The 72,089-nt window shown below is 48.0% G+C and overlaps 2 protein-coding genes across 3 annotated transcripts in view; both read right to left on the minus strand.

Moving 5' to 3' along the window:
- Positions 1-302: 302 nt before the first annotated feature.
- Positions 303-55,576, minus strand: LOC140393644 (acidic mammalian chitinase-like). The gene is made up of 11 exons (XM_072479923.1): positions 55,454-55,576; positions 50,606-50,638; positions 50,313-50,517; positions 45,394-45,444; positions 36,574-36,739; positions 27,621-27,745; positions 26,539-26,662; positions 12,261-12,446; positions 7,784-7,900; positions 5,637-5,772; positions 303-1,118 (listed from the first exon to the last, which is right to left on the minus strand). The coding sequence occupies exons 1-11, from the start codon at positions 55,476-55,478 to the stop codon at positions 655-657; spliced, it is 1,632 nt and encodes a 543-aa protein (XP_072336024.1). The 5' UTR covers positions 55,479-55,576; the 3' UTR covers positions 303-654.
- Positions 55,577-69,699: 14,123 nt separating this feature from the next.
- Positions 69,700-72,089, minus strand: part of LOC140393647 (ciliary microtubule-associated protein 3) — a 43,296-nt gene continuing 40,906 nt past the window's right edge. The window contains exons 5-6 of one of the 2 annotated variants that reach the window (XM_072479927.1): positions 70,612-70,729; positions 69,700-70,008 (exon numbers count right to left, since the gene is read on the minus strand). In XM_072479927.1, coding sequence (XP_072336028.1) covers positions 69,940-70,008; positions 70,612-70,729 — 187 coding nt within the window. In that variant the 3' untranslated portion in view covers positions 69,700-69,939. The remainder of the gene's footprint in view (positions 70,009-70,611; positions 70,730-72,089) is intronic. The other variant, XM_072479928.1, reaches the window with a different exon arrangement.

Here is a 72,089-nt window from a genome sequence, read left to right on the forward strand (position 1 = left end):
ATGGTGGGTAAGGCAGAGTCTTTGAATAACTTTAAGGCTGAATTAAATAGATTTTTGAGAAGCAAAGGGGTATGCAGGAATGTGAAGCTAAGTTTAAAATGACTTCAGCCAAGATCTTTTAGAATGGCAGGCGCAAGGGCGCGAGAGGATCTACTCCTGTTCTGAATTCTTTTATGTTCACATGTTCGTAGGAGGAAGTCACAAAAAAGACGAGAATGAGAGAGCATTTATCATTGGCAGTGTTAAGATGATCCATCAGTTGATTTACTAAAAAGACGACTGATAATAAAGTTTCAGCACACTTTGCAGTAAGATTTTATTTTATTTAGTACAGTGAAGAATTTTAAATTTGACATTCACTGGGTCAAATGGGTGTTATGTTAATACCGTAGCCAGAATTGGACCATTAAAAATAATCTCAGTATTACATTCCGTCTGTGACAGAAGAGAACGCTTGTTACAAATATTTAGTAAAATGAGGGAACAATACAATGAGGCTACACATGATGAATGCTCGATAATTCTGGGACCATAAGAATGAACAATCTGTGGGTAATGTTTTGAAATTCATTTCAAAGCTGTAACTAATGATGTGCTAGATTCTGGTTTTACTGTCGCACTAATAATTTAGGTGGCAAGAGGTGGGTATAGAAATTAAATTTGAAAATTGTGTGGCATTGGAAAATAATTTGAAGAATGGTCATTATCATTTTGAACTCTCCTCTTGGTCAGGGTCCATTTGCAGCATTTACACGCTGCATTAAACAACAGTCCTTTGGGACACTCTTTCCAGAAGGTTTTGTGTTGAGCACAAACATAGAATTTTGTAACATCGTTCAGGTCGGCATGAAAGCCATCAAATTGATGGTGACACCAATTTGGGTCATAAGCCCCCTTAGTTTGAGGCCATGTACAACACATGCAACTTTGATCATAGACTTGCTTCGTAGGACAGTGTTCATGAACGCCTATCACAGTACAGTGGTAGAATTTGGATGTATCTTTTGGGTCAGGGTAAACACCAAGCATTTTATTGTGACACCATGCCTGATCAACATCCTCAATCATTCCTCCACTGCGGCTGATCAAGTTAGACATCACTGGTGTTTTCAGACAGTCTGGTAAAGAAAAATGTGATAGAGTTTAGATTCACTTAAATTATTAAAGAAAAATGCACAATTAATTCACCCATTTTATTTTGCACGTTCAGGTACAAAATCTGAATGTATTTTGTTGCATTCCTACTATTGTTTACAGTATCTGATACCGGCTCCTGATTTTTCTACCTATCACTTTACTTATTCTCTTTTCTCTCGTTTTCTCTTGTTATTGATTGCCCCTTCTCTGAATCCTTGCATAGGTTCCCACCCCCCACCTTGCCATATTAGTTTGAACACCCCCAACCACTCTAGCAAGACCCCCCCCCCACCCACATACAAGGACATCAGTTCCAGTCCTGCCCAGGTGTAACCCGTCCAGTTTGTACAGGTCCCACTTCCCCCAGAACCGGTCCCAATGCCCCAGGAATCTGAAACCCTCCCCCTCACCATCTCTTCAGCCACGTATTCAACCGATACATCCTGCTATTTCTACTCTGACCAGCACGTGGCACCGGTAATAATCCTGAGATCACTCCCTTCGAGGTCCGACTTATCAACTTTCTTCCTAACTCTTTATATTCTGCTTTTAGGACCTCATCCCTTTTTTTAACCTATGTCGTTGGTACCAACGTGTACCACAACCACTGGCTGTCCACCCTCCCCTTCCAGAATGTCATGTAACCGCACCGAGATATCCTTGGTCCTAGCACCAGGGAGGCAACATACCATCCTGGAGTCCCGTTTGCGGCCACAGAAACACCTGTCTATTCCCTTTACAAGCGAATCCCCTGCAACTATTTCATTCCCACACTTTTTACTCCTCCCTCTGCAGCAGAACCAACCGCGGTGCCATGAGTTTGGCTGTTGCTGCTTTCCCCTGGAGAGGCCATTCTCCTCAACAGTATCCAAAGCGGTATATCTATTCTGCAGGTGAATGGCCACAGGAGATTCCTGCACTACCTGCCTCACTCTCTTGCTCTGTCTGGTGGCCACCCATTCCCTTCCTGCCTGTGGGGCCTGAGTCTGTTGTGTGGCCACCTCTATATGTGCTATCAATTCTTCTCATCACAGATGCTCCACAGTGTCCCTAGCCATTGCTCCACTCTGAAATGCAGGCTTCCAGGAGCTGTAGCTGGAGATACTTCCTGCACACATGCTGGTCCCAGGCACTAGAAATGGTCCCGGCTTCCCACAAGGAGCAAGAGGAGCAAACCGAGGCTTTGAGCTCTCCTGCCATGACTTAATCTTTTAAATTAAAGCTTTGTAAAATGCTTGATGTTAGATTAAATCCAATTCTCTATGGCCCTTCTTCGCTTGTCTTCGTTACTACCAATTAAAACCCTTATAGATTATATTATTTTCAAACTCTAATTGATGAAAGCTGTAAAGGCTTATCGATGATACCCAGTATTTACCAATCAGTGCTCTGCCCTGTAGCCTCAGCTTAAAATATTTAAAAGTTACAAAGCAAGGAGAAAAAGCAAAGAACTCCTCTTCCCGTTCTGCACTGAATTCTCACGCTGCTTCAAATTCCCAAGTTTAAAGCTTAAATCTCACTCTGCCTGTGGCCTCACTCCAGGTGTGGCCTCTCTCCCACTGCTCATGCGCAAAGCTCACTATGAGTGCGCTTTGAAGCTCTTTACCTAAATGGAGCTGAGATTGTCTGAGATGACTCGCACACCAGTTAAAGTTTCAAATGATGTAATCAACACCTCTGACCTGCTAATCAGGCTTCAGAAGATTGACAGATAACTGCCACTCAGTTATTTGGGGCAGCTCCTTATTAATTTTAACCCTTATTAACCACATTAACTGTCTTCCAGTCCTCTGGCACCTCTCCTGTGGCTAGAGAAACCCGTTAAAACTCTTAATACCTCCTCCCTCTCAATATTAAGTTGTACAAGTAAATTGCAATATTCCTATCTGATTTTGATATCTACATCTTCCTTCTCCGTAGTGGACACAGATACAAAACACTCATTTAATACCTCACCCATCTATTCCGGTTCCACACAGTTGCCACGTCAGTCCCTAGTGGGCCCTATTCTTACCCTGGTCGACTGCCTGCCCTTAAAACACCTTTTCCTTTATTTTCCCTGCCAGTGCTTTTTTACGCCCCCTCTCTCACTCTCCTAATACCTTTCTTCAGTAACCCCCTGCGCTGCCGATACTCCGCGAGGGTTTCTACGGGTTTGAGCCCTTGGTCTCTGCCGTAAGCTTTCCTTTTGTTCCTTATCCATCCTCGGATATCCCCTGACGTCCCGGGTTCTCTGCTCACCCTTCACTATCACGGGACATGTTGTTCCTGTACTCTCTCTATGTCCTTTTTGAATAAATCCCACTGTTCTGATGTAGATTTTCCTACAAATAGCTGCTCCCAGTTAACTTTGGACAGATGTCTTGTGAGTGTGTCGGGAGTGGGTGCAAGTTAAAATGGGGGATTAAGAATTGGATAGTAGTTATAATTGTATATGCTGCATATTTCATTATAGTTCTTGCTATAAATAAAAAGTAATTGTGCTTACATTTACAAACCTGGTGATTGTAATTATTGTGCAGCCAAGGGTCAAAGACTTTGGGTGTTTTTATAAGAATTATTGGTTAATTCAATTGTGTTGCGACTCCAAGTCAAGGAGACTGGAATTGACCGTGTATCATAGAACATAGAACATAGAACAATACAGCGCAGTACAGGCCCTTCGGCCCACGATGTTGCACCGAAACAAAAGCCATCTAACCTACACTATACCATTATCATCCATATGTTTATCCAATAAACTTTTAAATGCCCTTAATGTTGGCGAGTTCACTACTGTAGCAGGTAGGGCATTCCACGGCCTCACTACTCTTTGCGTAAAGAACCTACCCCTGACCTCTGTCCTATATCTATTACCCCTCAGTTTAAGGCTATGTCCCCTCGTGCTCCCCTCAGACCAAGGTGTCGCAACAATATCTGCAAAAGTACGTTGATTTTAAAAACTGCACTAGAATGCAGTAATACACATAATAATGCTACCATATTATTGTACACACATCCCAATCTAGTAAAATTAGTTTGGTGGAATACTATTATTTTTATGTTGCTGAGTAAGAGACATGTCAAAGTTTTTCATCTCACAGGCATCAGGACTTCTGAAGAATACCAGTATGAGGATGTTGAAGTCAATATTTTCCTGCTTCTTTGACTGTGGTAAAGACTCAACAATAGATTGTTATGGTAAAATAACAAGGCTTTATTTACGAAAAGACCGCATGCAGTTTTGGCTGAAACTTGAGGTCGGAGAGCAGTTACTACCACTGCTAATTCCTTGTCAAGTCCGCGCTTTTACAGAAAATCAGTTCAGTATTTATACATTATCATTATCAAGATTGTGTGACTACAGCTTAGTCAGGAATTCGATCGGAAGTAGAAACGTAAGCAATGTCATAAACCTGCTGACGTGTTGATCTTCTCGCACTCCTTGTCTCATCCCTCATACCATTATCTTGTCCTTTGATAGAACATTAAAAGGTCGGAGGAGACTCATCCATTCCTTATCTTGTCTTATTCATACCGCCCTGGGTTATGACGAGTTAGCCTTATCAGAAATTACAGAGGTCAGGCATTTTGGAATAGCTTGACCTTCTCTGATCTTATTCATGCTTTAGGTTATGCGGAGTCAGCCTTATTGGTCTTACAAAGGGGTCTGGTACATTGAAATGGCTAGGTCAGCTTTTCTTACATTGTACCGAATAGTTGACCAGTTTTCCCATCATGCCATTACTTAATTCGTACAGCATCACAAGGAGAACAACAATTTATACTGTGTAAGAAGAGAATGCTGATTGGTTGACAAGTGAACTCTAATTTGTCGAGGCATTTCCATGGAGAATGCACCAGTTGATGGTGACTGAAGTTAACTGCCAAGCATTGTTTGAAATTTAAACCAGTCAGCTTGGCCCTGATTGATCAAGGCATTGGCCTGAGGAACGAGTCAGTGAATGGCTGTCATTTACTTGGTTTAGCTGGAAAAGGCACAATATGTGTGCATTCTTTCTATGTGCAAAGAACAGAGCCCCGTGTATTAATATATGTAGCTTCCTTACACTGAGAGCCCAACTGTCAATCCTAATTCAGCATAAATATTAGCAAACTGTATTCTTGTGAAATTCCCTGATGCGTGCTAGATCAAAAGCTTTGACGTGTCCCTTTTTTCCAGCAATTCTTAAGTACTACCTGTGGTGAATGTATTCACCTTAATGCATGCATGATGCCATAACCTGTGACCTATGACCTGGAAGTGGTGATATGAATTGTTTTCAGGTATGGTACTGTAACCCCGGTATGGCTCCGCCTCTGGCTCCGCCCACACCGGGGCATATATAGGCTGGCCTCTTGTGGGCGGCATTCATCTGTACTACTGACTCTGGCTAGGCAAGTTCATGACTAATAAAGCCTTATGTTCACTCGCTCTCGCTGCCTCTCTGTGGATTGAAGGTACATCACTACCAAAGGACTATTATTTTAGTTATCAATGGTAATGATAAATACTTTACCTGGATTTATGTCAAGAAGTTTATGCAGTTTGCTTGTTAGAGGGAGCACTCCCTTTCTGCAATGATTATGTAAATCATCGAGGTCTATTGTCCACACAAAAACACCACCAAATTTGTTATCTTTCATCCACTGGACCTACAATGAAAAATTAACAATGGGAATGTTTTATTTCCTGTTCATCAATAACGTGCTGCATGTAGTAAATGTTTTTTTTATACAGTGTCAAGGCACCACTGGCCCAGTTTTACATTCTTCCTTTGATCTTTTATAAACGTATTGATGAAGAGGTGTTGGGGTCACCGGTAATGCCAGCATTTATTGCCTATCTGTAATTGCCTTTGAGAAGGGTGGCAGTGAGCTGCCTCCTTGGCAACTGAGTGGCTGAAACCGACGCGATGCTGCATCATTCTGGTGTAATTACAGATTCATTGTTCTTCGACTACTCTTCAGATCAACTTGTAGCCAGATTAGTTTTACACGACTAAAATATAATCGGTGTTGCGACTTGGAAGTTTGGCTGGAAAGGTTCCCTGCACGTTGGAAATCATGGGTCTACATTTCTCATCCTTTTGATATAAAACAACACAAATTAGTGCGTAGAATAGGGATGGCTACATTGCGATGGCTGCATCTCAAAGTTTATTTAAATAGAGCTTTGCTTATTTTGGTTGGCTGGAATGATGCATAATGTTCCATCCTTTGACTAAACAATCTATGGGGAATGTGGCCTGTTGGGCTCTGCGGAGTGCAATGAAGTGGCTATTGGAACAATAGAGAGGTTTATAGGTTATAAAGTTTCAAATCTGCAGAGCAGGAGTTTAGCATAGCGTGACATACATGTCACTTGTCAGAACTTTTACAAGTAGGTGTACAGTAGCTAACTGATGGAAGTGGTCTGACACGAAGGTAACAATGTTTAATTAGCCTCAACCTTTTAAGGCCCCAGAACAGAAGGGGATAAAACTGATCATTTAGTGCTCTCAATAGATAGATCATACGGTCAATTATAAAACAACTGTTGTTTCTTAATACTCTCTCTAGATTGGCTGCTGCATCTGCTTCTTCTGTTCATGGAGAGGCCTGACTGACAAGGTCGACAGAGCACGGCTGACCTATTGTCACATGTTTTAAATGCGATTGCTCAGTTGTATTTGTTTCAGTTTTATGAATAAATATTTGGCTGGTCAAATTGAGTGTGTCACACATCACATACGTGATAGACGTGTTAACTTACTTGACTTTTAACATGGGTTGTCTTGACGGCAGCGTGGGAGCAGTATGTTATTTCCAAACACTGACAACGCCCAACCAAGCTGTTTTTACTTATAGTTCTTATTTAATATTTCTTATTTGTTGGTCTGTCCGACTTAAATTTCATGGTTTGATGGTTTAAAATGCATGTTGGCTTTATAAATGGATGAATTCTATGTGGGATAAATTCTAAGAACCATGAGATCAGCGATTTGTGATATAAATAAATTAAAAGATTATTTTTCATATGATGAATAATTGCCATGCGAAATAAACTTCAGATAGTGTACTGCCATCAACCATCTTCAGCTGCTTCATCAATAATCTTCCTTCCATCAGAAGGTCAGAAGTGGGGATGTTTGCGATGACTGCACAATGTTCAGCACCATTCACAACTCCTCAGATAATGAAGCAGTCCCTGTCCAAATGCAGCAAGACCCGGACAATATCCAGGCTCGGGCTGACAAGTGGAAAGTTACATTTGCATCACACAAGTGCCAGGCAGTGACCATCTCCAGCAAGAGACAATCAAACCATCGCCCCTTGACATTCAATGGCATTACCATTGCTGAATCCTCCACAATCAACATCCTGGGGGTTACCACTGATGCTGTGAGCTACATTAATGCTGTGGCTACCAGAACAGGTCAAAGGCGAGGAATCCAAAGCAACTGGATGGCATGTTGGGGAGAGGTTTCTCAAGATAGTTTAAGTAAAATTAGCATATCTGTGTCTTGCAATCTTGTAATTTATTGCCTCCAAAGCCCTGTGCTATGTGGCCGAGGAAGACACTCCTGTTTAAACATATATTTTGCAACAATGCGTAAAAACATATTGGAATACTCCCCAAACAAAGATTTACGAATTGAAGTAACTCAGAATACACAAACCATACTTTGGTCTCAAAGCTGTTAATGTCATCGTATCCAAGCCATACTTTTCCATCAGATGCATACGGGACCTTCTGCTCCTGAATCATTTCGATTTTAGCATTTTTCAAGAAGTCACAGACCTGTCATTGAGAAGGATTGGCTGTTGTTATATGATTAAAATCCACAAGAAGAATTGTACATTTGTTCATTGTTAAACATTTTGGGCGAAATTCTCCTACCCGCCCCGCCACATTTCTGCGCCGACCGGCCGGCGGGAGTCTCCGTAACACCGGCCGGTCAATGGGGTTTCCCATTGTGGGGCAGCCCCACGCCGTCGGGAAACCCCCGGGCGCCGGCAAAACGGAGACTCCCGCCGGCGGAGAATGACGCCCTTTGAGTGGAAGATTTCCTGAGGTCCTCGAAATTACAGATGAGATATTTGTCTTCACTGCCGGGGTAGTTATGCTGGGACAGATTGTTCATTTCAGTGGAATAGCAGCTTGCCTTTTTTTATGACGACCGGGGGTGCTGACACTGTTAGATTACCACAGGCAATGAACCCTATAATCTACCTCAATAATCCTGGCTGCTGAATGTGTGCTGAAGCGTTAGAGACTGTTCAGTGTAGAAACTATTCTTAGAAACGTGACATTGCACTAATTTACGTGGTTATAGCTCAGTCAGTTCCATACCTGTGGTAGGGAAAATCTTTGAGTCTATAATTAAGGACCAGCTTTCTACCTGTCCAGATAAATCAAAGTTAATAATGGATTTCAACAGAACTTTCATTTGTACCAATTTCTGTTTTTATGGAAGATTTCCAGCAATATTTAGATTTCAACAACACTGAACAAACCTCACAGTTCAGTTTGAGAAGATGATGAGACGGATTCTGCATCCAGAGACGACGGGATCACAAATCGTGAATGGGCGGATAATCAAGCATCAGCCGCAGGCACCCAACGGACCACTATACTGCAGGACCTCGCTGGTGGCATGGACGCATTCCATGCCCGTGTGGCCTGACAGTTGTGCCACCGGCTGGGGGATGGCTGGCAGGACTTGCGGGAGTAGCGGGGGGGCAACCGGGAGATGGAGTGTGGGGCCGGGGTGTCCGGGCACACACCGCCATTGCCACAGTCCGCAATGCAGCCATCTGGCAGCTCACCGTGTCCTGTAAATCTGCAGAGCGCCACCAACCGTGTGTGTGCTCCCACCCCCCCCCCCCTCTCCCAGACCACCCCCTTGGAACCCCCAGACCCCAGTCAACTCGTCAACGGGATGGTGCAGCACAGCCAGGAGCCCACCTGGTGCTGGCACCCCTCAGTGCGCCCATTGGAGGTGCTGCCCTCTGCAGGGGGAGCAGGGGAAGCACAAAATGCACCCGGAACATCAGACACCTGCACCGTGCCCTTTGGCACTCACCCTGGCACACTGTCCCTCTCAGGGCAGATGCCTAACCAGTGACACTATAAGCTAGCCCAAGCCTCGGGACCACCGGCCGTCACCAAGCCCTGCCTGCCCACTGCGCCCCTGCCCGTCCATCCTGCCCCAGACAGGTGGGCACAACCCGTGCGATGCACAGACGACCCACAGCAAACCGCAGCAGAGGTCCCAACAGGTGCCACCCCCCTGGCTGGGCTCCATCCCTGGGCCCAGCCCACGTGCTTGTCACCAAGCCTGGTGGCGGTCGGTGGCACACGGTGCCCCCCCCCCCCCACCCCACCCTGCGGGTGGGTATCACAGCCCACCCAAGGACGACACCCACCATAGGGGGCCGCAGGACAGGGACCACAGAGTGTAGCGCTGGAATGGGTAGTGCCAGCCACCGGTACCCCTGCCGGCAGAGACGGGGGGTGGGCGAGAGTCCCCCCCCCCCCCCCCCCCCCCCCCCAGTGCCAGGCACCGATGGGGCCAGGTGTGTGGTGCGGAAGGCAAGGCATTGGGCAGGGGGGAACAGCCTGGGGTGGGGGTGGGGGTGGGGAGGGGGACATGCAGTGGTAGGGGCTCCAGTGCAAGCCAGGATCACCGTGTAACGGTTAGGCCTGGATGGGCACGGAGTACTCACCATGCCAACATGTCCTCCTTTGACCACCCCCGCCCAAGGCAATAGATTTGTCAGGAATGGTTGGCATCTGCCTGGCCGCTATGGCCCTTGTGGCTGCACCGAGGGCTGAGTCTGCGAGCAGGAGCTGACCGAGGAGGACCCTGCAGAACAGGAGCCTGTCCCAGAGGAGCAGGGGCCAGGCGGTGAGGGTGGAGAGCTGACTGTATTAATGGGGGCCGAGGAGGAGGTAGGAAGGGGGCACTGCATCCGGCCCTCATGTTCACCGGCAGCGCCTGTCCTTCGAGGACCTGGCGGACTGAGCAAGTCGGTGACTGCTCCGGCTGCACTGGGGACAGTGCGGCATCTCTGCCGGAGCACCGTGGGGGTGTGGGGGACGACACCCTTCTCCTAGTGGCCGTCAAGGTGAATGTTGCCTTGAACCTCAACGCCACGGGGTCCTTCCAGGCAATGAGTGGGGCCCTGATCAGGATTTCCCAGACCTTGTACATAGGTGCACCCATGACATCACGGATTTCCGAGATGCCCGGGAGGCGGGATTCGCCACCATCTAGGCAAGTCCCAGGTTCAGGGGGTGATTGATTGGACACATGTCCTCCTACGAGCAGTGGGGCATGAGGGGTTCCCCTTCATCAATCGGCAGGGATTCCACTCCCTCAATGTGCATCTGGTGTGAGACCACTGAATGCACTTCACACACACCTGCACCCGATATCCAGGCAGCATTCGCCCTGGTGCACTGACGGTGCACAACACCTTCGAGGCACCCTCTCGGCCGAGGGGTCGGCTCTTGGGCAACAGGGGTTGTCCTCTGCGGTCGTGGCTGATGACACTTATCCGGAGGCCTCGGACCGATGCGGAGAACCGCTACAACGACGCCCAGAGCATCATCAAAAGCGGTGCTTCGCGTCCTGGAGATGCAGTTCAGGTGCCTGGACAGGTCTGGTGGGGTCCTCCAATATAGCCGCAGGAGGGTCTCCTGCATTGTGGCGGCCTGCTGGACATCAGAGGGGTGATATGCTGGAAGAGGAACGGCAGGCCCCGTCCAGCGAGGAGAATGCTGTGGAGGGGCAGGATGGGTATGGCAAGGGGCCCGGACAAGCACAGGAGGTTGCACGACGTGCGCGCCAGGACCGCCACACAAGGGACAACCTAATCACCTCCAGGTAAGCCGACTGGGCGGCCTGGCCAATGGCAACTCAACCAACCCAGCCCCTCCGGCCCCAGGCTAGTCCTTGGGATGGGCGCAGCCGGACTGAGCACCTGGAGGCCCACCCTCGTCTCAACCAGAGTCTCGATGCTCGCAACCATGGGGCACAGGGACTGGGCCACGTCCCTCTATGACTGGGCCGCATCACTCTGGGACCATGCCAGGTCCCTCTGACTGACTCAGGCCACCCAGCGCCAGGCCAATGCTCTCTATACTCGCAGCCATGGCCCGTCGTGGCTGGGCCACGCTCTGGAGCGCTGCTGAAATGTGCATGTGGCCCTGGTATGTGACTGCCTGTGACGTGGCCGCCCTGTCCTGTGCCCCAGGCCTTGGACACCTGACCCATGGCCATGACCCTCGCACCCAAGACATCCACAGCAGATGCCACCCGTGTGGTGTTGGCCTGGGTGACACGCATGGTTGGCACCTCCTCCTGCCTCTGCAGGCAGTTGGACTCCTCCAACTGCACCCACAGGTGCGGGGTGGTTGCTGACAACCCGCCCATCCTGTAGTCCCTGGCTCTGCGTCTACATCTCCATTATCGATGGAACCGCGCTCTCCAGGAGCACTGCCGTCTGGACGGCAGCCAATCCCTGGGGTCGGGCCACCCACAGGCTGGTCACCCCCTCAGGGGTTCCTACCTCCCCGTGATGTACTTGGAGCACGTGTGTCGTGTGCACCAGAGAGTGTCCCAGGAGCCTCTTCGCTGAGGTGAGTGTCTCTGGGAGGGTGGAGGGTGTTGGGGGCAGCAGTGCCCCGAGATCGGTGCCAACCCCGGCCACAATCTTGAAAGGACCACTTGGAAGGAATAAAAGATTTGACGAGGGAACATCAGAGGTAACTTTTTAACCAGAAGCAGAGAGATATTCACGGAGTTCCTGGTCTTTATAAATGAATGATCAGGAAGTGGCCAATTCTGTCCAGGCTGGCATTATTCCTCATCTCTATTGATGCAACTAAATGGTTTTCTAGAACCCTCCAGGAGGCAGTTAAAAATCAACCATATTAATGTGGGTCTGGAGACATTGAAATTAGACCAGGCGAGAGTCTGAGTGAAATCAGCAATACTTTTATGAAAACCCATTCGGGTCTCTATGACGATTCGTGTTCATTTTCACTGATACCAGCATTTTATTCCCCGATTATTCAAATTCATGGTGAGATTTAACTCTCATTATCCGGATTATTAGTTCAGTAACCAAAAAGTGTACTCAAGTTTTGTTACCTCGTAATAAGCCCAGTAACCGGGGTCTTTAGTGTACATGCCAGCAGGTCCAGGTCCAATTGCTGGGGCACCAACGCTGTGATTGGTGAAAGTTTTAAGTGTGAATGCTCGTCCGTATGTTGGGAACCCAATTATTATTTTTTCAGCTGGTAAGCCATTAGTTCTCCAGTATTTAGCCGCAGAATCCTACAGCAGAAACAATCAGAAAAATGAACAAATTACATTTGCGAGTTTTATTCGGGGTATTGTAATTTGGGTCAGTGGTAAACGATAACACATGCAAGGAACTTGCTGTAACCAGCAGACAAGAGCATTATCCGATAGTTGGGTAAATCTAGACAGGTCCTGGGCAAATAGCAATCTCTTGTCGATGTATTAGGGTAAGAAGTCTTACAACACCAGGTTAAAGTCCAACAGGTTTGTTTCACCAGAGGAAGGAGCAGTGCTCCGAAAGCTAGTGATTCGACACAAACCTGTTGGACTTTAACCTGGTGTAAAACTTCTTACTGTGCCCACCCCAGTCCAACGCCGGCATCTCCACATCAATGTATTATGAGCTACTCGAATGTTTTGGACAATGGAAACACAGGCAATGGAGCAGGAATAGACAATTTCTCTGCTCCGAGTCTGTTCCACCATTCAGACAGGTCATGTCTGGATGTATTCTTTGCAAATATCCTGGGCGAAATTCTCCCCCAACGGCGCGATGTCCGCCGACTGGCGCCAAACATGGCACCAATCAGACGGGCATCGCGCCGGCCCAAAGGTGCGGAATGCTCCGCATCTTTGGCGGCCTAGCCCCAACATGGCGGAAATGGCGTTTGTTGCCGCGGCAGCTGGTGCGGAAATGCGGCGCATGCGCGGGAGCGTCAGCGGCCGCTGTCAGTTTCCCGCGCATGCGCAGTGGGGAGAGTCTCTTCCGCCTCCGCCATGGTGGAGGCCGTGGCGGAGGCGGAAGGGAAAGAGTGCCCCCACGGCACAGGCCCGCCCGCGGATCGGTGGGCCCCGATCGCGGGCCAGGCCACCGTGGGGGCACCCCCCGGGGTCAGATCGCCCCGCGTCCCCCCCAGGACCCCGGAGCCCGCCCACGCCGCCTGGTCCCGCCGGTAAATACCAGCTTTGATTTACGCCGGCGGGACAGGCAATTTCTGGGCGGGACTTCGGCCCATCTGGGCCGGAGAATCCAGCGGGGGGTCCCGCCAACCGGCGCGGCCCGATTCCCGCCCCCGCCCAATCTCCGGGAGCGGAGACTTCGGCGGGGGCGGGGGCGGGATTCACAGCAGCCAACGGCCATTCTCCGACCCGGCGGGGGGTCGGAGAATGACGCCCCCTTTCTCCAATCACCCTGTCGAGCCCTGAAAGAATTTTGTACATTTCAACGGGATCATCTCTCATTCTTCCAAACTCCAGAGAAAACAGACCCAGTCTCCTCAATATTTTCTGATAAGACAATCCCAACGTCCCAGGAACCAGACTGGTGAACCTTCCTCTGTGGCAAGAATATCTTTCCTCAGGGAAGGAGACCAAAACTGTCCAGTTTCAGTCTTGCCAAGGATCTAAATAATTGCAGGAATACACCTTTACCCCTGTACTTAAATCCTTCCGCAATAAAGGCCAACCTTCCAGTTGTCTTCCTAAATACGTGCAGCATCTGCCTGCCAGCTTGAAGTAACTCATTAACAAGGACATCCAGGTCCCTTTGAACCATTCAAAAAGCACTCTGCATTTATGTTTTTCCTACCAAATTGGATAACTACACATTTTCCCACATTATCCTCCATCTGCCATGATCTTACCAATCACTTAGCCTGTCTAAATCCCCTTGAAGCCTCTTTGCATCCCCCTCACAAATCACATTACCTAATGTTTTGTGACATTGGAAAACTTGGAAATACTTTATGAGGGGTTGGTTTTGCACAGTGGGCTAACCAGCTGGCTTGTAATGCAGAACAAGGCCAGCAGCGCGGGTTCAATTCCCGTACCGGCCTCCCCGAACAGGCGCTGGAATGTGGCGACTGGGGCGTTTCACAGTAACTTCATTGAAGTCTACTTGTGACAATAAGCGATTATTATTATTATTTGATCCCTATATTTGTGAATAACTGGGACCCATGCACTGATCTTCTGGTACCCAGCTAGTCAACTCCTGTTTACCTGAAAATGACCTGTTTATTCCTACTCTTTGTTTTCTATCCGGTAAACAATTCTCAACCCATGCCTAAATATGTTGTAGCTTAAGAACTTCTTTCGTGGGACCTTATGGAAGGTCTTTAAGAATCCGAATACATCACACCAATTGGTGTCCTCTTTATCTATTCTGCTCGGTACATCCTTAAAAAATTGATTCCGATTAGTCAAATATTATTTCACTTTCACATGTCGATACTGATTCTCCCCAATCTTACCATTATTTTGTAAGTATCGAGTTATTACACCCTTTATAACAGATTCTAACATTTTCTCTCCTATTGATGTCACACTAAAAGGTCTGTTTTTCCATCTTTTCTCTCTCGCACCTTTCTTAAATGTCGGGGTGACATTTGCTACCTTCCTGTTTACAGGGACCATTCCCGAATCGACAGAATTTTGGAAGATGATTGCCAATGCATCTGTACAGCCGCCTTTTTAACAATCTGGGATGTAGATCATTAGGTCCAGTGGATTTGCCAACTTTCAGTCCCATTCATTTCTCCAGTGCTGCTATTTTACTGATATTTATTTCTCCATTCTCACCGGCCACTTGGTTCTCTAATATTTCTGGGAGGTTTTTGTATTTTTCTCCTTGAAGACAGACACAAAGAGAGAAACTTTCTGTTTTGTTTCAGTGTTTTCTCAGGCAAGGAAAGCAGTGAGTATCCCAGTGGCTGCACTGCCAGTGCGTATCCCAGTGGCTGTACCGCCAGTGAGTATCCCAGTGGCTGCGCTGCCAGTGAGTATCCCAGTGGCTGTACCGCCAGTGAGTATCCCAGTGGCTGCGCTGCCAGTGAGTATCCCAGTGGCTGCACTGCCAGTGAGTATCCCAGTGGCTGCAGTGCCAGTGACTTTCCCAGTGACTGCACTGCCAGTGAGTATTCCAGTGGCTGCGCTGCCGGTGAGTATCCCAGTGGCTACGCTGCCAGGGAGTATCGCAGTGACTGCAATGCCAGTGAACATCCCAGTGGCTGCACTGCCAGTGACTATCCTAGTGGCTGCATTGCCAGTGAGTATCCCAGTGACTGCTCTGCCGGCTTTTCCCATCAGATTTTCCGGCTCCTACGCCACCTCACTGCCTGGCAGAGTTCTTCTAACAGAATGAAAAACACACACACAGGGAACCCCCCTCTTCCCACACACACCTGGGAACTCCCCCCCACACACCCGGGGAACCCCACACACACACACCCAGGAACCCCCCGGGAACCCCCCACACACCCGGGAACCCCTCCCCCCACACACCCGGGGAACCCCACACACACACACACGGGACCCCCCCCCGGGAAACCCCCACACACCCGGGAACCCCTCCCCCCACACACCCGCGAACACCCCCCACACACCCGTGAACCCCCCCCCCCGCGAACCCCCCCCCCCCCACACACCCGGGCACCACCCCACACACAAACGGGAACACCCCCCCACACACCCAGGAACCCCCCCCCCACATCCGGAGAACCTCCCCCCCACACGCCCAGGGAAACCCCGCCACACACCCGGGACCCCCCCCCCACACACACCCAGGGAACCCCCCACACACCTGGGGAACCCCCCACACTCACCCTGGAACCCCCCCACACACACCCGGTGACCCCCCCCCCACACACCCGGGAACCCTCTCCCCCACACACCCGGGAACCCCCCACACACCCGGGACCCCCCACACACACCCGGGAACCCCCCCAACACCTGGGAACCCCCCCCCCACCCCACACACTCGGAACCCCCCCCTCACACACCTGGGGAACCCCCCCCACACACAGCCGGGAGCCCCCCCCCCGGGAACTCCCCCCCACACACCCATGGACCCCCCCCCCCCCCCACACACCCGGGAACCCCCCCCCCCCACACACCCGGGAACCCCCCCACACCCGGAAACCCCCCCCACACACCCAGGGAACCCCCCCACACACCCAGTGAACCCCCCTACACCCGGGAACCCCCCACCCCCACACACACCCGGGAACACCCCCCTACACACCCGGGAACACCCCCCCAACACCTGGGAACCCCCCCAACACCCGGGACCCCCCCCACACACCCGGGAACACCCCCCCCACACACCCGGGAACCTCCCCCCCACACACCCGGAAACCCCCCCCCCACACACCCGGGAAACCCCCAACCCCCCACATACACCAGGGGATCCCCTCCCCCCCCACCACCCCCACATCCAGGAACCCCGGAAAGAAAGCTCCACGACACTGGCCTGGTTGCTGAAGGGTATTTTTCATTTTAACATTAAAAATGTGGGAGAGAGGCCACTTCTCTCTCTCTGACCTGGAAAGACAAGTGCTGGCTTCTTCAGTACTGGAGGGCCTTCTTTTAGCCACCCGGCTTCAACGGCCCACTCCATTGGAGCTGAGCTGGCAGCAGTTACCTGGGAACCCCACCACCTGGAGGTTCCCCTTCAAACCCCTCACCATCCTGACTGGGAAATATATCGCCGTCCCTTCAGTGTCACTTCAAGAAGGCAGCTCACCACCATCTTCTCAAGAACAATTCGGGATGGGTAATAAATGCGGCCGAGACGGCGACACTCACCTCCTCTGAAAGAATTTTAAAGAAACGAATTGGTCAATTTGGGGAAAATCAGTGCCAGGTGACCGTTTCCCACACAGCATGGACGCCTGACCCGACTTCAGGGTCCCCGAGCCTGTGGGGAAACTCCTGCACCATGGGCAAAATTCTCCGGAAACGGCGCGATGTCCGCCGACTGGCGCCCAAAACGGTGCAAATCAGTCGGGCATCGCGCCGCCCCAAAGGTGCGGAATGCTCCGCATCTTTCGGGGCCGAGCCCCAACCTTAACGGGCTAGGCCCGCGCCGGACGAATTTCCGCCCCACCAGCTGGCGGAAAAGGCCTTTGGTGCCCCGCCAGCTGGCGCGGAAATGACATCTCTGGGCGGCGCATGCGCGGGAGCATCAGCGGCCGCTGACGGCATTCCCGCGCATGCGCATTGGAGGGAGTCTCTTCCGCCTCCGCCATGGTGGAGACCGTGGCGAAGGCGGAAGGGAAAGAGTGCCCCCACGGCACAGGCCCGCCCGCGGATCGGTGGGCCCCGATCGCGGGCCAGGCCACCGTGGGGGCACCCCCCGGGGCCAGATCGGCCCGTGCCCCCCCCAGGACCCCGGAGCCTGCCCGCGCCGCCTTGTCCCGCCGGTAAGGTAGGTGGTTTAATCTACGCCGGTGGGACAGGCATTTTAGCGGCGGGACTTCGGCCCATCGCGGGCCGGAGAATCGTTGGGGGGGGGGGGGGATGGCCGCCAACCGGCGCGGCGCGATTCCCGCCCCCGCCGAATGTCCGGTGATGGAGAATTCGGCAACCGGCGGGGGCGGGATTCATGCCAGCCACCGGCGATTCTCCGACCCGGAGGGGGGTCGGAGAATCTCGCCCCATATTGCCGTCTGCAGCTGGTCCTCTCACACCCAATCTCCGTCTGTTTGATAATAACCAGCATGCCTACAGCCCTTAACTGAATCACAGCAAGATTCATCCTCCCGTATTACAGCCATGCTGTTTAGAGGTGGAACAGTGGTTAGCACTGCTGCCTCACAGCTCCAGGGACCCGGGTTCGATTCCAGCCTTGGGTGACTGTCCGTGTGGAGTTTACATTTTCTCCCCGTGTCTGTGTGGGTCTGATCCTCACAACCCAAAGGTGTGCAGGGTAGGTGGATCGGGCACGCCCAAAAATAAAAGCTCCTTAATTGGAAATTTAAAAACGCCCAAAAATAAAATTGCCCCTAATTGGAAATTTAATAAGATGTGCAGGTTATGTGGATTGACCATGCTAAACCACCGCTTACTGTACAAAAAGATGGTTTGGTCGGGTTATGTGGATAGGGCGGGGGAGTGGGCCTAGGTAGGATGCTCTTTCAGAGGGTTAGTGCAGACTCGATGGGCTGAATGGCCTCCATTCTCCACTGTAGGGATTCTACTTAACCAGGCACAATGTCCCCTCACTGGTGTGACAAATAGTATGCAGAATATCTATAAATCATTTAAGCTACAATACTATTTCAAATCTTTGTCTCCAGGAAGTGTTCCTCGTGTCCTGCCTGTGATGTGACAATAAGCAATGTTGGCATTTGTTCTGTGGGATTTGATTGTGGGGCGGAATGAGGAAGACAAATGTTGGAATGACGATCAGCGCAATGAAGCACAGATTGTGCAGCTGAACTCCACTTCCAATTGCAGATGTTAGCACTGTGGTTAGGTGGTTGGCTCTGCTGCCTCACAGCTCCAGGGTCCCAGGTTCGATTCCCCGCTGGGTCACTGTCTGTGCGGAGTCTGCACATCCTCCCCGTGTGTGCGTGGGTGTCCTCCGGGTGCTCCGGTTTCCACCCACAGTCCAAAAATGTGTCGGTTAGGTGGATTGGCCGTGATAAATTATCTCTTAGTGTCCAAAAGGTCAGGTTTGGGTTGTGGTGATCGGGTGGGGGATTGGGCTGAGGGAGCAGGCTCTTTCAGAGGGTTGGCCTCCTTCCTCACTGCAGGGATTCTATGATTCTATGTCGAATGGTTTTAGCAACTTATATCGACTGAGTGCATTCCACTTCCTGCTCATCCTGTGTCCATTGATTCCTTTCCCTCTTTGTCCAGAAGGGAATCCCCGTCTGGTGAAAAGCAAAGCTTACAGCACACAGTGACCATAGTGACACAGTGACCATAGTGACACAGTGACCACAGTGACCACAGTGACCATAGTGACCACAGTGACACAGCGACCATAGTGACACAGCGACCATAGTGACACAGTGACCATAGTGACACAGTGACACAGTGACACAGTGACCATAGTGACACAGCGACCACAGTGACCACAGTGACCATAGTGACCACAGTGACCATAGTGACACAGCGACCATAGTGACACAGCGACCATAGTGACACAGTGACCACAGTAACACAGTGACACAGTGACCATAGTGACACAGTGACCACAGTGACATAGTGACACAGTGACCATAGTGACACAGCGACCACAGTGACACAGTGACCATAGTGACACAGTGACACAGTGACCATAGTGACGCAGTGACCACAGTGACATAGTGACACAGTGACCATAGTGACACAGTGACCATAATGACACAGTGACCACAGTGACACAGTGACCACAGTGACCATAGTGACACAGTGACCATAGTGACACAGTGACACAGTGACCATAGTGACACAGTGACCATAGTGACCATAGTGACACAGTGACCATAGTGACACAGTGACCACAGTGACACAGTGACCATAGTGACACAGTGACCACAGTGACCATAGTGACACAGTGACCACAGTGACACAGTGACATAGTGACACAGTGACCATACAGCCAAGGACAGTCTGTCCTTTAAAAGCACTTGTCTTTGCAGGGGCAGGCCAGTCGATTTCGGCGGGAGTGGAGCTGGCTGGTTAGTCAATTTCAGCAGGAGCTGAGAATTTTTCTTTTTTTTAAATTAGTTTTTTAGGCGGGAACAGGAAGTCGACCCGCGGACGTCTGGGAAGACCCTCACCAATAAATTCTGGTGGAGAGGAAACCCGAGACACTACACGTGTAGTGTCTCCCACCCGCCCTCCTCCGCTAACCTAATAATAAAACCCATTGGTCTGAGGTAGGTACCATATTTTATTATATTATTATTATTTTTATAAAAATTTAATTTAGTTGTTAGCCAGATCTTGGTAGAAAGTAAGAGGAATGGCAGGGAAGGGAGTGCAATGTTCCTCCTGCAGGCTGTTTGAGGTGAGGGATGCAGTTAGTGTCCCTGCTGATTTTACCTGCAGGAAGTGCTGCCATCTCCAGCTCCTCCAAGACCGAGTTAGGGAACTGGAGCTGGAGTTGGAAGAACTTCGGATCATTCGGGAGGCAGAAGGGGTCATAGATAGCAGCTTCAGGGAATTAGTTACACCAAAGATTGGAGATAGGTGGGTAACTGTAAGAGGAACTGGGAAAAAGCAGTCAGTGCAGGGATCCCCTGCGGTCGTTCCCCTGAGAAACAAGTATAACGCTTTGGATACTTGTGGGGGGGGGGACTTACCAGGGGTAAGCCATGGGGTACGGGCCTCTGGCACGGAGTCTGTCCCTGTTGCTCAGAAGGGAAGGGGCGAGAGGAGCAGAGCATTAGTAATTGGGGACTCTATAGTCAGGGGCACAGATAGGAGATTTTGTGGGAGCGTGAGAGACTCACGTTTGGTATGTTGCCTCCCAGGTGCAAGGGTACGTGATGTCTCAGATCGTGTTTTCCGGGTCCTTAGGGGGGAGGGGGAGCAGCCCCAAGTCGTGGTCCACATTGGCACTAACGACATAGGTAGGAAAGGGGACAAGGATGTCAGGCAGGCTTTCAGGGAGCTAGGATGGAAGCTCAGAACTAGAACAAACAGAGTTGTTATCTCTGGGTTGTTGCCCGTGCCACGTGATAGTGAGATGAGGAATAGGGAGAGAGAGCATTTAAACACGTGGCTACAGGGATGGTGCAGGCGGGAGGGATTCAGATTTCTGGATAACTGGGGCTCTTTCTGGGGAAGGTGGGACCTCTACAGACAGGATGGTCTACATCTGAACCTGAGGGGCACAAATATCCTGGGGGGGAGATTTGTTAGTGCTCTTTGGGGGGGTTTAAACTAATGCAGCAGGGGCATGGGAACCTGGATTGTAGTTTTAGGGTAAGGGAGAATGAGAGTATAGAGGTCAGGAGCACAGATTTGACGCCGCAGGAGGGGGCCAGTGTTCAGGTAGGTGGTTTGAAGTGTGTCTACTTCAATGCCAGGAGTATACGAAACAAGGTAGGGGAACTGGCAGCATGGGTTGGTACCTGGGACTTCGATGTTGTGGCCATTTCGGAGACATGGATAGAGCAGGGGCAGGAATGGATGTTGCAGGTTCCGGGGTTTAGGTGTTTTAGTAAGCTCAGAGAAGGAGGCAAAAGAGGGGGAGGTGTGGCGCTGCTAGTCAAGAGCAGTATTACGGTGGCGGAGAGGATGCTAGATGGGGACTCTTCTTCCGAGGTAGTATGGGCTGAAGTTAGAAACAGGAAAGGAGAGGTCACCCTGTTGGGAGTTTTTTATAGGCCTCCTAATAGTTCTAGGGATGTAGAGGAAAGGATGGCGAAGATGATTCTGGATATGAGCGAAAGTAACAGGGTAGTTATTATGGGAGACTTTAACTTTCCAAATATTGACTGGAAAAGATATAGTTCGAGTACAATAGATGGGTCGTTTTTTGTACAGTGTGTGCAGGAGGGTTTCCTGAAACAATATGTTGACAGGCCAACAAGAGGCGAGGCCACGTTGGATTTGGTTTTGGGTAATGAACCAGGCCAGGTGTTGGATTTGGAGGTAGGAGAGCACTTTGGGGACAGTGACCACAATTCGGTGACGTTTACGTTAATGATGGAAAGGGATAAGTATACACCGCAGGGCAAGAGTTATAGCTGGGGGAAGGGCAATTATGATGCCATTAGACGTGACTTGGGGGGGATAAGGTGGAGAAGTAGGCTGCAAGTGTTGGGCACACTGGATAAGTGGGGCTTGTTCAAGGATCAGTTACTGCATGTTCTTGATAAGTATGTACCGGTCAGACAGGGAGGAAGGTGTCGAGCGAGGGAACCGTGGTTTACCAAGGAAGTGGAATCTCTTGTTAAGAGGAAGAAGGAGGCCTATGTGAAGATGAAGTGTGAAGTTTCGGTTGGGGCGGTGGATAGTTACAAGGTAGCGAGGAAGGATCTAAAGAGAGAGCTAAGACGAGCAAGGAGGGGACATGAGAAATATTTGGCAGGAAGGATCAAGGAAAACCCAAAAGCTTTCGATAGGTATGTCAGAAATAAGCGAATGACTAGGGAAAGAGTAGGACCAGTCAAGGACAGGGATGGGAAATTGTGTGTGGAGTCTGAAGAGATAGGCGAGATACTAAATGAATATTTTTCGTCAGTATTCACTCAGGAAAAAGATAATGTTGTGGAGGAGAATGCTGAGCCCCAGGCTAATAGAATAGATGGCATTGAGGTACGTAGGGAAGAGGTGTTGGCAATTCTGGACAGGCTGAAAATAGATAAGTCCCCGGGACCTGATGGGATTTATCCTAGGATTCTCTGGGAGGCCAGGGAAGAGATTGCTGGACCTTTGGCTTTTATTTTTATGCCAGAGGACTGGAGGACAGCAAATGTGGTCCCTTTGTTCAAAAAGGGGAGCAGAGACAACCCCGGCAACTATAGACCGGTGAGCCTCACGTCTGTAGTGGGTAAAGTCTTGGAGGGGATTATAAGAGACAAGATTTATAATCATCTAGATAGGAATAATATGATCAGGGATAGTCAGCATGGCTTTGTGAAGGGTAGGTCATGCCTCACAAACCTTATTGGGTTCTTTGAGAAGGTGACTGAACAGGTAGACGAGGGTAGAGCAGTTGATGTGGTGTATATGGATTTCAGCAAAGCGTTTGATAAGGTTCCCCACGGTAGGCTATTGCAAAAAATACGGAGGCTGGGATTGAGGGTGATTTAGAGATGTGGATCAGAAATTGGCTAGCTGAAAGAAGACAGAGGGTGGTGGTTGATGGGAAATGTTCAGAATGGAGTACAGTCACAAGTGGAGTACCACAAGGATCTGTTCTGGGGCCGTTGCTGTTTGTTATTTTTATCAATGACCTAGAGGAAGGCGCAGAAGGGTGGGTGAGTAAATTTGCAGACGATACTCAAGTCGGTGGTGTTGTTGATAGTGTGGAAGGATGTAGCAGGTTACAGAGGGATATAGATAAGCTGCAGAGCTGGGCTGAGAGGTGGCAAATGGAGTTTAATGTAGAGAAGTGTGAGGTGATTCACTTTGGAAGGAATAACAGGAATGCGGAATATTTGGCTAATGGTAAAGTTCTTGAAAGTGTTGATGAGCAGAGGGATCTAGGTGTCCATGTACATAGATCCCTGAAAGTTGCCACCCAGGTTGATCGGGTTGTGAAGAAGGCCTATGGAGTGTTGGCCTTTATTGGTAGAGGGATTGAGTTCCGGAGTCGGGAGGTCATGTTGCAGCTGTACAGAACTCTGGTACGGCCGCATTTGGAGTATTGCGTACAGTTCTGGTCACCGCATTATAGGAAGGACGTGGAGGCTTTGGAGCGGGTGCAGAGGAGATTTACCAGGATGTTGCCTGGTATGGAGGGAAAATCTTATGAGGAAAGGCTGATGGACTTGAGGTTGTTTTCGTTGGAGAGAAGAAGGTTAAGAGGAGACTTAATAGAGGCATACAAAATGATCAGGGGGTTGGATAGGGTGGACAGTGAGAGCCTTCTCCCGCGGATGGATATGGCTGGCACGAGGGGACATAACTTTAAACTGAGGGGTAATAGATATAGGACAAAGGTCAGAGGTAGGTTCTTTACGCAAAGAGTAGTGAGGCCGTGGAATGCCCTACCTGCTACAGTAGTGAACTCGCCAACATTGAGGGCATTTAAAAGTTTATTGGATAAACATATGGATGATAATGGCATAGTGTAGGTTAGATGGCTTTTGTTTCGGTGCAACATGGTGGGCCGAAGGGCCTGTACTGCGCTGTATTGTTCTATGTTCTATGTTCTATGATCCGATTGTAGAAAGTTACATTGCTCAAAGAGAATGTTAGGCCCATGGTACCTAATGCCAGCTCTTTAATAGTGTTCCAGATAATCCCACTTTCTTCATGGTCCTATACATTTATAGAGGGCTTTCTAACAAGTATTGTAAGCCAGGAGCTAGCCATGTTCCCAACAGATAAACTTCAGCCGGCTGTGGAAGAACTGGAGGGGCAAAGTTAATCCGCCGAAACATCACAGCAGGTACCAGGAAAGCAACCGAAAACCTGCACGATGTGTACTGGTGCTTGCAGACTGGTTGGACCTCTTTAGAATGATACTCTTATTGATTTATAAAAATTATTTGCAATGCATCAATCCAGCAGAAGATGAAATGAAAAAAATGAATAAAAATGATGTGGGTGCAGTTGATAACACGGTGAATTTGAGGGAATTCTGCAATCTGGGCCAACACAACACAACACAACAGTGATCCACAGCTTGTCAATTATATGGAAATCTGGTAACCAGGTAACCAGTAAATCTGCCATTGCAGTGAACTTCGAAAGACAACTATCCACATAAATTTCTAATTGACCAAATTGAACAGAATGACAAGAAGGTGTCAGGAATGTTTCCTTGGAAAAATCCCACAATCTCTGTACTTCGCAAAGTCAGCCATCAGAAACCAATTCTGGCAAATCAATGGCCGATTTAACACAGGCAAAAATTTAATTTTTGTCTGTAATTCATCATCTATTGGTTCCTTGCTTCGCTTAATTTTTGTCAGAGTTCAAGAAGAAATATATTTTCCAACCCCTTCAAAGAAATGTTCCAACAATTGTAAATTAAATATGTGGGGCGAAATTCTCCGGTATCGGCGCGATGTCCGCCGACTGGCGCCCAAAACGGCGCAAATCAGTCGGGCATCGCGCCGCCCCAAACGTGCGGAATGCTCCGCATCTTTGGGGGCCGAGCCCCAACCTTAAGGGGCTAGGCCCGCGCCGGACGAATTTCCACCCCGCCAGCTGTTGGAAAAGGCCTTTGGTGCCCCGCCAGCTGGCGCGGAAATTACATCTCCGGGCGGCGCATGCGCGGGAGCGTCAGCGGCCGCTGACAGTTTCCCACGTATGCGCAGTGGAGGGAGTCTCTTCCGCCTCCGCCATGGTGGAGACCGTGGCGAAGGCGGAAGGGAAAGAGTGCCCCCACGGCACAGGCCCGCCCGCGGATCGGTGGGCCCCGATCGCGGGCCAGGCCACCGTGGGGGCACCCCTCGGGGCCAGATCGCCCCGCGCCCCCCCCAGGACCCCGGAGCCCGCCCGTGCCGCCTTGTCCCGCCGGTAAGGTAGGTGGTTTAACCTACGCCGGCGGGACAGGCATTTTAGCGGCGGGACTTCGGCCCATCCGGGCCGGAGAATCGAGCTGGGGGGGGGGGGGGGGGGGGGCCAACCGGTGCGGCACGATTCCCGCCCCCGCCGAATATCCGGTGGTGGAGAATTCGGCAACCGGCGGGGGTGGGATTCACGCCAGGCCCCGGCGATTCTCCGACCCGGCGGGGGGTCGGAGAATCTCGCCCCAGGTTTTTGCCATTTTATGTACTGGTGGAGTATGAGTTTCCGAGATAGGGGACAGAGGCTGGGACTCGGTACAAACAGACAGAAAAACCGGCCCAAACAGGGACTGTTGTGATTAGTTCTCCCAGCAAGGACTGGACTGTGGGCGAGTTACTGCCTTGAGAAGAATACTATGTATAGTTAAATAAACTTCTGTTTGCTTACCGCTGGCTTCCTCAAGTTACTAAATTCATAGAATGTTGTCATTTATTGCAAGGAGAATTGAAAGATAGAGTAGGAAGGTGATGCATCAATTGTACCGGGCATCTGGAGTGCTGTGTAGCGTTTTGGACTTTTTATTTAAAGGAAGATGCAAATGCATTGGAAGCAGTTTAGAGAAGGGTTACTCGGTTAATACCTGGAATGGGCAGTTTGTTTTATGAAGAAAGGTTGGACAGTTGGAGTTTAGAAGAGTTAAAAAGCAACTTGAAACATTGAAGATCCTGAGGAGTGTTGACAGGTTGGATGTGGAGAGCTTTTCATCCAGTGGGAAAATCTAAAACTAGGGGTCAAGGTTTAAAAATAAGGGGCTCATTTAAGACATTTGTTCTCTGGGAATTGAGGCTGAGTCTTTGAATATTTTTAAGGCAGAGGTAGATAGATTCTTGAAGCAAGGTGGGGGTGGGGGGGTGAAAGGATATCGGGGGTAAGCAGAAATGTGCAATTGAGCAAATCATAGAAGAATCATAGAAGTTTACAGCATGGAAACAGGCCCTTCGGCCCAACCAGTCCATGCCGCCCAGTTTTTACCATTAAGCCAGTCCCAGTTGCCCGCACTTGGCCCAATAGAATCATAGAAGTTTACAGCATGTGCTTACAATGTGCAATTAAAAGGAGATCAGCCATGATCTTATTGAACAATGGAGCAGGTGTTATTCCTATTCCTGCTCCTAATTCGTATTTACGTACAATGTGAATTTGGGACTTGTACACATACCATGCTGAAAATTGCAGATTTGTGCCTCTCTGGAGAGGTGCTATACAAGGGGCTGTCATGTCTAGTAAACAAATTCCAGGAACCATGAAAATCGTAAGTCATCACATGGATAAAATCCAGGTATCTGTAAAAATGAAAATCCAGTAAATTAAATTCGAAATAATTAGTAGAAAGTTGGATATATCGGGACTATATATATTTAATTTGTGTACCAAACATTCCCAATCATTTCCCCTCATTATTGTAAGACAAATTTATTTCACAAGAAAAGCAATGGGGGTTTGGTGGAGATCCTGCGAATATTCAGTAAGGTTGTCACTGCCGTTATGACAATGGGAGGGGAGCAGTTGCCACCACCACCATCGTAAAGGAAGTGCAGGTCAGTAGGTGCGGCAGCAACAAGGGAGAGAGAAACAGTTAGAGCTTTGACTCCAATGTGACTCTTGTTCGGAACTGAATTCCAAAGTTCCGAAGAAGTCGTACTGAACTCGAGATGTTAACTCCGTTTCACTGCCACCAGCCCTGCTGAGTTGTTCCAGAACTTTCCGTTTTCATTTCTGATCTGCAGCATCTGCGGCATTTTATTTCTATTGATCCACCATAATACCTCAAGTTCCCAGTTTCTTACTGGACTCAGGCATGAGCTTCTCCAGAAGCTGTTCCTCCCTTACAACACTGACAACAATTCGAAAATATCTAATTGGCTGTAAAGCCCTTTGGGATGTCCTGATGCCATGACAGGTGCTTTATAAATGCAAGTCTTTCTTTTAATCAAGCCTGTGGATTTAGTGCATTGATAAAACCATTGAATTCTTGCATCTTGATTTATTTGTTTCCCTCTTACTCTTTTCAGCCTTGCTGGTGTCCTGCTTGTGGACGCCATCTCTTACCCCAAATCTTTCAATTAAATAGTAGCTTTGCCCAACCTGAATTCACCTCAATTATTGAGAGACTAAAATAGGATCCCAGGAGTACGGTGTCATGGAGTTGACCCAAGCATCACGACACAGCAGCATTTGTTCATGATATCCGATTGTGAAAATTGCAAAAGGAAGGTTTTGTCTTCAATAGTTGATACTTACTGAGCAATTTGCTTCACCTCAAAACCAGCATCAATTTTATCTTTGCCAGCAGGCAAAGCAGCTGTAAGCAGCAGTCTGGGTTTTCCACTTTTTTTTGCTTCTGTTTTTAAGGTTTGTTTGAATTCCTGGAAGAAGGATCACATTTTGACATGGAATAACTGTCCCATAATTCACACTGAAACTGTCCCATAATTTACACTGACACTACCATAATTCACACTGACCACTGTCCCATAATTCACACTGACACTGTACCACAATTCACACTGTTCCATAATTCACACTGACACTACCATAATTCACACTAACACGGTCCCATAACTCACACTGACACTGTCCCATAATTTACACTGTCAGTGTCCCATAATTCACACTGACACTGTACCATAATTTACACTGACACTGTACCATAATTTACACTGACACTGTCCCATAATTCACACTGACACTGTACCATAATTTACACTGACACTGTACCATAATTTACACTGACACTGTCCCATAATTCACACTGACACTGTCCCATAATTCACACTGACACTGTCCCATAATTCACACTGATACTGTACCATAATTCACACTGACGCTGTCCCATAATTCACACTGACACTCTACCATAATTCACACTGACCCTGTACCGTAATTCACACTGACACTGTCCCATAATTCATACTGACACTACCGTAAATCACACTGAAATTGTACCGTAATTCACACTGACACTATACCATAATTCACACTGAAACTGTACCATAATTCACACTGACACTGTACCATAATTCACACTGACACTGTACCATAATTCACACTGACACTGTACCGTAATTCACACTGACACTGTACCGTAATTCACACTGACACTGTACCGTAATTCACACTGTACCTGTACCATAATTAACACCGACACTGTCCCATAATTAACACCGACACTGTCCCATTATTAACACGAACACTGTCCCATAATTCACACTGACACTGTACCAAAATTCACACTGACACGGTCCCATAACTCACACTGACACGGTCCCATAATTCACACTGACACTGTACCATAATTTACACTGACACTGTAACATAATTCACACTGACACTGTACCATAATTCACACTGACATTATACCATAATTCACACTGACACTGTACCATAATTCACACTGAAACTGTCCCGTAAATCACACTGACACTGTCTCATAAATTACACTGAAACTGTCCCATAATTCACACTGACACTGTCCCATAATTCATACTAGCACTGTACCGTAATTCACACTGACATTGTACCATAATTCATACTAGCACTGTACCGTAATTCACACTGACATTGTACCATAATTCACACTGACACTGTAACATAATTCACACTGTCAATGTCCCATAATTCACACTGACACTGTCCCATAATTCACACTGATCCTCTACCATAACTCGCACTGACACTGTACCATAACTCACACTGACACCCTACCATAATTCACACTGACTGTCCCATAATTCACACTGACACCCTACCATAATTCACACTGACACCCTACCATAATTCACACTGCCACTGTCCCATAATTCACACTGACAATGTCCCAAAATTCACACTGACACTGTACCATAATTCACACTGATACTGTACCATAATTCACACTGACACTGTCCCATAATTCAAACTGACACTGTCCCATAATTCAAACTGACACTGTACCATAATTAACACTGACACTGTACCATAATTCACACTGACAATGTCCCAAAATTCACACTGACACTGTACCATAATTCACACTGATACTGTACCATAATTCACACTGACACTGTCCCATAATTCAAACTGACACTGTCCCATAATTCAAACTGACACTGTACCATAATTCACACTGACACTGTCCCATAATTCACACTGACAATGTCCCAAAATTCACACTGACACTGTACCATAATTCACACTGATACTGTACCATAATTCACACTGACACTGTCCCATAATTCAAACTGACACTGTCCCATAATTCAAACTGACACTGTACCATAATTCACACTGACAATGTCCCAAAATTCACACTGACACTGTACCATAATTCACACTGATACTGTACCATAATTCACACTGACACTGTCCCATAATTCAAACTGACACTGTACCATAATTCACACTGACACTGTACCATAATTCACACTGATACTGTACCATAATTCACACTGACACTGTCCCATAATTCACACTGACACTGTACCATAATTCACACTGATACTGTACCATAATTCAAACTGACACTGTCCCATAATTCACACTGATACTGTACCATAATTAACACTGACACTGTCCCATAATTAACACTGACACTGTCCCATAATTCACACTGATACTGTACCATAATTAACACTGACACTGTACCGTAATTCACAGTAACACTGTAACATAATTCATACTGACGCTCTACCATAATTCAAACTGACACTGTCCCATAATTCACAGTAACACTGTAACATAATTCACACTGACGCTCTACCATAATTCAAACTGACACTGTCCCATAATTCACACTGATACTGTACCATAATTAACACTGACACTGTCCCATAATTCACACTGATACTGTCCCATAATTAACACTGACACTGTACCGTAATTCACACTGACACTGTCCCATAATTCACACTGACACTGTCCCATAATTCACAGTAACACTGTAACATAATTCACACTGACACTACCGTAATTCACACTGAAATTGTACCGTAATTCACATTGACACTGTACCATAATTCACACTGAAACTGTACCGTAATTCACACTGAAACTGTACCGTAATTCACACTGACACTGCCCCATAATTCACACTGACAATGTCCCATAACTCACACTCACACTTATACTGTACCATAATTCAGACTGACACTGTACCATAATTCACACTGACACTGTCCCATAATTCACACTGATACTGTACCATAATTCACACTGTACCATAATTCACACTGACACTGTTCCATAATTCACACTGACACTGTCCCATAATTCACACTGATTCTCTACCATAACTCGCACTGACACTGTACCATAATTCACACTGACACTGTACCATAATTCACACTGACTGTCCCATAATTCACACTGACACCCTACCATAATTCACACTGCCACTGTCCCATAATTCACACTGACAATGTCCCAAAATTCACACTGACACTGTACCATAATTCACACTGACACTGTACCATAATTCACACTGATACTGTACCATAATTCACACTGACACTGTCCCATAATTCAAACTGATACTGTACCATAATTAACACTGACACTGTACCATAATTCACACTGATACTGTACCATAATTAACACTGACACTGTCCCATAATTCAAACTGACACTGTCCCATAATTCACACTGACACTGTCCCAAAATTCACACTGACACTGTCCCATAATTCACACTGACACTGTCCCATAATTCACACTGATACTGTACCATAATTCACACTGACACTGTACCATAATTCACACTGATACTGTACCATAATTCAAACTGACACTGTCCCATAATTCACACTGATACTGTACCATAATTAACACTGACACTGTCCCATAATTCACACTGATACTGTACCGTAATTCACACTGACACTGTCCCATAATTCACACTGACACTGTCCCATAATTCACAGTAACACTGTAACATAATTCACACTGACGCTCTACCATAATTCAAACTGACACTGTCCCATAATTCACACTGATACTGTACCGTAATTCACACTGACACTGTCCCATAATTCACACTGACACTGTACCATAATTCACAGTAACACTGAAACATAATTCACACTGACGCTCTACCATAATTCACACTGACACTGTCCCATAATTCACAGTAACACTGTAACATAATTTACACTGACACTGTACCGTAATTCACACTGACACTACCGTAATTCACACTGAAATTGTACCGTAATTCACACTGATACTGTACCATAATTCACACTGACACTGTACCATAATTCGCACTGATACTGTCCCATAATTCATACTGACACGGTACCGTAATTCACACTGAAACTGTACCGTAATTCACACTGAAACTGTACCGTAATTCACACTGAAACTGTCCCATAATTCACACTGAAACTGTACCGTAATTCACACTGAAACTGTACCATAATTCACACTGACACTGTACCATAATTCGCACTGATACTGTCCCATAATTCATACTGACACGGTACCGTAATTCACACTGAAACTGTACCGTAATTCACACTGAAACTGTCCCATAATTCACACTGAAACTGTCCCATAATTCACACTGAAACTGTACCGTAATTCACACTGACACTGTACCATAATTCACACTGATACTGTACCATAATTCACACTGACACTGTCCCATAATTCAAACTGACACTGTCCCATAATTCACACTGAAACTGTACCGTAATTCACACTGACAATGTCCCATAACTCACACTCACACTTATACTGTACCATAATTCAGACTGACACTGTACCATAATTCACACTGACACTGTCCCATAATTCACACTGACACTGTCCCATAATTCATACTGACACTGTACCATAATTCACACTGTACCATAATTCACACTGACACTCTACCATAATTCACACTGACACTGTCCCATAATTCACACTGACACTGTCCCATAATTCATACTGACACTGTTCCATAATTCACACTGACACTCTACCATAATTCACACTGATTCTCTACCATAACTCGCACTGACACTGTACCATAATTCACACTGACACCCGACCATAATTCACACTGCCACAACGCGCCACAGCGAAAAACCGGACCGACCTCCTCAGAAGACAAACATGGGACGCAACCGACAGAATACCCTTCGTCGTCCAGTACTTCCCCGGAGCGGAGAAACTACGTCATCTTCTTCACAGCCTTCAACACGTCATTGATGACGATGAACATCTTGCCAAGGTCATCCCCACACCCCCACTACTTGCCTTCAAACAACCGCGCAACCTCAAACGAACCATTGTTTGCAGCAAACTACCCAGTCTTCAGAACAGTGACCACGACACCACACAACCCTGTCATGGTAATCTCTGCAAGACGTGCCAGATCATCGACATGGATACCACTATTACACGTGAGAACACCACCCACCAGGTACGCGGTACATACTCGTGCGACTCGGCCAACGTTGTCTACCTCATACGCTGCAGGAAAGGATGTCCCGAAGCGTGGTACATTGGCGAGACCATGCAGACGCTGCGACAACGAATGAACGGACATCGCGCAACAATCACCAGGCAGGAATGTTCCCTTCCAGTCGGGGAACACTTCAGCAGTCAAGGGCATTCAGCCTCTGATCTCCGGGTAAGCGTTCTCCAAGGCGGCCTTCAGGACCCGCGACAACGCAGAATCGCCGAGCAGAAACATATAGCCAAGTTCCGCACACATGAGTGCGGCCTCAACCGGGACCTGGGATTCATGTCACATTACATTCATCCCCCACCATCTGGCCTGCGAAATCCTACCAACTGTCCTGGCTTGAGACAATTCACACCTCTTTAACCTGGGGTTACCCCATCTCTGGATCTGTAAAGATTTAATCACCTGCTAATGCTCGCATTCCTAGCATTGTTTGGCATCTTTGAATTTGTCTATATATGTGTTTCTGGAACAGACCTCTGCATTCACCTGAGGAAGGAGCAGCGCTCCGAAAGCTAGTGACATCGAAACAAACCTGTTGGACTTTAACCTGGTGTTGTAAGACTTCGTACCATAATTCACACTGACACTCGACCATAATTCACAATGGCTCTTACCCATAAAATAATTCTCACCTGGTAAAAACAGGCTGTGATAAGCTTACAGTTACACGGGCCTTTCTGTACTGAATACCTTTCGTTAATTGCTAAATATAGAAATGCAGGGGATGGACACATCTGAAACAAACACTGGGTTAGAACTGGTGAAAGCTATTAAATGAAGGCTGTGAAATAGACTCTTTCTGAGCTGGTCACACCATGTTAAGCCAATGAAAGTATTGATTATTTACTGACGTAACAATATGTTGAAAACACACACAATTCGTCAGACAACACGGGCGGGATTCTCCGCAATCGGCGCGATGTCCGCCGACCGGCGCCAGAAACGGCGCAAATCAGTCGGGCATCGCGCCGCCCCAAAGGTGCGAAATTCTCCACATCTTGAGGGGCCGAGCCCTCACCTTGAGGGGCTAGGTCGGCGCCGGACTGATTTCTGCCCCACCAGCTGGCGGAAAAGGCCTTTGGTGCCCCACCAGCTGGCGCGGAAATGACATCTCCGGGCGGCGCATGCGCGGGGGCGTCAGCGGCCGCTGACGGCATCCCCGCACATGCGCAGATGAGGGGGTCTCTTCCGCCTCCGCCATGGTGGAGACCATGGCGAAGGCGGAAGGAAAAGAGTGCCCCCACGGCACAGGCCCGCCCGCGGATCGGTGGGCCCCGATTGCGGGCCAGGCCACCGTGGGGGCACCCCCCGGGGCCAGATCGCCCGGCGCCCCCCCCAGAACCCCGGAGCTCGCCCGCGCCGCCTTGTCCCGCCGGTAAGAGAGGTGGTTTGATTCTCGTCGGCGGGACAGGCATTCCAGCAGTGGGACTTTGGCCCATCGCGGGCCGGAGAATCACCGGGGGGGGGGGGGCCCCGCTGACCGGCGCTGCGCGATTCCCACCCCTGCCGAATATCCGGTGCCGGAGAATTCGGCAACCGGCGGGGGCGGGATTCACGCCGACCCCCGGCGATTCTCCGACCCGGCGGGGGGTCGGAGAATTCCGCCCCACATATCTCACAATCTGGGCCGGGATTCTCCCCTACCCGGCGGGGCGGGGGGTACCGGCGGGATGGAGTGGCGGGAACCACTCTGGCGTCGGGCCGCCCCAAAGCAGAACAGCTTGGTTTAGTCTGAATTGTTCAACTCTCAGCATGACTTTGACAGGCTGTTATGTACGTGTTACTGTGGCTGGCAGTTTGTTGTATGGGGAAGTTGCTTAGATATGTGGAGTGATTTCTTAATGGCAAGAACAATAGACAAAAACACAAGCGGTATAAAATACTGACATTTAAAATGTTCTATTTAGTTACCATTTTGACTGGATGTGACACAAGGGGCTAACCAATGGGGAGGAGGTTCGATTTAATTCCAAAATTGATTCCAATCACTGGAGATCTGGCTATTGAGGAGAATCCATGTTACAGAACACTCTAATGACTCGCTTGACTCTTTAACCCTTCCATGAACTGCTTCAAATTATTATGCTATTTGAACTGATTTGAACCATTATCTGTCATTTGCATGAACGTACAAGACTCTATTGATGGCTAAACCAGATTATTAATACAAAGAACATTCTAGAAACAAAACATCTGGCGTGACTGACATCAGTTATCCTTTAAGAGTGAAGTGGGATTCTTGCACATAAGTCCTGAGGCGATAAGGATGTTTATTCAATTAGCTCACACTATCCACACTTAGCACTACACTCCGTATGCTCACCTGTTGCCCGTGTCTATGTCTTTACATTGGGTATTTATCGTATGTCCTATGTTTTTGTCATGTATGGAACGATCTGTCTGGACTGTACACAGAACAATACTTTTTACTGTAACTCAGTACACATGCCAATAAATCAAATCCAATCTATATCGCACTCCATGCCATATTTTGCCTCATTTTTAGGAGCACATTTTCCAGAAGGTGCTGAACCTTTGGAAGGGGCAGCTGAAGTATCTGGTGGGAGTTTGAGTCACAATAATCATGGCAGCACCAATCATATCATTGTGCAGTTGTATTTTCAAATCATGCAAAATGACTTGCTGGTAACTTGGATAAAGTGATCCCTTTGAATGAAGCTCAGAACGCTTGAGATTAAAAATGAATTTAAATAGTGATGCGTTTCTTCTGTCAATGATGTAGAGTGCAGAATACGTGATCCACGTTATAAAATAGAAAACTAGGATCTCTGCTTGTTATTATGGATTAAACGGCTTGCTGTTTACTGTTCCGAATCCAGATTTCCAGCTTGATTGGTGACCCATGTTGAGTTAGTTCACCTTAACGTGGAAAGTTAGATTGGGGTTAAAGTTGACTTCTGCGACTCTGAGAATTAGAACTGAAGATAAAACACTACATAAAATGTACATGTGTGTATGTATATATGTTTGTGCATATTAGAATATTGGATGAGACTGGAACAGCGCTGTGCTGTGATGGTCTCTGTATTTCTAATACCATTGAGTGACTGGACTTCTAAATAAAGCTTGGCCCTGGAATGTGATGGCTGCTGTTGTGGGCCAGGGTTTAGAGAACCCCAAAGAGCATCATGGACTTCACCTGACCCACAACTTTTACTAGATTGTGGTATGGGGAGCACACGGCCCACTCTACAGGTGTGGTACAGCAGAAATGGAAAAGTATTTTTTAAAGCAAAACAATGTTTATTCTATGAACTCAAGTTAACCTTTTTAAAACATACAGTGAACATCTTAGCAACCATCAATTCAAATACAACCCCCAAAGAATATAACACTAAGTAATCCTCAATAACTTCCCAAACAACATCCAGAAGACAAAAGAAACATCTTTTAACAGAAGCACGTTTGGTTTACATTCAAAACTGAGAACATTTATAATTCTGAATTCACCAAATGATCAAGAGATAGTCTTTTCACGGCAGAGAGATCAACAGTACACCTGCTCTGTCTGGCTTCAGCTCCAACACTGAAAATGAAACTAAAACACACCCTGCAGCAAACAGCCTAAAATGAAAGTAAAAAGCTGACAGACAGCCCAGCTCCACCCACTATCTGACATCACTGCAGTAGTAAACACCCATTTCTGAAAGGTACTCTCACATGACACAGGTTATGGAACTCAGCAAATGCTGGTCCCTCAGGACAAAAAAGGGGGAAAAAGAATGACATTTATTTTCCTCACCTTAAGCAAAACTGTGAATCTTTTCTTGTTTCCAGGTGGACTTCCCGTTGAATCTGGTTGGTCCCAGACTATGTCTAAACCATCAAATTTATACTTCCTAACAAACTGAATTGCAGATCTGATGAATTTTGCACGATTTAACTTCACGACAATTGTGTTGTTGAACCTGAAATGGTGGAAAGAATGATTGAAATACCTTCATCTCGTTTTGTCAAGTTCAGACTTCTTAAATTATTTTTGTTAGTATTTATTATAACTTCAATCTTAAATCAAAACTGCATGTAGAAAATATTTTTGAAAATTCTCTCAAAGATCCATTTTACTGGACACCATCTAGTCACAGACAGCTATCATGGTTTTATCTGATAATGTACCTATGCACAATGCTAAACTGGTTGAAACAAAACATAGGTGTGATAGAAATTGCACCTAATAGCTTCCAATTCACTGAGAGCCAATTTTGCGGGTAATATCTTGCATCCTAAGGATATCTGAACAATCTCTGACCCGATATTGGGTTTGGTAATTTTGCAGGCATCGGTTATGGCCACCTAAAACAGCCATCAATCCCTTCGTTAGGTGGTAATGTGTGATCAAAAGCCTGCTTTAGGTTCCCACGGGCAAATCACGTGTCCTTGAACAGTTATTAGGCGTATTCTGCTCATGTCTTCTGAACATAGAGGGCGTGTAAATAAGTTCCCAAAAAGATAAGTTACTTTTCATTTCAAGAAAGTAGAGCTCTTCCTGCTCCACAACACTCCTGGGGTCCACCCCATTGGCCTCTGGAGGCAATCAGGTGCCAGCAACTTACTCAAATAATGACCAGGTCCAATTAGGGGCTGGCATTAGGCCTCTTGGTTAAGGAGTCAATTCATTGTTTGGCATCTACTTGAAGCCTGAAACTGGGTTTCAGGGACTTTCCATCCCATGATATAGACAAAAAAGACATGTCCATCGATTATTGATCACTCTGGCAAAGAATTGCAATGGAGTTGCACCTGCCAAACACAAGAATTAAACTGGAGTCCGAACCATGTTTAGCTGCATTCTTGGCGATGATGTCCTCAAACTGGGTAAGGTGCAAAGAAGTATTTCCCTTGTATCTTTAACTACTTTGAGGAATGGACTTTATCAGGTTTTTAGATATTTACAGAGAGGCTGTGTGTTGCTCTCTCTCTCTCCCTCCCAAATTTCTGAACTGCAGAGAAATCTGGAGACCCTGATGAATTTACAGTAAAAGCCATTACACACTGAAAGCAAAGACATCCAATGAGAGGTCTGGATTAAAGAAAGATCGAGCTGGAAGACATTCATCGGAAACAGAAACTTTTATCCTTTTACTTTTCGTATTATTTTTACGCCCCTCTTTTCCCTCTGTGTTTGTCTGTCTTGTGTGTATGCAGAGGGTGGGGCGAGTTCAAGAGGGGGTTAGAAATTAGATAATAATTAACCAGTTGTATTTGTATTTAATTATAGTTATTGCTATTAATGACAATTAATTGTGTTTAAATTTACAAACCTGGGGCGAGATTCTCCGACCCCCCGCCGGGTCGCAGAATCGCCGGGGGCTGGCGTGAATCCCGCCCCCGCCGGTTGCCGAATTCTCCGGCACCGGAGATTCGGCAGGGGCGGGAATCGCGCCGCGCCGGTTGGCGGCCCCCACCCACCCCGCGATTCTCCGGCCCGGATGGGCCGAAGTCCCACTGCTAAAATGCCTGTCCCGCCGGCGTAGATTAAACCACCTACCTTACCGGCGGGACAAGGCGGCGCGGGCGGGCTCCGGAGTCCTGGGGGGGGGCGTGTGACGATCTGGCCCCGGGGGGTGCCCCCACGGTGGCCTGGCCTGCAATCGGGGCCCACCGATCCGCGGGCGGGCCTGTGCCGTGGGGGCACTCTTTCCCCTCAGCCTTCGCCACGGTCTCCACCATGGCGGAGGTGGAAGAGACTCCCTCCACTGCGCATGCACGGGAATGCCGTCAGCGGCCGCTAGCGCTCCCGCGCATGCGCCGCCCGGAGATGTAATTTCCGCGCCAGCTGGCGGGGCACCAAAGGCCTTTTACGCCAGCTGGCGGGGCGGAAATTCGTCCGGTGCGGGCCTAGCCCCTTAAGGTTGGGGCTCGGCCCCCCAAGATGCGGAGCATTCCGGAGAATTTCGCCCCTTGTGACTGTAATTATTGAGCAGCCAAAGACTTCGGGTATTTTTAAAATTAAGAGCTAATTTTTACTTTGTTACGACTCTGAGTCAACTGGGGCTGGAATTGTCAGCACACTGACCCAAGGTGTCGGAACATAATTTGAGGGCTCAGTTCCGTGATCCTTGGAGCAGTAGATGATGATGTTTGGGGTACAGTGTATATTAAAGAGGCACCAGACTTTTAATAGTGTAACAGGATATGTCTGGAAGCTGCTCAGGCTCCTCCCCAAGTGGAGGACCTGCCTTTGGTTTATTTACAAGGGTTCGAAAGGACAAGCTAATTGAATTGGCATGTGAATTATAAACAGAGGTGCCCGCTAAAGCTAAGAGGGCAGAGATATGTTGGTTGAGTGCTTTGGTATGATAGACGACCAATAGTCCAAGGGGTGTAGCATTAAAGACCTTGGGCGGGATTCTCCGCAATCGACACGATGTCTGCCGACCGGCACCATAAATGGCGCGAATCAGTCCGGCATCGCGCCGCCCCAAAAGTGCGGAATTCTCCGCATCTTGAGGGGCTGAGCCCTCACCTTGAGGGGCTAGGCCCGCGCCGGACTGATTTCCGCCCCGCCAGCTGGCGAAAAAGGCCTTTGGTGTCCTGCCAACTGGCGCGGAAATGACTTTGCCGTGCGGCGAATGCGCGGGAGCGTCAGCGGCCGCTCACGCCATCCCCGCGTATGCGCAGTGGAGGGGGTCTCTTCCGCCTCTGCCATAGTGGAGACCATGGCGAAGGCGGAAGGAAAAGAGTGCCCCGTGGATCGATGGGCCCCAATCGCGGGCCAGGCCACCGTGGGGGCACCGCCCGGGGCCAGATCGCCCCGCGCCCCCCCAGGAGCCCGCCCGCGCCGCCTTGTCCCGCCGGTAAGGTAGGTGGTTTAATCTACGCCGGCGAGACAGGCATTTTAGCAGCGCGATCTGGCCCCCGCCGAATATCCGGTGCCGGAGAATTCGGCAACCGCGGGGGGGGGGGGGGGGGGGTGGATTCACGCCAGCCCCCACTGATTCTCCAACCCGGCGGGAGGTCAGAGAATCTCGCCCCTGATGTGGATTGCAAATATAACTGCTTTGCAATAAACCTGGTTTTCTTTTGACCATCCCGATTTGGACTCAACTAAATGCAGCAAAAAGAAAGAGAGAAAGCTTTTCAAATGAAAATTAAATTGATGAAGTTGGAATCAGAGAGAGAGGAGAAAAATCCAAAGAGAGAGACTTCCAACTTCAAACACTGGAATTCAAAAGGGAGGTGCCAGGAACGAGAGGGGAGATTAACCCTCGAACATACCCAGTGACGATATCTCAATACTTTTCCAAGTGTTACCAAAATTTAAAAGAAAGTAGAGGCATTTTTCATGGCTTTTGATGGAACAGTAGCACAAATGGAGTGGCCAAAAGAAAAGTGGATATTCCCCGTGCAGAGTAAACTGCCTGGGCCCACATATAATCAACTGCCTGAGCCCACATATAATAAACTGCCTGGGCTCACATATAATAAACTGCCTGGGCCCACATATAATAAACTGCCTGGGTCCACATATAATAAACTGCCTGGGTCCACATATAATAAACTGCCTGGGCCCACATATAATAAACTGCCTGGGCCCACATATAATAAACTGCCTGGGCCCACATATAATAAACTGCCTGGGCCCACATATAATAAACTGCCTGAGCCCACATATAATAAACTGCCTGAACCCACATATAATAAACTGCCTGAGCCCACATATAATAAACTGCCTGGGCCCACATATAATAAACTGCCTGAGCCCACATATAATAAACTGCCTGAGCCCACATATAATAAACTGCCGTGGCCAACATATAATAAACTGCCTGGGCCCACATATAATAAACTGCCTGGGCCCACATATAATAAACTGCCTGGGCCCACATATTATTAACTGCCTGAGCCCACATATAATAAACTGCCTGGGCCCACATATAATGAACTGCCTGGGCCCACATATAATAAACTGCCTGGGCCCACATATAATAAACTGCCTGGACCCACATATAATAAACTGCCTGGGCCCACATATAATAAACTGCCTGGGCCCACATATAATAAACTGCCTGGGCCCACATATAATAAACTGCCTGAGCCCACATATAATAAACTGCCTGGGCCCACATATAATAAACTGCCTGGGTCCACATATAATAAACTGCCTGAGCCCACATATAATAAACTGCCATGGGCCCACGTATAATAAAATGCCTGGGCCCACATATAATAAACTGCCTGAGCCCACATATAATAAACTGCCTGGGCCCACATATAATAAACTGCCTGGGCCCACATATAATAAACTGCCTGGGCCCACATATAATAAACTGCCTGGGCCCACATATAATAAACTGCCTGGGCCCACATATAATAAACTGCCTGGGCCCACATATAATAAACTGACTAGGTCCACATAGAATAAACTGCCTGGGCCCACATATAATAAACTGGCTGGGCCCACACATAATAAACTGCCTGTGCCCACATATAATAAACTGCCTGAGCCCACATATAATAAACTGCCTGGGCCCACATATAATAAACTGCCTGAGCCCACATATAATAAACTGCCGTGGCCCACATATAATAAACTGCCTGGGCCCACATATAATAAACTGCCTGGGCCCACATATAATAAACTGCCTGGGTCCGCATATAATAAACTGCCTGGGCCCACATATAATAAACTGCCTGGGTCCGCATATAATAAACTGCCTGGGCCCACATATAATAAACTGCTTGGGCCCACATAAAATAAACTGACTGGGCCCACATATAATAAACTGCCTGGGCCCACATATAATAAACTGCCTGGGCCCACATATAATAAACTGCCTGAACCCACATATAATAAACTGCCTGGACCCACATATAATAAACTGCCTGAACCCACATATAATAAACTGCCTGAACCCACACATAATAAACTGCCTGAACCCACATATAATAAACTGCCTGGGCCCACATATGGATTATTTGGTGCATATGAATTAGTTCCCGAGGCATCTCGGCGAAAGTTTCAGAATTGAAGGAAGCAGCCTGATAGATGTCTGCTGATTTTGACAGGATTAGGCAGAACAATTTTAATAGATGGGTCCAAGCATTGGGAGTTGCAACCACCTATGAGGCTCTGAGAGAGGTCATTCCCTTAGAGGAATTTAAGAATTCATTACCTTCTGTGATAAGAGCTCATGTTGAAGCCCAATGGTTTATGACTGCTCGACAAGCAGCAAAAATGGCTGACGATTATGAACTGATCCATAAATATTAACTTTTGTTCCATCACCCCCATAATTTTGAAAAGGATAGGAAGTGGGAGAATGAAAGGAAGGCAGGTGGTCAGGGTAAGGAATGGATAGCTGGGAATGCTCCGAGATCTCCTCCTCACACCAGGAAGGAATGTACTGAGGGTGGAAGCGAGACTCGAAATGCTAGGTGTTACCATTGTAACAAGGTGGGACGCGTTCGATCAGCATGTTGGAAGTTGCAAGGAAAGCCCATGGGACTTGGGGTTCATAAGGAGAATTCTGAAAAAAGAACAAAAGTGGAGAATACTATAGGCAGACTGTAGATCTAACTGGACTTCGGAGACCTGAGTAAACACTGCTGTGGGAGTAGGTATGGTGAATGAGGTAGGTGAGAGAGATACAGGGTTTTGTCCAAGGGGAGGATTACCCCATTTTCATCAACTGAGTGAGCCAAACCCATAACTGTTTTCAGAGACACTGGTGCCACACAAACTCTCTTACTGGAGAAGGACTTGGTTTTCTCCCTGGAGAGTTCAATGAAAGCTAGCGTATTAGTGAATGGGATAGGTGGAGACTATATCCCAGTTCCATTGTATAAAGTACACTTGGAGTGTGATTTAGTGTCAGGTCCAGTAATTGTTGAAGTGGTTAAAAAGTTACCAGTGGACAGAGTAGACTTTTGGGGAATGAATGGAGACATCCTCATAGACCTGTGGATGACGAATGGATGGTTCTTCATTAGACAGTGGTACCACACGGTAGCACTGCAGTGGCACATATGATACCAATGGCAGAAGGTGTGAGAATACAGAAAACTCAGGCATCAGTCAACAGGCATTTTTCCTGGCCAGGACTGCATAAGGATATTGTGCAATTCTGTAGACCCTGTCTACCTGAGTTTGAAGAACCATTTAGTTGGGTATTGGTAGATTGTGTAGGACCATTGCCGAAAATGAAGGCAGGGCATCAGTACATTCTTAGGGTCATGGATATGACTACACAATTCCTGGAAGCTATACCTTTGAGAACAATGACAGCTAAGATAGTTGTGGAAAAGCTGACGTAGTTTTTCACACGCTAATACCTACCCTTCTGACCAGGGCTGTAACTTTATATCCAAACTTTTCCAGGACAATAATTTGGAGTTTAGGTTTCAAACAATTCAAATCAGCCACCTATCACCCACAAACTCACGGAGCTTTGGAGAGGTATAATCAGACTCTCAAAAGCATGATTTGGGCCTATTGCCATGAATATCCAAGAGATTGGGACAAGGGATTGGATTTTTTACTTTTTGCCATCAGAGATTCTCCAAAAGAATCTACTGGGTTTAGCCCATTTGAATTAGTTTACGACCATGACATATGGGGTCCCTTGAAATTGATGAAAGAGAAGTTTCTAAACCAACAGGACAAATGCTCAATGTTGGATTATGTGTCCACATTTCTGGAAAGACCCACAGAGCTTGTCAGGTAGCCCGAGAGCAGGAACAAGAACGGAAATCTGGGCAGACAAACATGCCAGGCCCAGGACATTCCAAGCTGGAGATGAGGCCCTGGTAATGTTGGCTTTGCCGGGTGGACCTCTGGAAGTGAAATTCAGCGGCCCCTATAAGGTAGTTAGGAGGGTGAGTAAGGAGTCTTCCCTCATAGATACTCCAGACGGTAGAAGGAAGAATTGATCATGTCACATAAATATGTTTTTTAAATGCCATCGTAGGAAAGAGGATAGGAAGGAACCAGTGTGTCAGGTGGTAGAAATAGTGGAAGAGGTCAGAGAGGGGAAGAGAGAGGTAGGGCAAGAGGTCAACAGCTCATATCGCTCCCTGTAGTACGCCTAACAAATACGGACATCCTAGAACAGTTTGTTAGACCAAGTTTGTTTATCTCAAAGAAGAACAGCGAGAAATCTAATAAGGATACTACAAAAATAAAAGCAGATTTGAAGGGACACAGCAGGGTGCACTACCTTGACTGATCATAATGTGGGTGTGGGTAAATCCAACCCAATAAAACAACATCCCTGTCGACTGAACCCACAGAGTCTGACTCAGGTGGAGGGAAATCCCGTGCATGTTGGATATGTTGTGAACAAGAGAAAATGGTTTTGTCCAAAGAACGGCAAGCAGAATTTGGAAGATTGAGGGACGAGTTAGCGATTGAACCAGTTAGATGCCTTGGATGTTTGCAAATCTTTCAATGTTAAAATTATACACATCCCCAGAAGGGATAGTGTGATTGCGGATGCTTTGCTGGGCGTTTATGGGCTGATTAGCGATCAATGTGCGAATTGGGAAGGGAACCTAGATAACAAAGAAAGATGAATGGATATATGTTTGTGATTTATGTCTCATATACCGCATAATAAAACGTCTGTGCCCTGATGTTTCACTCCTTTTAGGAAGGGAGGTATGTAAGGGCCCTTCCTGTTGATACCCTTATTTCCTATTTCTTTTACTCTATTGTTATGGTTTTGGTTTGTGGGTCTTTAATGGAGACAAACCTTTAAGTCACGCAGGGGAACTGAGGAACTCAAAAGTTACAAATAGTAGATTGTGCAATGGGGATTTAGATTTTGAACAGAAGAACTCAGACTTTATGGCACCTGAGAGATTGGAGGGATTCAGTTAGATTGCCTGGCTGCTAGCCAATGGATTGTCCAAAGACAGTATTCTGCCTGGCAACAGACAGCAATTGGGTCCTGCCAGGTGGGGGGTTTTCAGAGAACCCTGGAGAAAGCGCCTGGATGCTGAGAAGAGAGGTTGTGTGTGTGTGTGTGTGTCTCTCTCTCTCTCTGTGTATCTGTTGCCTATTTATTTAATTATAGTTATTGTTATGAATAAAAGTTAATTGTGTTTATATTTACAAACCTGTGGTTATTGGGCATCCAAAGATTTTGGGCATTTTATAAATTAAGAGTTAATTTCAACTGTGTTGTGACTCGGGGGCAAGTGGGGCTGGAATTGACCACGTGCTGGCTAGGGTGCTGTAACAATATTAATTGAGCATTTACATATCAGCCAAAGCTTGTTCAGTTATACGATGCAAAATCTGTGTTATCTGTTAAAAGCTAACCTTCCTGGTCATAATTAAATGGTGTCTTGGTCCTTGGAGAAAGGTTTATACAATTACAGAGAGTGAAATGAAACGAAAATCGCTTATTGTCACAAGTAGGCTTCAAATGAAGTTACTGTGAAAAGCCCCTAGTCACCACAATCCGGCGCCTGTTCGGGGAGGCTGGTACGGGAATCGAACCGTGCTGCTAGCCTGCCTTGGTCTGATTTCAAAGCCAGTGATTTAGCCCAGTGCTAAACCAGCCCCAATAACCTATGCAAGTTTGTTACCTGTAGCACGATTTGTGCCAGACATTACCTTTGTGGGTCAAATCCTCCAATAGCCAAGAGTGTCTTCAAGTTAGAATTCCTGATAGGAAAAACAAAATATGATCAGTGTCTCATTTTAACAGCTAACATACGTTGAACATCACAATCTTGGAAACCTTTGGTGAATGAATGATGTTTAAGAGTAACTGTGGGATATAACCCCTGGGAGGGAATCGTTGCACTTTGATCTCCCTTACTCGTAAGTTGTTATTCTTAAGCTAGTAACAGAAAACCCAACCAATCTGAATCAACGAAAGTATTTGTGTGTTAAAAGAATTCACTGTCCTGTAAAGCACATGAACCCCTCAGTAAATATTTACAACAACGTTTTAAGAATGGGGTTCAGTCGAGGGGGACTCCCCCAGGGCACAAACTTAAGAATGGTCCTCGGGGAGGAGGAACAAGCCCGGGCAGTGCCCCGGTGGTGCCAAACTGTGCCAGGGGGCAGCGCGAGGGCAGGTCCTCATGGGAGCCCCTTGGTGGGGGGGGGGGACACTGTGTAGTGGGGGGGGGGGGGAGCGTGGGCACTGAGGGGGGAATTCCAGCGATACGTCTGTGGTGGTGAGGGAGGGAGCATCCAATGATTGTCGAGGGGTGGGGTGGGGGGGGGGGGACCCTGATACCTCCGCGGTGGTGAGTTTGGGGGGGGGGGATAGTTACACTTCATTTCAGATTGTGGTGCCCTGCAGAGATGGCATTGGGGAGCTCCATCACGCCCTGACCCGCCCATGACACAGTGACAGCGTAAATCACGCCCACTCTTTTATTTTCCTTTAAAGGTGCTCAAGATCTGTATTGAAAACTGGTCTGTGCAACTGGAGAGCTGCACCCGGTGTTCAATCTGAGCCTGGGAATATTGGAATATTATGGGAATATTCCGCCCCACATTTCTAACCTATGCAAGTTGTTATTACAGACTCCTTCCACTAGTGGCACTGTAACCCCTCAACTGCCGACTAAATAACTGGGAGTTCGGGGAATCCTCGATCCTGCAACCAAGTTTATTTCTTTGCCTCTCATTCTACTGTAAGTTTTGTTACTTAATTAAAAATATTAATATAAATTCAAAGTGACAAATAAAAATTATTTCCCCTATGTGCCTTTGACCAATTATTCTCCGGCCTCAAATTTCTTTTCAACCAAAGGTTGGGAGATAATTTTGACTCTGAGCTGTCATTTAAAATGGTAACGTCGATTCTCCAGCACATTTTTCCATTTTCAACAAAGTCAATTGACTAAATTGATAGCACACATTTCACACTCTCAACTAAAATCTAAATGACCCCATCCGACACTTTGTCTGCTTCACCCTGTGAGATCACTTGGTTTATTCCAAGAGATTTTGTTTTGTTTTAAAGATTGAAATTGGCTCCAAAATTATGGTACACACATACATGTGCCTTACATAACATAACAATAATCTTTATTGTCACATGTAGTGTCATGCTATGCAGACATGCACATAATGAGATACAGACAGGCAGCTAATGAATACAGAGAACAGGACATAGCCAATCAGCAGGCAGAACACTTGGGGGTGGTTTCCCACTCTAAAAGCCCCGAGGCACTCACACTCCGCCTCTTTCCACTGGGGACATCTACAGTGTGAGTCAGGGTGTACATATCATATAACTCCTACAGCACGTGGCTAAGAGTGAGTCTGGTTCAGTCAGACAGATTAATCACACTAGGTTAGCAGAGAGTCGAACTCACAGAGGATTGAGCTAACTGTGTGACAAGTTCAATAAATCATATTGAACTAACTTCAAGGTGTGGAGTATCTCTCAGGTAAAGCTACATCCAGTTGCAGCCCGTGTTATCTTACTCTGCTTAACACAACAAGTAGGTTTACATTAACACTTCAATGAAGTTACTGTGAAAATCCCCTAGTCGCCACATTCGGGTACACGGAGGGAGAATTCAGAATGTACAAATTACCTAACAGCACGTCTTTCTGGACCTGTGGGAAGAAACCGGAGCACCCGGAGGAAACCCACACAGACACGGGGAGAATGTGCAGACTCCGCACAGACAGTGACCAAAGCCAGGAATCGAACCTGGGACCCAGGCGCTGTGATGCCATAGTGCTAACCACTATGCTACTGTGCTGCCCACATGTGCATGTAAATTCCCTTTGCTAATTTTGGGGGCATGGCAGCATAATGGTTGTGTTCCTGTATCACTAATCCAGTAGCCAGGAATAATGAGTTCAAATCTCACTCAGGTGCTGGAGAAATTACATTTAGTTAATTAAGTAACCCTGCAATTAAAAAGCTGAAAACAGTAATTCCAACAATGAAATTATAAAATTGCTATTAAAACCATTAATGTCCTTTGGGAAAGGAAATCTATGGTCTGGCCATTATGTGAATCCAGACCCACAGGAATGTGATTGACTCAGAAATCTCCTCTGACAAACAGCCTGGCAAACCTCCGGGTTGTATCAAACCACTATTAGCAAGTCAGTATGCATATTGCTAAACTACAACACAATCTCTGCAAGAATGTGACTCACCATCACATTGTCAGGAGCAATAAGGAAGGGAAAATAAATGCTGGCTGTTGTTTGCGGTGGGCAAAATGCATAGATGGAAGTAGAAATTACAGAACAAGGTTATTTCAATACAGTTACAATATTCCTCCAGTCCCCTAGGGGTCTCCTTCCCCAACCTGCAGCCAAGCCCGTGTTTTTACACAACGGGGTCGTCCTTGTAAAGAGAAAACCCCGCCCCCTTAAAGTGGAAGGCCAGTGGTTAGCATTGCTGCCTCACGGTGCCGAGATCCCAGGTTCGATCCCGGCTCTGGGTCACTGTCCATGTGGAGTTTGCACGTTCTCCCCGTGTCTGTGTGGGTCTCACCCCCACAATCCAAAGATGTGCAGGGTAGGTGGATTGGCCACATTAAATTGCCCCTTAATTGGAAAAAATGAATTGGGTACTCTAAATATATTTTTAAAAACATTCATATCGCGCGATCCCTTGGTCATAATATTCTGAACCTGGTGCAGTAAATTGGTCCCAGTTTGGAAATTAAAATGTCACCAGCCCTGAAATGGTGTGTTGTTCAACTATTGGAATTCAGTCCTTGAGGCCCACAAGGGTCGCGCATTGAGATGTTTTCAAGTAACTCCTTTGTGTTTCTAGATCTTTCTTCTGAAAATATGTAACTAAATGAATGTGAAACCGCTTCCAGTGATATTCTCCTGGCATCAGAAAAGTCACTCAATGTTTCCACTTCCTTTAAGACACCAAACTCTCTTCTACTTAGATCCTTAAGTCTTTGAAATTGTTCCTGCTACTTGATGAATGTTTAAACAACAATGTTCTAATCAGTTATTTTGACAAGGTTGAGATCTTTTTTAACGTGCTGCTTGCACATTGCTAAATTGGTTGGTGTGGCTGCAATAGTTCTGTATTTCCTCATGTCCAGAACCTATGGTCTTATAACTTCAATCTGATCAAATGTACAATGACAATAAAACATGCTTTTGTAATGCGCTTGATGTGGTGACATCTCTCCCGACACTCCACAGATGCAAAAGCATCAGTATTGTTGAATGTCTTGTCTGCCAAAACGCGTCACTCTCCCAGGATCCTCCTGGAATCCAAAGATAAAAGTCCAGACTTCTTTTCTCGAACTGTGAATAAGACCATAAGACATTAAAGCAGAATTAGGCCACTCGGCCCATCGGGTCTGCTCCGCCATTCCATCATGGCTGATATGTTTCCCATCCATATTCTACTGTCTTCCCATAACCCCTGATCCCCTTATTAATCAACAACCTATCTATCTCTGTCTTAAAGACACTCGGTGTCATCCCCTTAAACCGTCACCCCAGTCTCTTTTGCCCTCACCTTCAGCAATAAGTGTGAGGAATGCATGGACTTTTTCATCCTATTTAGGGAAGGCAGTGACATTCTGCTGGACCTGAGAGCCACCTGGGGACCTGGGTTCGAATCCCACCAGGGCAAACGGTGAAATTGGAATTCAATAAAATTCTGGAATTAAAAGTCTAATGATGACCATGAAACCATTGTCGATTGTCGTAAAAACCCATCTGGTTTATTAATGTCCTTTAGAGAAGGAGATCTGCCGTCCTTACCCGGTCTGGCCTACATGTGACACCAGACCCACAGCAATGTGGTTGACTCTGAAATGCCCTCAGGGATGGGCAGTAAATGCTGGGCCAGCGACGCCAACATCCCATGAACAAATAAAAAAAAATCACTAAGGTTGAGACCATACAATCCGTCTCTGACGTATCCCTGCCTTCTCCTCACCCACTAGGCCACACTTCTCCTTAAGATCCCCACCCTAGCTCTCAACTTGCACCTTTTTCGAATTTTTCTTCATCTCTCTCCAAGCTCATCTTATCCATTAGACTCGTTGTCTTCCTAAACTGCTGACCATCCAACTTCCCTCCCTGGGTCCCGTGTCACCTGATATAAGTTAACAGTTCAAAAAAATGCTGCAGATGCTGAAAAACTGAAATAAAAATAGAAAAAGCTGGAAAGGATTAGAATGAAGATTAGTAGCTCGTTTAATTGAGTAACTGTACGGAATCAGGCCTGAAGATAGGACAATTAGATAATGAACCAATGGTCTGCAGCATTTGTAAACAGGACTATAGTCAGCAACTATTGGTGTTGATGTTTTGCTTCCTGTTCCTGGAGAAGGCAGATTCTCACTTCAACCCATTCCAACCCTCACTTTTCCCTGTTGCCCAAAGGCTTATAGCTGGAGGGATGTCTCTCTCTCTCACATTAAGCATGGCTGCCCACAAGTGACCAGCACTTTTACAAGGAGAGGAGGTTGCAGCAGGGTACTGGAGTAATATTTAGCTTTTGCATATTTGCGAGCCGTAGGGAAAACCTGCAGCTCACGGATGGGAAATACATGCGTACTCACATTTTTCTGAGATTATTAAATGTTGCATAAAGAGCTTCATCATTCTTTTCCTTAATCACAACCTGGTGCCTATCATCAATGATGGCAAATGCGTAGATTAGATGGGAGCACAAGCAAGGGGGGATGTTTTCTGGGAAAAATTTCCCTATTCCTGGTCTGTGCTGGGCCCAGTTTGTGAAATAACAAATCAGTTTGTAAGCAATGCCTAAAAAACGAAAAATAATGAATTGTCAGAAAGTTACTCATCTTCCATCTTTACTCCAAGATGAGCTGACATCAATACTGTGACTTACCCAATTGTAGTTGGGACAATAGGATCAACACCACTAGAAAAAAATGGGAAACAAGTTTATTTTAAGTGGTGATTCCTTCTCTAGTGCAGAATACAGAATTACACGTTCAATTTACAGAAGGTTCATTCTCCGTTGTACAGCTGTAGTTTTTGATTGACCAAAAAAAGTGCCATCTTCTGAACTGGTGATAAATTTACAGTTAATCCACGTGCACAGGGTAACTTCTAGAAAATAGCAACCAATTGCTTTGTCTCCTTGTAGTGGATTTGGATTTGTTTATTGTCACGTGTACCGAGGTACAGTGAAAAGTATTTTTCTGTGAGCAGCTCAAACAAATCATTTAGTACATGAAAAGAAAAGAAAAAGAAAATACATAATAGGGCAACTCAAGATCCACAACGTAAATACATAGACACCAGCACCGGGTGAAACATACAGTAGTGTAGCATTAATCAGGTCAGTCCAAAAGAGGGTCATTTAGGAGTCTGGTAACAGCGGGGAAGAAGCTGTTTTTGAGTCTGTTCGTGCGTGTTCTCAGACTTCTGTATCTCCTGCCCGATGGAAGAAGTTGGAAGAGTGAGTAAGCTGGGTGGGAGGGGTCTTTGATTATACTGCCCGCTTTCCCCAGGTAGCGGGAGGTGTAGATGGAGTCAATGGATGGGAGGCAGGTTTGTGTGATGGACTGGGCTGTGTTCACGCCTCTCTGAAGTTTCTTGCTGTCTTGGGCCGAGCAGTTGCCATACCAGGCTGTGATGCAGCCCGATAGGATGCTTTCTGTGGCCATATACATTTCCATGGCAGCAGTTTGTGTGACCGTGAAGGCTGGTTCGAGCGTCATGAGGTTCCAAATCGTGGAACCCATTGTGATTTTGATGGATTGGATTAAGTTGGGCTGAATAGTCTCCAAGTTCCACCCCCAGCCTGCTGTGTCAGTCCCCCAGGGAAGGTGAGGGAAGGTGGCCTCACAGAGGAAAGTCAGAGCCTGATTATTTTTGAGGCTGTTGAAGGACTGCCCATGTGACAGTCTTATCCTCACAGCATCTCACGGTGGTTATGGTGCAAGAGGAAGACATTCAGTCCATAGTGTCTGCACCAACTCTCCAAATGACTTAGTGCCGTTCCCCTGCCTTTTCCTCCTACCTCTGCACATTCTATTTAAATAATCTTCCACCAGGCCGTGCATTCTGGAATCGAGCCACTCGTGTGAAAAATAATTTTCTCACATCGCATTTGCTTTTTTTGCAAATTGGATTTGGATTGGATTTGTTTATTGTCACGTGTACCGAGGTACAGTGAAAAGTATTTTTCTGCGAGCAGCTCAACAGACCATTAAGTACATGGGAAGAAAAGGGAATAAAAGAAAATACATAATAGGGCAACACAACATATACAATGTAACTACATAAGCACTGGCATCGGATGAAGCATACAGGGTGTAGTGTTAATGAGGTCAGTCCATAAGAGGGTCATTTAGGAGTCTGGTGACAGTGGGGAAGAAGCTGTTTTTGAGTCTGTTCGTGCGTGTTCTCAGACTTCTGTATCTCCTGCCGGACAGAAGAAGTTGGAAGAGTGGGTAAGCCGGGTGGGAGGGATCTTTGATTATGCTGCCCGCTTTCCCCAGGCAGCGGGAGGTGTAGATGGAGTCAATGGATGGGAGGCAGGTTTGCGTGATGGACTGGGCGGTGTTCACGACTCTGAGGTTTCTTGCGGTCCTGGGCCGAGCAGTTGCCATACCAGGCTGTGATGCAGCCAGATAGGATGCTTTCTATGGTGCATCTGTAAAAGTTGGTAAGAGTCAATGTGGACATGCCGAATTTCCTTAGTTTCCTGAGGAAGTATAGACGCTGTTGTGCTTTCTTGGTGGTAGCGTCGATGTGGGTGGACCAGGACAGATTTTTGGAGATGTGCACCCCTAGGAATTTGAAACTGCTAACCATCTCCACCTCGGCCCCGTTGATGCTGACAGGGGTGTGTACAGTACTTTGCTTCCTGAAGTCAATGACCAGCTCTTTAGTTTTGCTGGCATTGAAGGAGAGATTGTTGCCGCTGCACCACTCCACTAGGTTCTCTATCTCTTTAAATCTGTGTCTTTCAAACTTGATCCTTTTAAAAGTGAGAACACTTTCTCCCCGTCTACTCTGTCCAGCCCCCTCATGATTTTGAACATCTCTATCAAATCTCCTCCAAGCCTTTTTCTCTCCAAGGAGACCAGTCCTATCCTCTCCAATCTCTCCTCATCACTGAAGTTTCTCATCCCAGAACCATTCTTGTGAACCTCCTCTGCTCTCTCTCCAATGTGCTCACATCCTTCCGATAGTGTGGCCCAGAACGGTGCACAATATTCCAGCTGAGATCTAACTCGTGTCTTGTATAGTTTCAGCATAACGTCCTTGGTCTTGTACTCTACATCATTATTAATAAAGCCCAGAATACCATCTGCTTCATTAACTGCTCTCTCCACCTGTCCTGCCACCTTCCTTGATTGAGGCAAACATACACCAGGGGCTAAATTCTCCGGAAACGGCGCGATGTCCGCCGACTGGCGCCCAAAACGGCGCAAATCAGTCGGGCATTGCGCCGCCCCAAAGGTGCGGAATGCTCCGCATCTTTGGGGGCCGAGCCCCAACCTTAAGGGGCTAGGCCCGCGCCGGACGAATTTCCGCCCCGCCAGCTGGCGGAAAAGGCCTTTGGTGCCTCGTCAGCTGGCGCGGAAATGACATCTCTGGGCAGCGCATGCGCGGGAGCGTTAGCGGCCACTCACGGCATCCCCGCGCATGCACAGTGGAGGAAGTCTCTTCCGCCTCCGCCATGGTGGAGACCGTGGCGAAGGCGGAAGGGAAAGAGTGCCCCCCACGGCACAGGCCCGCCCGCGGATCGGTGGGCCCCGATCGCGGGCCAGGCCACAGTGGGGGCACGCCCTGGGGCCAGATCGCCCCGCGCCCCCCCCAGGACCCCGGAGCCCGCCCGCGCCGCCTTGTCCCGCCGGTAAGAGAGGTGGTTTAATCTACGCCGGTGGGACAGGCATTTTAGCGGCGGGACTTTGGCCCATCCGGGCCGGAGAATCGCAGGGGGGGGGGCACCCCAACCGGCGCGGCGCGATTCCCGCCCCCGCCGAATATCCGGTGGTGGGTAATTCGGCAACTGGCGGGGGCGGGATTCACGCCAGGCCCCGGCGATTCTCCGACCAGGCGGGGGTCGGAGAATCTCGCCCCTGGAACTTGTACTCCTGAAGGCGTTTAATTTTGTGCCTTTCATTTTACGTTGTCTGCCCATGTTCTCCTACCAAAATTCGTCATCTCACATTCTGCATTGAACTTCACCTGCCACCTATCCGCCCACTCCACAGACTTGTCTGTGTCCTTTTGAAGTTCTACTCTGTCCTCTTCACAGTTTACAATACCTCCAAGTTCTGAGTCACCTGCAAACTTTTAAGTTGTCTCCTGCACACCAAGATCTCGATCATTAATATATATCAGGAAAAGCAAGGATCCCAATACCAACTCCACAACCAATCTTCCTCCAGCCTGAAAATTATCCACTAACCATTACTCTCTGCTTCCTATTATTCAGTCAATTTTGCATTCATGCTGCTGTCTCTTTATTCTATGAGCTATAACTTTTCTCACAAGTCTGTTGTGTGACACTGTATCAAATGCCCTTTGAAAGTCCATGTACATCACATCAATAGCATTACCCTCATCGACCATTTCTGTTACCTCTTCAAAAGGGGCCAGCAAGTTAGTTAAACATGATTTTCTCTTTAGAAATCTATGCCAGCTCTTCCTGATCAACTTGCACTAATTCTATCCCAAATAATTGAGTGAAGAAATCCTGCGTTTGGATGCCTCCAATGGATATATGCAGTGAACATTTCTCCACAGGGCTGTAGTGCTCCCTACCCCACCCACCGCCCCCACTCCCTCAGTCTAGCATTCAGGGGGGCCCCCACTTGTCTCACAGTGGGTAATGCCAGCCCTCACTGGAATGATCCTCAATGACCTGTGCTCCTGCCTCGGGAATCCACCCTCCACCCTTAATTGGCTGGTGATCCCGGAGGACGTCTGTTAATTCACCACCTTCTGGAATAATCCCCACTGTCGATACTCCTCAAACCTCTCCAGGGACAACTATTAGAAATTGTCCAATGCCGAAAAAACTTTAAAGAGAATATTCCACCTGATGCGAGGAGCCCAGTTAGATTGTTCAATTTCTAACTGCATTGTAGCCACATCCTGTATGAAATTCTTTCTGCATTGGCATGCTTAGCGATTTCTTCCTACTGTTTGTGAAGAAGGTGCCTGGAAAGAAGAGTGTTTTCCTCCTTCTTCACACAGCCAGCTTCTTCACTGTAGCCGGAGTGCACCTCCATTTTAAGAGGAATTGGATGTCCTTAAGTGGTGTCATAGATGCCCAATATTGGGCCTCCCTGATAGGCTTGCAGCCAATGAAAAGAGTGAGCAGTGACGCCCGCTCGCTGATATGACACATTTCCATGTTGCCTGAATACTACATGATCTCCATGTACCTTCTGACAGGCACGAATCACGCACGCCCCAACCTTGTGTTCCTGCCTTTGAGTGCAGTTGGAATTCTGAACAATTATGTATACATCATGTTTCATGTCATATCGGATTAACAGTTTCACTTTTTAATAACAAGAACAAGTATATTATTTAATGATAACAAACAGTGGGTCAAAATACTTAACACAGTATAGCAAGTTAGTCACAGCTCAACCCCTTAGTATTAAATACCTTTAACTCATAGCAAATATATCTCAACATTTCACTGCATTAACTCTGTCATATAAATGAAAGATTGGTCTATGGTTTTGATCAGTTTTCTTACCAATTAATCCAGTCACTTTCTCCATTTTTGACTCTGTAATTCACCGTCTCTGCAGTTTTATTCTTGCTGGAGTCAATGATTCTGAGGTGCTGCAGGAACCATGCATTGTCTCCAAAGTTCCCCCAACTGATAATTATTAACTCATCAGTTAAGGTGATGGGACAAATAGATAAACTCCTGCGGTGATGGGTGGTAAACATTTGGCGTGATCGACCAGGCTAGTTAGTGGAGGTAATGCCATTAGTGGGAGCGCAGTGTGCAGGTGACCAGCAGACTGGAATAGGAAAGGGACAAGTTCATGGAGGAAATTTGTTTTTTTCCTCTTTCAGATTTTTCACCTGCTCTCAGATTTTTGTTAATCTTCATAATGAAGACCTGCCCTAATTTCCTCACATTCCTCAACATGAATTCCTTGGGCACAATCTTGAGCCCCCTGCCCCTTCACCATTCATGGGATCAGCAGCATGGGTGGGCAATCTCAGGGGAATTGGGAAATGCCATTCTTGCCGGAGGGATCACATTTCCTGATCCCGATTTTCCCCACCCCTCCCAGCGATGTCAGGAGATTCTGTCCTCACAATGACATCTTGTCAGGAGGGTTTACAACAGGTTTGACCGGGTGTGAGGCAGTGGGGGGGGGGGGGGGGGTCCCTCTGGAGGCACAGTGCCAACCTGACTGCCAACCTGGCCTAGTGAGAGCCCCATGGGGGTGGAGTTGTCGGGTGCGGGGGGGGGGGGGGGAGTTGGGTGTCAGCTATTCTTCTGTGGTGTTCGTCGGGAGGAGGACAGGGTTGAGGGTTCATTGCCAGCGGTGGATCTTGGGAGTGGGGGTGGGGCGGGAGGGAGCAGAATGCCGTCAATGATTGTTGGGATTGGGGGGTGGGTGAGACCCCCGATATCTGTGACATGGAGGCTGGGAGCCATTGGGCTACAATGCTGATTGGAGTGTCTCTTAAAGATTTAAAAAAAATAAATTTAGAGTACCCAATTCCTTTTTTCCAATTAAGGGGCAATTTAGCGTGGCCAATCCACCGACCCTGCACATCTTTGGGATGTGGGGGCGAAACCCACGCAAACACGGGGAGAATGTGCAAACTCCACACGGACAGTGACCCAGAGCCGGGATCGAACCCGGGTCCTCAGCGCCGTGAGGCAGCAGTGCTAACCACTGTGCCACCGTGCTTCCCTCTGCGGTGCCGTGAGGCAGCAGTGCTAACCACTGTGCCACCGTGCTTCCCTCTGCGGTGCCGTGAGGCAGCAGTGCTAACCACTGTGCCACCGTGCTGCCCTCCTCGGTGCCGTGAGGCAGCAGTGCTAACCACTGTGCCACCGTGCTGCCCTCTGCGGTGCCGTGAGGCAGCAGTGCTAACCACTGTGCCACTATACTGCCCTCCTCGGTGCCGTGAAGCAGCAGTGCTAACCACCGTGCTGCCCTCCTCGGTGCCGTGAGGCAGCAGTGCTAACCACTGTGCCACTATACTGCCCTCCTCGGTGCCGTGAAGCAGCAGTGCTAACCACTGTGCTGCCCTCCTCGGTGCCGTGAAGCAGCAGTGCTAACCACTGTGCCGCAATACTGCTCTCCTCGGTGCCGTGAGGCAGCAGTGCTAACCACTAACCACCCCCTCCGGGGTGCCTTTTAAAGAAGGCGCCCCAATCTCCGGTCGCCAGCTGTATGAGGCCCCCCTCCAGAGGAATGGTATAAATCACATTCACTCATTTCTTTCCTTTAAGAGGCTGAAGATTACATGAGAAAACAGCTGTGTGTAACTAGAGAGTTTACACGCCTGTTTCCAGTCTGTGCCTGACACTTTGCCAAATTCTGGTGAGTTTTCAACCCTTATTTTCTATCTGTCCTGTGAGTTAAGCGTGAAGGATATCCTGGTGTCGGACTGGCCCAAATATTTATTCATTCACAAGTGTTTTTTTTTGCTTTCTATCTTTTCTGAACACATTTTGTTCGGAACAGGTGTGTCTTCTATACCTTGTAAACCATTCTCTCACACTCGAGTGAATAGGTAACCTAATAGTCACAAGCAGGAGAAGATGTTAATCTTATCTGACCCAAAAGTCCACAGTATTCCCTTTGCTAATTCAAATAACGTGGAACCCCATTTATTGACAATAATCTGTCTCTTGCCTCTTAAACCTCAAACTGATATCTGCACGGGAATCTGTTCCATTATCTGTCACACAGACTTATTACCCTTTTGTAGCCACCTGAGTTGGCCAAGTCCTGATTTAAAATGGCGAACGGCAAAGGCTGAAGGGAAATTCAGCCAACGCAGAAACCAGCAGGTGCAAGTTCGCTGTGTATTTAACTCTGCAAAGGCCCAAACAGCATCGATGCTAGCAGCCATCTGCATAATAATGTAGCAGCCATCTACATACTAATAAGCAATCCCCGGGAACAATAGCAACATTTGGGACAAACAAAACTAAGCCAGACTCCCCGGCGCCAGCAGGAGCCAACACAAAAGAGGTTAACGGACACCTCAAGACCGCCCATCGATCAGGGAACCGCTCCAGTATTGGAGAAATTGAACCAAGCGATTGGAACAAACTCCAATCACTTGGAACCAGGTACAGGGTCCGCCCCGAAAGGCGGGAAGCCCATGGGGACTATAAAGTTAAGCCCCCAAGTTCAAATCGTTCTTCTTGACCGGGTCACCAAGCAACGCGAACCAACCTTGACCGTGACCGGTTCAACTGCCGCCGAAATCCAGTAAGTCTTAAGTCAACGCTCGCTACGAGATAGGTGCTCCTAGCTACCAATTCGTACCAACTTTGAATCCCGCAGACTCAGAACCCGAACAAAAGGCCATTTGTTCCCCTGACCTGGTGGGCCAGTCCAAAGCTAAGTATAGGCCTGTTAGTCGTAGAAGTAGCTTAGACGTAGAATTTGTGCATGAGTAGCGATTACTGTGTATAATAAAGGTGCTTTGATTTGAATCTTACTAATCGGTGTATTGGGTTATTGATCATTACTCGAACTTGAACCTCGTGGCGGTATCATAAAGATACCTGGCGACTCGAGAGCAAAGGTTATAAAACAGAGCCAATTGAACCAACCAAAAGTTAGCAACACTTTATGTAAAAATCAATGTTTCTCCTGAATTTCCTATTTTCATTTGCTGTCCTTAATATGTCAATGTGACCCTGCCCTGTACTTCAATCCATCACCGTTACAATTAGTGATTAATTGAGTTGGACTTTTAAATATCTGCCGCAGATATGATGGGCTGAATGGCCTCGCTTTGCGCCGCGATAATTATAGGTGTCCGAATAGTTCGAAAGCACACTAATGTTTCCCCTTCGGCTTCTTTGTCATTCACACCATGTTTTTGACAGTCAGGCAGGGTAGAGTGGGAGGGAAGAGAGAGAGGAGTGGGAGGGAAGAGAGTGAGGAGTGGGAGGGAAGAGAGTGAGGAGTGGGAGGGAAGGGAGAGAGGAGTGGGAGAGAAGACAGGGAAGACTGGGAGGGAAGACAGAGAGGGGTGGGAGGGAAGAGAGTGAGGAGTGGGAGGGAAGACAGGGAAGAATGGGAGGGAAGAGGGAGAGGAGTGGGAGGGAAGAGTGGGAGGGAAGACAGAGAGGAGTGTGCGGGAAGAGAGAGAGGTGTGGGAGGGAAGAGATAGAGGAGTGGGAGGGAAGAGAGAGAGGAGTGGGAGGGGAGACAGGGAAGAGTGGGAGGGAAGACAGAGAGGAGTGGGAGGGAAGAGAGTGAGGAGTGGGAGCGAAGACAGAGAGGAGTGGGAGGGAAGAGAGTGAGGAGTGGGAGGGAAGACAGAGAGGAGTGGGACGGAAGAGAGTGAGGAGTGGGAGGGAAGACAGGGAAGAATGGGAGGGAAGAGAGAGAGGAGTGGGAGGGAAGAGAGAGGAGTGGGAGGGAAGAGAGAGAGGAGTGGGAGGGAAGAGGGAGAGGAGTGGGAGGGAAGAGAGAGAGGAATGGGAGGGAAGAGGGAGAGGAGTGTGAGGGAAGAGAGAGAGGAGTGGGAGGGTAGGGGGAGTGGTGTTGGAGTGAACAGGGAGTGGAGTGGGAGGGAACAGGGTGGAGTGGGAGGGAAGGTGGAGTGGAGTGGGAGGGAAGAGGGAGAGGAGTGGGAGGGAACAGGCAATAGAGTGGGAGGGAACAGGGAGCGGTAGGGAAGGTGGAGTGGAGTGGGAGGGAAGGGGGAGAGGAGTGGGTGTGAATAGGAAGTGGGAGGGAAGGTGGAGTAGAGTAGGAGGGAATTTGGAGTGGGAGAGGGAAGGGGGAGTGGGAGAGGGAAGGGGGAGTGGGAGAGAGAAGGGGGAGTGGGAGGGGGATGGGGGAGTGGAGTCGGAGGGAAGAGAGAGTGGGAGAGAGAAGGGGGAGTGGGAGAGAGAAGGGGGAGTGGGAGAGGGAAGGGGGAGTGGGAGAGAGAAGGGGGAGTGGGAGAGGGAAGGGGGAATGGGAGAGGGAAGGGGGAGTGGGAGAGGGAAGGGGGAGTGGGAGAGGGAAGGGGGAGTGGGAGAGGGAAGGGGGAGTGGGAGAGGGAAGGAGGAGTGGGAGAGAGAAGGGGGAGTGGGAGAGGGAAGGGGGAGTGGGAGAGAGAAGGGGGAGTGGGAGAGGGAAGGGGGAGTGGGAGAGGGAAGGGGGAGTGGGAGGGGGAAGGGGGAGTGGAGTCGGAGGGAAGAGGGAGGGGAATCTTTGGGCGGAAACGTAGGGGAATGTGGAAGTGTGAGGCTCAGACAGAAAACTGCCATCTTCTTCTTCAGTTGTAAAGGTCACTTTTCTCATGGAATCTTGAGCCTCTTTGCCCCCCAAAATGTGGGCATGGTTTACGCTGTCACTCTTGTGGGGCGGGGCTTCATAGAGCCGGGAGCCAGCTTGAGAGATCAGGGTGCCATCTTTAAAAGTTATGGTCTAACGGACCCAAACCGCTATCGTGGAGGTAGAGGCGACATGCATCACTGGCAACCCGCCCTTCACCCGACCATCATCGCGGCATTGACTCCCCCTCCCTCCGTGCCCGCCACCCACCACCTAACACTCAGCCACTAGGGTCTGCTTCGGCACTGCTCTGGCACAGGTTGACACTGCTACCAGGGGAAAGATCCAGGACACTACCTGGGTGTGATCTTCTGCCTCCTGACAGCTACACTTACACCTGTGCCCCCGGCCTCACTCCCACACCACTCTCCCTTCCCTCCCACTCCCCCTTCCCGCCCACTCCTCTCACTCCTTCCCTTCCACTCCCCTTCCCTCCCACTCCCCTTCCCTCCCACTTCCCTTCCCCCCTACTCCCCCTTCTCGCCGACTCCACTCCCCCTTCCCTCCCACTCCCCCTCCACTCCCGCTTCCCTCCCACTCCCCCTTCCCTCCCACTCCTCTCACTCCTCCCTCCCACTCCAAATTCCCTCCCACTCCACTCCGTACTCACTCCTACTCCAGTCCCTTTTCCCTCCCACACCACTCCCCCTTCCAGCCCACACCACTCCCCCTTCCCGCCCACACCCACTCCCCCTTTCCTCCCACATCACTCCCCCTTCCCGCCCACTCCTCTGATCCCCTTGAGTGTCTCACGTCTGGCCGTCCCTGCAAATCTCACCAACGGCACATTGGCGAGGTGTGAATATCTATTGAGGGGCATGTCATTTGGCAGGGGGGGGGCGCTAATAATATTGAAATGTAATTACATTTATTAAAATGAGGTTCACACCCATTGTGAGCGTAAATCTTGTGGTGTCACTGGCGAGGGGTGGGGGAATTCTCTGCCGGTGAGATTCTCCATTCTGCGGGCAGCGGACCCTTACCCAAGGGTTTCCTGCTGGTGTGGGGTGGCCTCAATGGGAAATCTCACTGGCCGGCTGCGGGAAGGAGAGGAACATGCGGCTGGGGAGGTGGAGAATTCACTCCCCATCTCTCCAGCGAGAATCTCACTAGATTCTCCAGCAACGCCGCTGATCCCAAAGACGGAAAGTGCGGGCTCAAGATCATGGGGAAGGGTATTGGAGTGGGCAGGATAGCGATGTTGAGGCCACAATTGGATCGGCCATATTACTGAATAATGGTGCAGGCTCAAGGAACCAATGCCCAATCCTGTTCCTAATTCATACGTTGATGTGTGTTCATTTGCACAACACATTTTTTGAATGTCATGTGATTTCAGAACAGTTTACAATTTTATACTGTCCTGAAAAAACTATTTTTGATTTGATTTGATTTATTGTCACATGTATTAGTATACAGTGAAAAGTGTTGTTTCTTGCATGCTGTACAAACAATGCACACCGTACATAGGGAAGGAAGGAGAGACTGCAGAATATAATGTTACAGTTATAGCAAGGTGTAGAGAAAAGATCAACTTAATACGAGGCAGGTCCATTCAAAAGTCTGATGGCAATAGGGAAGAAGCTGTTCTTGAGCCGGTTGGTAGTGACCTCAAACTTTGGTATCTTTTTCCTGACGGAAGAAGGTGGAAGAGAGCATGTCCGGGGTGCGTGGGGTCCTTAATTATGCTGGCTGCCTTTCCGAGGCAGCGGGAATTGTAGACAGAGTCAATGGATGGGAGGCTGGTTTGCGTGATGGATTGGGCTACAGTCACAACCTTTTGTAGTTTCCTGCGGTCGTGGGCAGAGCAGGATCCATACCAAGCTGATATTTTCAGAATAGGATCACCCAACCTTGGAGCAAACAACAATATCAACACTGTGGTGTTGGGTGTTCTGACACACAGATGAGCCAACACGGTTGCATATGGTACAACGCTACTTTATTTAAACTTACTATTTACAGTTTGGTCTTTGCACTCTGCACGTGGGGGGTTCCCTGCTTGTGATGTTTTAACAGCTCTTTCTTGTTCCCTTCTCCCCAGACCTACTGACCACCAGGTGTCGTGCTCGTGCTTTTTATGTGGTTGGTGTTCTTGTCTGTGATTGGTTGTGGTGTTGTGTACTCTGATTTGCCTGTTAGTGTGTCCATCATGATGTGTGTGTTTGAATATCATGACATCCCCCCTTTTTACAAAGATATGTGCCTACGTGGTAATAAATATGATCGTGTCGTGAGTGCATCTAAGAGTGTGTGTGTGTCGTGTGCAGCATGTGCATATGACGGAACTATGTACATGGGGCGATGTCGGGTGCGTCACATGAACCAAGTTGTACCATAACATAACATAAATGCGAACGAGAGAAGAAGAAAAAAAACTTGAACAGTTGTCCAGTCAGACGACATCTGGAACGATAAACAACAACAGGTTATCATGTAAAATTGTGCAACTTGTTAAACATATGAACGGTATTATAAGTCCAGTCTAATGGGCTTGCGACGAGTTCGGGTTGACCGCCTCAAGGGTGGATCAAGAACCACCGGCTGCTGTGCAGGCATGGCCATGGGTGGCGATGGAAAGGGCGTGATGTGCGGCAGCTCCACAAAGTCATCCTCGGAAGCCTGTTGAGGATCTGGCGTGTGCGTGCTGTGTGGCTGTGAGCGTGGAAGTCGGCGAAGGGCGCGCCGATTGCGGCGACGCACGGAACCATCCGGCATGCGAACCAGGAACGAGCGGGGAGCCACTTGTCGGAGGACTTCGGCCGGTGCTGACCAGCCACCATACGGTTGATGGACGCGTACTTTGTCTCCGGAGGACAGGGGGGGCAGGTCCGTCGCTCGTGTGTCGTACCGACTTTTCTGGCGATCACGCTGCAGTTGCATGTTCCGAAGAACCGCCTCATGGTCTGTTGTTGGTGCCAGGATGGAAGGTACCGTCGTCCTGAGGGAGCGACCCATTAGTAGCTGCGCTGGCGAGAGACCCGTGGATAGCGGGGCCGATCGATAGGCCAGCAAGGCAAGGTTAAAGTCCGATCCGGCAGCAGCCGCCTTGCACAGGAGCCGCTTGGCGATGTGGACACCCTTTTCAGCCTTCCCGTTCGATTGTGGATGCAGAGGGCTGGATGTCACATGAGTGAAACCATATGCTGCGGCAAAGGACGACCATTCACGGCTGGCAAAACAAGGTCCATTGTCTGACATGACAGTCCTTGGAATGCCATAGCGAGCAAATGTTTCCTTGCAGGCCCCAATGACTGCGGACGACGTCAGATCATGGAGAGGCATGACTTCCGGGTAGTTTGAGAAGTAGTCTATAATAACAATGTAATCTCTGCCGAGCGCGTGAAATAGGTCAACACCCACCTTCGCCCAGGGGGACGTCACCATCTCGTGTGGTAGAAGTGTTTCCGGAGGTTGCGCCGGCTGAAACCTCTGACAGGTTGTGCAGTTGAGCACCATGTTGGCTATGTCTTCATTAATACCCGGCCAATATACCGCCTCCCGGGCCCTTCGTCTGCATTTTTCGACGCCCAAGTGGCCTTCGTGTAGTTGATGAAGAATCATCTGGCGCACGCTGTGCGGAATAACGATCCTGTGTGATTTCATAAGGACCCCGTCTATGTTGGTGAGATCATCTCGCACATTATAAAACTGGGGGCACTGCCCTTTTAGCCACCCTTCCGTCATGTGGCGCATCACTCGCTGCAGAAGGGGGTCAGTCGCCGTCTCTGCGCGTATGTGGGCCAGACTAGGATCATCAGCTGGCAGATTTGCTGCTGTCAGAGTTACGTGTGCCTCAATTTGACGCACGAACCCCTCCGCATCTGGTGGTGTGCTCACTGCTCGGGAAAGAGTGTCCGCCACGATGAGTTCCTTCCCCGGAGTGTAGATCAGTTCAAAATCGTACCTCCTGAGTTTAAGTAAGATGCGCTGGAGGCGAGGAGTCATGTCGTTCAGGTCTTTGTTAATGATGTTGACCAGGGGGCGGTGGTCAGTTTCGACCGTAAATCGTGGCAGGCCATACACATAGTCGTGGAACTTGTCCAGTCCAGTTAACAAGCCCAGGCATTCTTTTTCGATTTGCGCGTAGCGCTGTTCGGTAGGGGGTCATGGCTCGTGAGGCATATGCAACCGGGGCCCATGACGACGTGCTGTCTTTTTGCAGGAGTACCGCTCCAATACCAGATTGGCTGGCGTCTGTTGAGATCTTTGTAGGGCGAGTCGTGTCAAAGAAGGCCAGCACTGGTGCCGTGACTAGTTTGTGCTTGAGCTCCTCCCATTCCCGCTAATGCGATTGGTGCCAGTTGAATTCTGTCGATTTTTTTACGAGATGGCGCATATTTGTTGTATGAGAAGCCAGGTTGGGAATGAACTTCCCAAGGAAGTTGACCATGCCCAGGAATCTTAAGACAGCCTTCTTGTCAGCCGGTCGTGGCATGGCTGTGATGGCGCTAACCTTGTCTGCATCGGGACGGACCCCTGACCTTGAGATGTGGTCCCCGAGGAATTTCAGCTCCGTCTGGCCGAAGGCACACTTCGCACGGTTGAGACGCAGGCCATTTTGTCGTATGCGGGTAAAGACACGTCATAGACGATGCATGTGTTCCTGCGGAGTGGTGGACCAAATGATGATATCGTCCACATATACACGTACCCCTTCGATGCCTTCCATCATCTGCTCCATAATGCGGTGGAAAACTTCAGATGCCGAAATGATGCCGAATGGCATCCGGTTGTAGCAGAATCTGCCAAAAGGGGTGTTGAATGTGCATAGTCTTCGGCTGGCCGGGTCCAGTTGGATCTGCCAGAATCCTTTGGACGCATCCAATTTAGTGAATATTTTGGCTCGCGCCATCTCGCTGGTGAGGTCTTCTCGTTTCGGGATGGGATAGTGTTCCCGCATGATGTTATGATTCAGATCTTTTGGATCTATACATATACGGAGCTCGCCAGAGGGCTTCTTTACACAGACCATGGAGCTGACCCATGGCGTGGGCTCCGTGACCCTGGCTAGGACCCCTTGGTCCTGAAGAATCTGCAGTTGTGCCTTGAGGCGGTCTTTGAGTGGCGCAGGAACCCTGCGAGGTGCGTGAACGACAGGGATGGCGTCCGGTCTGAGTCGAATCTTGTACGTGTATGGCAATGTCCCCATGCCTTCAAAAACCTCCTGGTTGTGAGCAAGGAGGGAATGGAGACTTGCGTGGAACTCAGCATCCGGGAAGTCGGATATCTCATCTGGAGAGAGAGACATAATGCGCTGTACCAGGTGAAGGACCTTACACGCCTGTGCGCCCAGTAACGAGTCCTTTGATGAGCCGACAACTTCGAAGGGGAGTGTGGCCGTGTACCTCTTGTGAGTCACCTGTAGCTGGCAAGATCCTATGGACGGGATGACGTTCCCGTTATAGTCAACCATCTTGAGCCGGGATGGCGTGATGGGTGGTTTGACCTTCATGGCCTGGACTGCAGAGTAAGCAATCAGGTTGGCGGATGCGCCGGTGTCCAGACGGAAGGCGACGCGCGATCGGTTGACCGTCAGGGTGGCACACCACTCATCGGCTGGATTGATGGCATTGACCTTGTTGACATCAATGACGGAAACTCGGAAGGCATCCTGGTCATCTGCATCACTTAACTGGAAGTCTTGATGCGTGGGCTGGACGGTCCTGACTCGTCTGCGAGGTTGTCGAGAATGCGCCGGATCCATGGGTTGAGCCGAACGACAGTGGGCTGCGTAGTGGCCCATCGTGCCACATCTGTGGCACTGTCGGTTTTTTGCAGGACATTGCCCTTTCAAATGTAGAGCTCCACAATTGCCGCACGTCATGACGTCACGGCGTTCGTTGCGCCACTGCGCATGCGCAGTGCGATCTTGCGGTGGGCGCGCCTGCGCAGTGCGTCCCTCGTTGTGGCCGTTATTTTTGGCGCGCACCTGCGCGGGAGACCGCGAAAAGCGCGGGAAGCGGCCGCTGTCGTCCGGGCCGTGGGTCGGGAAGTAATCGACGGCCTGGATGCGTTCGACGTCGTGGGCGGCCTGGCTTGCCGATTCGACGGATGGGGACCCCCTCCGTGCCAACTCGGACGCCTGAAATCGGGCAAAACGGCAGGTAGCATTTTCGTGGAGGACACAGGCTTCCACAGCAGACGCTAAGGTGAGGCTTTTCATTTTAAGAAGCTGCTGGCGTAGGCCACTAGAGGCAACGCCAAAAACAATCTGGTCCCTGATCATGGACTCTGTGGTGGTGCCGTAACCGCAGGACTGCGCTAGAATCCGGAGGTGCGTCAAAAAGGGTTGAAAAAGCTCCTCCTTACCTTGCAGGCGTTGCTGAAAGAGGTATCTTTCAAAACTTTCATTTACTTCAACTTGAAAGTGCTGGTCCAGTTTGAGGATGACCGTGTCATATTTGGCTTGGTTTTCGCCTTCTTCGAACACCAGTGAGTTGAAGACGTCGGTGGCGTGCGGACCTGCGTAGAAGAGGAGCATTGCAATCTTCGTGTCATCCGAGACATTCTGTTTCTCGGTGGCACGGATGTACAGGTCAAATCGCTGCCTGTAGAGCTTCCAGTTGGTACCTAGGTTCCCCGCGACTTGCATCGGCTGCGGTTTGCCGGTGTGGTCCATGTCCAGAATGGCAGGTTAGTAGGCAGGTATCGATCCACTCCTGTACCATGTGGTGTTGGGTGTTCTGACACACAGATGAGCCAACACGGTTGCATATGGTACAACGCTACTTTATTTAAACTTACTATTTACAGTTTGGTCTTTGCACTCTGCACGTGGGGGGTTCCCTGCTTGTGATGTTTTAACAGCTCTTTCTTGTTCCCTTCTCCCCAGACCTACTGACCACCAGGTGTCGTGCTCGTGCTTTTTATGTGGTTGGTGTTCTTGTCTGTGATTGGTTGTGGTGTTGTGTACTCTGATTTGCCTGTTAGTGTGTCCATCATGATGTGTGTGTTTGAATATCATGACAAACACTATCAAAGGGTGGCACAGTGGTTAGCGCTGCTACCTTACAGCACCAGCAACTGAGGTTCAGTCTGCACGTTCTCTCCGTGTCTGCGTGGGTTTCCTCCGGGTGCTCTGGGTTCCTTCCACAGTCTAAAGGTTTGCAGGTTAGGTGGACTGGTGATGATAAGATCACTCCTTAGTGTCCAAGGATGTGCAGGTTAGGTGGGGTTAGGGCAGGGGAGTGGGTGTGGGTAGGCTGCTCTTTCAGAGGGTCGGTGCAGACACGATGCACTGCAGGGATTCTATGAATCATTATGTCGACAGAGCAGAGCAACATTGCAAAAGATAATTGTATTCTGAAACGTTTTAGACTTTTCAATTTCATTAATTCACATCTATTAAATTAAGGAATTAATAAAGATGCTCAATATTAAAAATTGTGAACTATATAATTTTAAACAGGTACTTGCAAATTATCTGAGGACAATGTTCACATTTAATACTCTCAGCAATGGCAAGTTTATTTTGTTTATAACGAGCGTGATGAGGCTATCTTTAGAAAAACCTACACATTGCAGCAAAGTTTATGTGAACACCTGGGGCTCCCCCATTCGCACCCCCCCCCCCCCACCCCCCCCCCCCCCCCCACCCTGAAATCCACAAACAAGGATTGAATGGGACTCAATTCGATAACTTCCAGCCATGTGAGGGCAGCATTAGGTTGGGCATTTGCCCCACAGCAGATTGTGGTGCAGGACACATACAGGACAGATGGGGTGAGCCTCTGAGCAACGCATCCGTGAAGATGTCAAATTGAATCGAGCTGTTTTGATCCAGCTTAATCCCGTCATTTGGGCTGCACTTCAGCTGATTGCACTCCCCTCTCTGTTCCACCATGACTAGTGCCCCCTCCCCCGGGAAAAGAAGAGGGAAAGGAAAGCACGGACGAGCGAACATTGCTCATACGATGTGGCGTAAAAAGTACAAAACGCGGGGAAATGAAAACGTGAAGCAGGAAAGTGGTGAACCTGACTGTACCCAGTTGCAAACAGAGTTACGTGCAAGAGGTTTGGGGGCGTAGAGAAGGACCACGTTCAATTCTAATTGGACGAACACATAATAACTTTGAAAACAGTAATAGAAGACCATCGTTCCCTGACTATTTTCTTCGTCCATCAAGATTAACAAGCTACCATGTTTGTAATTATGGAAGATCCCGATAAAGCTGCAACAGCTGGGGACTTGGAATATTGGGGATGGCTGTCTGCACAGTCATTATGGTGAAATATTGGGCCTGTTCAATAATAAAAGAGAAATCTTCCGGCTGCTTTGTCAAGTGTTTCTGAAACTTATATTCCTATCCCACAATTGGCTCTGCAGTTTTACCACAATCTTAACTCCTCCAGCAATACAAAATGTTGATATATTATACTAGTTTAAACGTGAGAGCAATGGTACAGGAATACTAATTGTACGAACCTTTACCCTATAACAGAATTTGGTAGAGGAGAGGATAGAAGGGGTGTCCAATTGTGAGTGAATATATTTATCTCTCCCAATATTTCCAGATTGTTTTGCAGATATCATAGAATCCCTATAGTGCAGAAGGAGACCATTCGGCCCGTCGAGTCTGCACTATCTTCACAAAGAGCACCCTACACAGGCCCACTCCCCTGCCCTATCCCCGTAATCCCACCTGGTCCGCACATCGCTGGAAACTAAAGGGCAATTTAGCATGGCTATCCCACCTAACCTGCACATCTTTGGACTGTGGGAGGAAACCGGAGCACCCGGAGGAAACCCACACAGACACGGGGAGAACGTGCAGACTCCGCACAGACAGTGACCCAAGGCCAGAATTGAACCGGGTCCCTGGCACTGTGAGGCAGCAATGCTAACCACGTGCCCCCCTATATATTTTGCATGTGTCCATTAAAAAGCTGTTGGGTTTTTACTGCTTTTCGATGTTACAGATTGTGAAGATGCTGGTCAGGACTTGTGCATCAACAACATTTGAAGCATTGGCAATGCCTTATTAATGTACTGCATGGCCTCACAAATAACTGATAGAATATCTATCGATTATGAATATCCATGAATATCTGTCAGTTGTTTATGAGACCATGCAGTGAACTATTTGAAGATAATGGTTTGTTTTGGTGGGTCTAGATTAGGATTGCCGATGGCCAGGGCACTGAGGGAACCGCTCTGCTCTTTTGCAAAATGTCCTGAGATCTATCACATCCATCACAGCTCTGGCAACACATCAGAAATACAGCGGTGCTGGCAATGAAGCCCTCACTCATTATGTAGAGTGTCAGCCTAGATTTATGCTGAAGTTCGACATTCGGGTTCAATTCACAATCCTCTGAGTCAACAGCAAAGCCTCCAGCACTGAATCAAACAGACTATTCAGGCGGTGGCGAATTAACTGTAAGGTCATTCTATTTTTCTAACTTTTGTCCATTGAGAAATTTCATTCTGAAATAGTGCAAACAAAATACATTTAACCATGAATGGTAGGAATTAATTTATTCACAAGGTTAAATTTGTTTAATGAGATACACGACAGGTACATATTATAGAATAAAATGTTGACAAAAGCAAAAGTCAGTCACATAATGGACTCCATCCAGTAATCAATATTTGTACCCTCAAAATGTGGCACTGTCATGTTATTGGCAAAGTGGGAACTGGCACTCTGAAGGACGGGAACTGTATTCAAAATCCCAGTCTCTGGAATTATCAGGTGAAGTACAAGCTGAAATATGCAACCCTGTTCCTGTGTTTCCGAAATTCCTTGTCACTGGCAAGCTAAAAAACATAAAACAATTATTATTTTTTTTAAAGTGCTGGTTTTCTTTTGCCAACTTCTGAAAGCTCTGATTTTTGCTGGTATTATTTTCTCCTGGCATTGGGCATATCTGGCAGCAGGCCCAAATGGTCATTCTCGTGTGAGTTTAGACAGGTGAACAATTACTTGACAATGGGCATATCACAGCTGAGCCCGGTCTTCATCTGGCATCCGTGCACACGATTTTGAAACAGGTAATGCTGGACTGTGATCAGGGAGAGAAATCCCAGTTGGCTTCTCCTTTCCTTGACCAGGTGTTCTGAAGCCAGTTGCAGCATCACTTCAGCAAATATCAACCAACCCAACAGAGGACCAGAACCGAGCTCGGGTTTCTGATCTGCGCGGCTCAGTAATAACATTTGGTGACGTATCACTGATGGAACTATCAGAACATTTTGGCATATTATCTCAAGGGTATAACGCTTCTACTCTTAGTTACTCAAACATTTCCAGCATTTTAAAATTATATTTATTTTTTATTTGAATTCACAAAGGTAGAAACTATTCTTCTCCGGTTCTGTGAAGTTAGTGACTAGACTGAAAGAACAAATCTGTCACTATACCTCAATTCTCAATGTTCGCCTTTTTGGGGCAGGAATCAAATTCCAGTCGGGAGCACCGAACTTCATCGGCCATTCCACCTGCCTGTTCCTTTGTTTATTAGGCTCATATGTACCAGGGCTACAAAGACACAAAATTCCCCTTTTAATGCTGGTTGCACAGATTATTCTATCATCAATGTAAAATGGAACCATTAAAATCTGTACAACGCCGTAAATCTGGAATTTAAAACAAAGCTGCCATTCAATCAAAACACAAGGCTGGTTGTTTAAAAGTAAAACTATTTTTATATTTGGGTTATTTTGTTTGGTTTGTTTTTGGATTGTAGACCTCTCTGTGTTCCCTATAAGGTATGTCACAATGATGTGACATATGGATGAGTAATACTAACCTGTCATTTCGTCGGCTGATCAAACATATATTGAACTGTTTAAAAAGGATCTTTTGAAAGTAAGAGAAGACACTGGCGCAAGATGGCTGCCACAAGCCACCTGATGTCTGGTATTGCAAGTTGACTAGTTTCTGGAAAGTTCGAATGTGAATTACAATTCAGATATATCACAACATCTTCATGGAAGTTCACATCTGCCGATGTAAAGAACTTATGAAATTGCATCGGACCTGATATTTATATTTCCAGTGGAGACACAAAGCCTACATGGAAAGTTACTCTTCCGATCTGTTCCAAGATGAATCATGGATATTCCAGAGTTAATGGATGGGATATTACAGAATGTAATCACCTCAGCAATGAAACAAAAGCCATGAGGTGCGATTTAATAAAGAATTTCAGAGTACGCTTTCAGGGCACTATTTTTAAAGGAAGCCCCAATCTTTCGATCGCCCTCAGCGACCCAACCGCAGCCTCCAGACCCCCCACTTCACCCAACTTACCTCTTCTGGGGTCCTCAAACCCCCCTCACCCCACCTATGCATGTTGTGTGTGTGCTTGTGTGTGTGTGGCTGTGTCTGTGTGTGTGTGTCTGTGGGTGTGTCTATGTGTGTGTTTGTGTCTGTGTGTGTGTGTGTGAGTGTGTGTGAGTGTGTGTGTGTGTGTGTGTGTGTGTGTGTGTGTGTGTGTGTGTGTGTGTGTGTGTGTGTGTGTGTGTGTGAGTGTATGTGTGAGTGTATGTGTGAGAGTGTGTGTGTGTGTGGCTGTGTGTCTGTGTGGGTGTGTGGGTGTGACTGTGTGTGTGTCTGTGAGTGTGTGTGTCTGTGTGTGTGTGTGGTGTGTGTGAGTGTGATGTGAGTGTGAGTGTGTGTGTGTGAGTGTGAGTGTCTGTGTGTGTGTGCCTGTGTGTGTGAGTATGAGTGTGTGTGTGCCTGTGTGTGTGAGTGTGTGTGTCTGTGTGTGTGAGTGAGTGTGCCTGTGTGTGTGAGTGTGTGTGTGTGTGAGTGTGTGAGTGTGTGTGTGTGAGTGTGAGTGTGAGTCTGTGTGTGTGTGTGTGTGAGTGTGAGTGTGTGTGTGAGTGTGAGTGTC

Source organism: Scyliorhinus torazame, chromosome 17 (genome assembly GCF_047496885.1).
Source record: "Scyliorhinus torazame isolate Kashiwa2021f chromosome 17, sScyTor2.1, whole genome shotgun sequence".
NCBI lineage: Eukaryota > Metazoa > Chordata > Chondrichthyes > Carcharhiniformes > Scyliorhinidae > Scyliorhinus > Scyliorhinus torazame.

What these genes read in the sequence shown, in the direction of transcription:
- LOC140393644 (XM_072479923.1), bottom strand. Translation starts at nt 55,478, where the DNA reads ATGGAGAAAGTGACTGGATTAATTG. An exon ending in GAAAGTGACTGGATTAATTG is followed by an intron (nt 50,639 to 55,453) that starts GTAAGAAAACTG and finishes ATTTTTTTCTAG; the next exon opens with TGGTGTTGATCCTATTGTCC. An exon ending in TTAACAGCTTTGAGACCAAA is followed by an intron (nt 5,773 to 7,783) that starts GTATGGTTTGTG and finishes TTTTCATTGTAG; the next exon opens with GTCCAGTGGATGAAAGATAA.